Consider the following 60,948-nt stretch of genomic DNA (forward strand, 5'->3'; position numbering starts at 1 on the left):
AGTCTCCCTGGGAAGCATCTGGCAGAGCAAGGAATAGATGCTACACACCCAATATTCATGTACCATAACAAAAGATATTTTTCTTCTTTCCCTGAACAGTGTCTGAAAAATGTGTGTGATTAAAAAACTTGTCATACAGTTGTATTATATTCATGTTCAATGGTTAGACAATTTAGGAGGAAAAAGAAGAAAAAAGAAATTTCAGTCAATAGACTAAAATTTTGTTTTAACTCAGTTAAAGGAAAAATGAACGAACTCTGGAGTGACTTCAGCTGAAGGAATTCAGGAATTTGCAGTCTTTCTGGAGGAAGGTTGATTCCGTTCATTTTTAGTGTGTGACCTTACATAGTGCACTTGGGCCTAGATCTGGGGGTGAGTGCTGATCCCATCCTACATTTGCAGATGATTTAATCAGGAATTTTAAAGTTGGTCCAAAGAACTGAGCACTGTTTTTACCGAAGATGTAAGCAAGTGCTTCAGATTTCAGAAATGACAGCAAGTGCTAGTGTTCAGAAGACCTCACTGGATCATTTCATCAGCTCTCTCATTAAAGTTGGATACCTTCTTTATACCCACTTACCTTCTTCACTGAATCTAATAACTTTATAGATAGCCCTAAACTGAGACTTTGGGTTTTTAGACAAGGAATTTGGAAGATACTGAAAAAAAAATAATATAAAAATTACTTGATCATCCTAGACCACATTAGTGTTTGATCTGAAGCTGAGGGTACTGACTCGATCATTTCACATGAAATGCAGCTCTCTAAATCAAGAGACACATCACACTCTAAGTGGTTGTCTAAAATAGGCGAGACAAACTGCCCGCTGGAGGAAGGAGTGCAGGGTGCCTACAGAGGCTAAGTTAATTAGGGTTTCTGACTTCTAAAGTTAATGAGAGGAATCCTGTGCTGGGGAACTGTAGTTTGCAGTATACTATGACAAAGGCCATGCACTGAAAGCTGTGTACAAAACTGAGTATTTAAAATGTCTCTTCATCATTCCATCAGCATCATCTGAAAACATGTTGGTGTGGGGGCGAAGCAGCACACAGTGATGAGCTCCGAGGCTGTGCCACAATGTGGATGTATACAATGAGGCAGAGTTAAGACCGTTCAGGCAATTTCATGTTTTAACTGATGACATGAAGTCATAGGCTTACATTGGATTTCCCCCAGTATAACTTGGTCTGTAGAAGAACTTAAATGATCTTTTAATGAACTCCATCTTCGCTGGTGACCCGTGAAACAGTTTGCAGTGTGCAAATCGGGCCAGTGTTATTAACAGGCTCAGCAAAGCTGCTGTTTTCACACATTGCTCATGAAAGCATTGCAGCAGAAAAGGTCGCTGCAGAGGAATGCTTCCTCAAACAATTCACTTACAAAATACTTTTTTGTCCAGGTTTTGCACACTGGATGATACAGCTTAAAAAATCTCAGTTCTGCCACCTCCCCGCCCTGCTTCAGTGCCTGGGAAGGAAGTTCTCCCTAAATTGCAAGTGGAGCATGTCTCCAAATGTTCTATCTCCTTCACAGGTGCTAATGTTCTCCTGGCAGTGACAACCAGCCCCAGCTGTTGAAACATTTTGAAGCTGATTGTACTTATGAAGGGTTACTTCATGTGATGAAACTTTGATCAGTAGTCCAAATATAGGATTACTTCTAGCCCCTTTGTTTTGAGAACTGTTTCACTTACTACCACATGGGCTTAAGCACATTGAAGGATTTTGCCCTCACAGGCATCAGTTTGGTAGATCACTTGCAGGACTGTTTTGTAAGCTCAAAGTAGTGATGGACCTGAAGGGGTCAGTGATAGCATCGCTGCATGCTAAAGATATGCAAACATAAAGGCATCATATGGAAAAATATGTCTGTAATTAAGTCTTCATTGCCAGAGAAAAAGCAAAGAAGAAAAAAAACCTGGCATTTTTGTCTCCCAAGTTCCTCATGTGAGCTAATGACTTCTCTGTCTTCTCTGACTTACAGAGCAAAGAATAAATTATTTTGGAGGAACCAGAAAACCCTTCATTTAAGTAAGATTCTCAGAAACACTTACAAATGCCATATACAACTATTCATCTTGGCGATTTTCTGGTATGTGCTGCAACAATATGTTATTTACCATATTTGTAATAAATTAGCATTGGAAGATAGTGTATATGGAAAACCATTATAAAAGTGGATTGCAAAGCACGTAGAGCAGACATAGTTTTTTTCATATATCATCCCAATTCTTAATGGGATCTTAAGGCTCTATGGTTAAGTAAAATAGTGTTATAAGAGCACATTAAGTTTTCTTCTGCCTCTCTTTTCATGGAAAAAGTAAGAAATATGTCCACTGAGGTTTCAGCTCTGGAAACTGTTGCCAGTTGCTACCTAGGACTGAGCCTTTTGCAGTGGCCAATATATTTCCAATAAATAAATTACAATTATATAGCATCAAAGTTTTGGCACAGGCAAATGTTTAAGTAAAACAGCACTTTGATAACAATTCCTGTGTGAGAGAAGAAAGCACAAACATCACATGTGGGTGATGTGAATATACATATATGTATACATATACATATACATATACATATACATATACATATACATACACATAGCTCGTTCATGTGTAAACTAATAGAGAACTAATTATAAATACTCCAATAGAGAATGTTGTATATTATGGTTGCTATAGTGTCTTTAACTCACCCTGCTATGTCATGGGAACTTTAACCTACAGTTTATTATCTGCTGTATGATGCACACCTAATTCTTAATTTTGGTTCATGCAGGGATTCATAATGGACTTTCTTATGCATGACTTCAGGAAAGATGTTAAGGAGGTAAGAATGCTATGAACATTTTTTGAAGAGGGATTATGCTTAAATGTTTGTTTTCTGTTATTCCTTTCTTAATAATAAGTTTCTTTTTGGTGCTGGAGGAGGAGTGATACAAAGAATTAGGGAAAGAATGTATGTTACTATGAATTTTGAGTTACAATAAATATAACTGTGTGGTCAATTAGGGACACAGCTAGGTGAAAGCACATGTTGAATTTACCTTGAAAGACAGCAAAAATGTGTGTCTCCTGACGTATGTGGTTGTAGCATCAACAAACACTGACATGTATCAAAGTACAGGTATGTGCATGTAGAAATCCAAAGTCCTTAATACTATTATCTCCAGTGGTGGGGTTTTTTTCTCTATGCCTCCTGTAAGAAAGCCTCCACTGTCATGTTTGCAGTTTACATTGTTCTTCCACTCTTCAGTGTTATTCAACACATTTTCTCCTAGGCATAATCAAGAACTAGAATGAATGAAGTTATGAGTACACATCTTTGCTCATCCTCCTCCTATACATTTCAAAAGTGTAAATAAATTTATTCAAAATTCATGAAAATGTGCCCCAGTTTTCTTCTCCTATTTATCTTTTCTGCCATTTTGTCTGTTATTGTAAAATTCGGGGATTTCAGCAGCTGACAAGGGCACAAATGGTTTTAACGGAAAGGACCTTGCTGAGTGCCACTGACAACTGGGGGAAGTTGGGGATGTATGTATCTTGGAGTTTTTGGTTAGGAGATTGGCACTACTGGAACGATGTAATTTGAATGATGAAAAATAATTCATGGTGAATTTTTAAGGCATTCAAGGAGTTCCACTAGAATTTGTTTTTACATGCATTTCTATTTTAACAAAGAAAACTATCATACAGTATTAGAAGAAATGAGCATGAAATTAAAAGTTTTACCATAAATGAGAGAGACGTCGAGGCACGCTTTAGAAACACATTCCTAAATTGAATTTGGCCTTAAGTCTATGCAGGCACGAGAGTCACAAGCAAAAAGAACACAAAGCTCAAGCTAGGCTTAGTGAGATACTTTCAAGCTTTGTAGTATATCCCCTAATAACAAATTCATGCCTGAAAATCTCTTTGCTATTATACAGCCCCTGTGAGATAAGGATGTGTTAGATATTAACCCTTCTCCATTACTTTTGTGGTTGTTGTAACCCAAAAAAAACCTCATTAAAAAAAGAAAGTTCAAGACTGAAAGTTGTCATAAAGATCTTAATTGCTAGGCATGAGCCAACATGCCTAGGGAGCAGCTGGCAGTTGCTCATCTCCCCGAATGGTATTGGCAGGTAGCAGTCAATCCTTTGCAGACTGGTGAGCCTTGAGGGCAAAATAGGAATCCGGGCTCCTATCCTACTGGAGCAGGCTGGAGGACACGGGGATGGTAAGGGAGGCACTGCTGCTGCACGGTGATGCTCTGCGCCAAGAGCCATGTGGGATGTTTGTTAGAGGGTGAGAGGAGTGTCCTTCTGCAGGGCGAGATGGAGCAAGCAGGGCAGCTGGGGGGTGGTAGGGCTCCAAGTGAGGGGAGATGAAAGGAGGCAAAACTGAAAACAAGTATGCACGCCTCCAGGTCTCCAAAGGCTAAAGCTGTTAAACTTTGGAACCACACTAGCTCCAGGAAATAGCTGAAGTTCACATCCTATCCCCACTGCATTTAGCTGCACATTTAGTCTTAAGTTTATTTTTAATTTTATGGCCAGTCCACATGCCACCGGTTGGTCTGTGCTCCTGGCCCTGCCGTATTTACTCAGGAGATTCAAATAATTATCTTTTTTTTTTTTTTTTTACTTCTTTTTTTTTTCTAGGTAGTACAATGCTAAATTGGACAGAAACTAACTCCCACATTCCCCAACTTTCCTTACCTGTTCCTGGTTATTTTTTTCATATTTCCATAGTAACTTTTACTTTAAGAATATACAAGAAGGCAAAGTAAGCAAGGTGGTTAAACAGTTAAGGTTATTAAATTATAATAACACAGGAATCTCCTGCATAATTAACAAAGTGCTTTAAATCATTATGAATCCAGGAGCTGAGGAATTAAAAACTTAACCAAGCTGACAAGTCTCAGCTTTTCCTATAACCAGGAACCTCAGCTGGCACATCTGGACCTTGCATACAATGGGGACCCAGCCAAGGGAGGCCAGCACTAAGGCTTTGTCACCTCCCCCACTGGGGGCAGAGGGAAGAGGAGGTGGCAGGAGGTGTCCTAGGTGTCCAGCCTCTTAGCATTGCACAGCAGAAGGAGGATGAGCAAAGGGAATCCCTTCAGGGGATGCTCCCTTAGGCTTTCCCGACCCACTATGGGACTAAAGGAGAAAATCCGTCACTCAAGGGAACAACTGTAGCAGATGGATTTTCCCCACAAACACTAAAAGAATCTGAAAACCCACAGTAGCTGTAATTACAGCAGTTTTGACAATAATATTAATCTTGGCTGAGGTTAGGAACACAATTCTCTGAATGTGGAACATTCAAAGGGAGTTAGTCATAACACAGACGGCAAAGCCAGCCACAGCATGGAAGATTTTACTACCGATCAGGGTTGGAGCTATGATGAACCTCATAGTGCATTGAAAAGAAAATGTCTTTAGAGCATCTCAGATTAGTACTCAGATAATGCTCAAAGCCTTAGCACATTTGGTAGAGGCTTTTTCTTAAAACTATGCCTAGTTTACCACAGCATTTTTAAATTGTTGTCACATTTCCATGGAGCAGAAAATTTTATGTTAGTCGGATGTGGTTTCAGGAGAAAGTTTTAAAGAAACGTCCTAGTCCAACTCCTTCACGGATCCTGTGTTACATGTATAGGAAACTCTCACACGTTCCTCTGTTGCTAGCGCTAACACCTCTCACCAAACCCCTGCAAACAGTGCCCTGTCTGTGTGAAATCAACAGTGCCGATTTCTGCTGGATTTTGTTAAGTGCCTGAGTTCGTGGTAGAAATCTGGCAGACAGTGGGAAAAAATGAAGTTTTAACTGGCACCACAACAGTGTTAAAAGGGGGATTAGTATTAGCATGTGCTTTGAATTCAGAGTAATAGAAGTAAAACCAGACGCGTTTTGTTTGGCATCTATTTCATGTCCCAGTGAAACTGGCATACCACCATTTGATCAGGCACAAAGCCATCCCAACAGATGGTCCCCAGCAGCAGCAGCCAAGAGACCATGTATGAACATCAAATGTGTTTGCGAAGGGCAGGACTCCAGGCTGCCAATGTCAAAATTGTTTTCCATTCCCAGCTTCTATGCTGATGGCTAGTGGGCCTATGCTCCGCTGGCCTGGGGACCAACCCAGCACCATGGGGAGTGTGTATGGGCAAGGGTGTTGTCAGACCTTTTGTGCCCGCCTCCTTCTGGCCTTTCGGAGGAGGACTTCATCATGCGGCTTAAAAATGCTCCTGGACACACTGTTTGGGTTTAAATAGAAAGATGGAAAAAGCGTGGGCTTCTGCTTCATGACTTTCTCAGGACCTGTGTAGGCGTAAGGGTACCAAAAGATCTTAGAGAATGGGCACATCTGGGAGACGACCAGACAGTTCTTTGAGGACCAAACAAACACAGATGAGCACACGTTACTGTGCCAGCCACCACGTGTTGCAAAGAGATTTTTTTCAGTTCCCAGTTAGCTGGCTGATGAGCAAATCTGTTGCTTGTGTTCCTGGGTTGTAGCTGACAGAGATTTGCAGAAATTTAGTTAATCCACTGTGGATCTGAATGATCCCCAGCTCTTCCGTCTCCCAGTCATCACACCTTTATGTGCAGGAGTAAATGTCATTCAGGCTCTGTTGAGTCCTTTGCAGTCACCGAGTGCCTTCCCTTTGTTGTACTTGTGTGGGCACGTGCGTTGGTTCCCAGGAGCACTGAGATTACAGCCAAAATCTCTGCTTCTCCTTCCCTTTTCTCATCCTGCTCCAAAACGGAAGCTGTTTGTACTACCAGGCCAAACACTCCCTCCCTGTCACACGGCAGAAGCAAGGAGGAGGCAAGCAAACCCGGGCAGAACGGCTGTGATGCCAGTTCAGCGTGCTGCCCCCTGTGCCCACCAGAGCCTGGTGTGGCCTGGGCAGACCAGCAGGCATGGGGCAGGAGCGGAGGCAGAAGCTGCCTCCAGCCACCTCCCCGCAGCCATAGCTCATGACTCGCTGGCGTGCTGCGCGAGGAGAGGGGACCCCTGAGGCCACCTGGCTCTAAGGGCCAATATCACCCCACACCACACAGCACGCAGAGGTCACTTGTTGTGGGGAGGACTTTTCACCTCTTCTTCATCTTCTATACTTTTTCCCACTCTACAAGAGCCTTTACCCTTCTGAATTACAAAAACACTCCAAAGTTTCTTTTACAGCTCACGGTGCTGAGGATCAGGCTCTCTTCACTCAGGTTCATGGCTTAATTGCCGTTCGCTGTATATCATGGCGTTGTCCATCAAGGAGCTTCCTAGAGCTTAACAAGCCAGACATGTAAGCTTCACAAGCATGCAAATATAGATATATGTATTCCAAATAACTTCTCTCATTGCTGAAGTGCAGCCACCCTGCCATGAATTGTGGCAATTTTTCAACAATGTGCAGCTGCATTACAAAACGATGCAGGATAGGAAGCGAAGGATACCTCTTTTCAAGGAATCCCAGGAGGAATCTGAGGTTGGCTGCATAGAATTAATTCCATGTGAATTTGTCTCCTGACCAGGTTGAATAGTTGGCAAGCAGAAAGGAAACGAGAACATATTTCATTAATACTGGGATTTTAATTTGCTTATATTTGAACCCTTTTTTGTATACGAACCTTGAAAACAGCTTGTGATTCAACATCAAATGCTTTTGTACAACTGTCCTGCCAAGTGAAACTTGTCTGAGCTCCATTGATGTTCCAATACCAACAATGGATACAATCTGGCTACACCCTAATTTTTCCATTTCTTAGGCTCTTTGAAAATCTCCAATCCTAAATAAAGCGTCAAAAAATTAGATGAATCTATGAATATGTTGGAGACCAAAAAAAAAGGGGTTACGTGCACTAATTTGTATATTCAGTGAATACCAAAACGTCTTGAATCTGGCTAGGGTGCCTGAGTTTGTGCCAAACTAACTCCGAACAACTTTTCCAATAGCATCTCCCCTCATTAAGGTCTCAGGTGGGCCAGCTCTAGAAAATGCTAACAGGTTCAACATGATGGCACTTCCAGCAAAGTCTTTCAGCACCACCTAATGAACTGCAAGGCTTTTTCCTGGCAACACCTGCAGGTCTTTGGGAATTCCCCAATCACAGATCGAGCAAGCCTAGAGTCTGGAGAAAGAGTGAAGCAGAATACAGGGAGGGCTTGAAAATAATACCTCTGCCCATAGCTTCTGACTTAAAGCTCATCAAGGAATGCCAGAAACAGCCCACTTGTGGTGACTTTGGTTCGGCTCAGGTTTGTTTGACTTCGCAACAGGGTCCCCACAGGTACTTTATGTTTTCTACATGTTTAGTTGTTGGGTTTTTTTTTTTCTTTTGGAATGAAATAACAAAGACTATGGCAAAACTGCATCAGTTCTGTGTGCATCAAGCAGCAGATTCTTTGCAGACCTGACACAAAGCCCTGTTTATCACATTGTCAGTTTTAAATCATCTTTTTCACTCATTTAAAGCAAATACTACAAAATAGGGAAGAGAAATTTCAGTTTTATCTTTCTATTATGAAGTTTTACAGCTCTGTTGGTGCTACATTTCCACATAAATTGATAGCAGCAATGAAGTCTCCAGTGGTATCTCTGGCCCCTCTTTTGAGAGATTTATATTTTTTTCCTTTCATGGCAGGTCACAACACTTTGGAGAAGTGCGCGCTTCCAGCCCCGTGGCTGAGGGCTGCAGGGGTGCACAGAAGCAATTTCAGTTTTGATCTTTACCTGGGTTCTTTGCAGTTCAGTTCAAATACTTACTGGATGTGTGCGTGGTTTTACCCTTTTAAATTATTCTTCCAGGGGGCACAAAGGTGCTTTGCCTCCCCGAGCCTCCCGGGACCTCGCTAACAGGGAGCGTTGGTGTGCGAGTCTTCCATGCTCTCCGGGGCTGTGCTGCCATCTCCTGATCAGACCTGGGGCTTCCCCTGCTGAAAGCCGGCCGGGACGAAGGCTAGCAACTTTTTCCCTCCTCTTCCCAGAAAGGGCAGTAAATGGCCTTCGGTCTCCAGCCACGCCGGTACCTGCGGTGCCAGGAGCCGGGTCCCCTGGCTGGGGTGGGGAGGGGCCGCCCGCGGGGGACCATTGCTGCGGGCGATGCTGCTGCGCGGGGCTTGCCCTGGGTGGCCCCGCAGGCGCACGACGGGCCCGGCAAAGGCTCTGCCCATTCTGGGAAGATGAAGAACATTCTCTGAATTGCAGTTTTCAGGAAATTCAACCTAGATTTTTAGGATGGCTTTTTTTTTTTTTTTTTTTTTTACATGTCCAAACCACCTTTCTTGACGTACTCACTACTTGCCCACCTCCACGGTACAGCTCTGAGGCCTGCAGGTCTTCGCCCCATCTCCTCCCCTCTGCCCACCTCAGTGCAGCCATTTCCATCTTTCTCTTTCCCCTGCGGCTGCACGATGCGGCACCGGCCGCCCCCGCCGCTGGGCTCCCCCTTGCCCCTGGCTGCAGCAACGCCTTGCTGCGTCCCGTTCCTCCCACGGCGCCACACCGGGAGGCCCCGCCGGCAGGACGGCAGGCATCCGCCTCAATAAACTCCCCCCTGCAAGCGAGGCGCGGTCCTCACCGCGGATTTAGGGAAACCGGTGCCGGCCGAGGGCTCGCCCCCCGCCCCGCCGGCGGCTCCTCCGCGGCGCCGGCTGCGCGGCCCCGTGCGCTCCGCCCCGCGCCCGCCTGCATCGTGTCCGCCAGGGGGCGCCCCAGGGCCGAGGCGGCACCGCCGGCCTGCCGCGGAGTGCTTGGTTGCCTGGAATTTGTTTTGGTTTATTTAAATTTATTTTATTTGGGGGGTTTTGTTTTATTTTATTTTGATTATTTTGATTATTTTATTTTATTTCATTATTTCGTTCCATTTTACTTGATTTGCCTGAAGGCATAAAGCCTCTACCTACTTTTGGTAGGTGTAAGAGTACATTTTGCAGTAACGATTTAAGGGATATGCTTACTAGCTTGAAAGAAACAAGTAAAACATTAACTGCCTCACTGCACATATATAATGGCAAATTATTTCCCTCTTAGACATTCAGTGGCTCTCTTACATCCAAAACCAGAGTGCTATTTATTCTTAAGCCCACACCGCCCTTATTTATTCAGGTTTATTTATTTCAATAAGTGAGCTATTATTGGAAAATCTTTTTAGTAATAAAGTATGAATTTGCTACTATGTTCCCTCTAATACAGGGGTAAAAATTTAACGGTGGCGTACCACCTTTCTTACAGTATGTTTTCTGTCACTAAAGTAATGGCAAGTGGAATAAGAGACAGGTGGTGGTATCTATAAACTCCGCTAATGGCCCCATCAACATATGTTTAATGTATTCTAAACTATACTTCACATCCTACTGATGCTAGTACATTTCCTCTGCCACCTCTTCCCGACAAAGAAATTTAGAGAGGAAAGGAAACATTAATAAACCTGAAGTGTTTAATTTAAAAGCAGATATAAAGTTTAACACTGCTCATAGGAAGGCTTATTTGACAAGAGATCAGCTCATTATAGACCTCAATAATTTTGTTGCCAGCATTAGTGAAAGGCTTTGACAAAGCAAAGGCTTTTTAGATACAGTTATGGCCTTTCTGCCTGTGTTTGGTGTTTGATCATGTCATGCAACAGCATCGCTTTCTAATGGATTACAAAAGTTGACCAGTCATGAGACTGCCCTGGGTAAATGTTAGTTGGGAGGAAAAAAGATCAGGTCTACAACAGGTTTTCCACTGCTTAGCTTTTTTAAACATAACTTCCTCTATTAAAAATGTATTTTGTTTTCTAATGCACAGGTATATTTCAGGCTGAATTCAGATCCCCTGCTTTTTTTGGTGAGGCCTTGAACAAGCCTGTGCTGCCATTTCACCTCCAAACTTTCAGAGGGTGGGCTTTGGGTGGTGACAACTTGCCTTCCTCCCCCTCCCTGTGCCCGAGGAGCTGCCAGCACTGCAGGGCCGTAATTCCTGGCAGCGTCACCAAGTGCTCTGAGAGCCCTGGTAACAGTGATGACAGCGCTGATAGTCCTTGTGCCGGCAGTACATATCCAAAACCTTGCCAATGAATTCATAGCAAAATCAGCCATCTCCAGGGTGCAGAGCTCCCACAAAAAAATTATTGCTGCAGGAAAAGTCTCCTGTGAGTGTGTGAAGTCAAGACTCTGGTCATTAGGACCAAATTCTGCCTGATCTACTCATGAAACCGCTACTGAAATTGACATCTGTTGTGGCAGAGAAAGGCAGAATTTGGATGCTATGGTTTCTAGCTAGACCACTGAGGTTATCCTGAATGTGCATTGTGTGACACAGCTACTGCCAGGCAGCCTGCCTTAGCACTACTGTACCTGATGACAGGGAGTAATTTCTTCCAAGGAGTTGTGTTTCTTGAAAATCACTGTAACTGCTGTGTTAGCATGCTTTCCCTGGTGATGTGCTTATTTAGCAATGACAGCCAAAATTCCCAGATGAACTATAGCATTCATAGCATGCCTCTGGTTAGCAGCATCTACCCTAAGCTGAAATCGCTCAAATCAACCTGTTTTCTTATATCCTGCTCAGGATACAAAGCCCTTTCCAAAAAGTGGACACTTGATTGGGGCAAAGAAACAGAGTCAGTTGTAAAGTGCTGGTGCAGGAGAGATGAGGAGTGCCTAGGTACCAACCCCAGCTGGACTTCAACTACTACCTGAACTCCTACATATGTGACCTGCCTAATGTACCTGTAGGAATCAGCTCCTCACAGACAGCAGCCTTGGTCCTTAGCTCCTGCTGGGGTTCAGAAGGAGAAGGAGGTGATGCTTTCTCTTCACACCTTCGCCCTCAAGGTATCTGCCTGGATCAGCTTCCTCCCCTGGTGCAGGAGAGTCCTGCTCCCAGAACTGGGGACTGAGCATCAGGCCCAGTGGTTCTGGGTGAAAGCAGTCATTAAAGAGTTACTGACTTAAACACAGAATCATCCCAAGAGCAGACGTGGCAATTGTGTCCCACATGCACTAAAGGGAGGCTGAGATCTGATACAAACCTGTGGGTGCTGCCCTGGGCTAAGGTTTTTTAAAATGCTGTGACCGTGTCTTATTTCTTTGGATTGATTTCCTAGTTACAAGTACATGCTTAGGGTAAAAAAGGAAGGCAAGCATGAGAATAAAAGAAATCACTAGAAGTTCAGAAGGCCTCTACAATATGCCTTAAAGAGCTATTTGTTATTATAGATAGTAACAAAACCATTTTTTATCATATTTCAGGAAAAAAATACAAATACCTTATATTCATATAAAAAATAATTCTAATTGCTTTGGTATTGTCAGTGTTATGTTGGAGTCATGCTATAGTTTCCAACAGAAAATTAGTTTATGTTTTTTTTCTGTTATTACAGAGGATCAGTTCCACGCTAACCAAATGAAGCACTTTAACCTGCACTTAATTGCAATTGAAAGTCAATGAATTTGCTTTTAAATTTGACAGAGCAGTGCAGTGCCTCGCAGCACTTCGTGCGTAGCGTGGATGGTGGGTATCTTGGACTGTGTCGTGGTGGAAGCAGATGGGACTGGATTTTAGTATATTGCTAATAAAGCAGAGCCGCAATTCCTCTGACTCTTCCGGCTCCATGTTTGAGTTGGTGTTTATAAGGGACACAAGCCAACAGAGGGAGGGTTTGTCACTGTTAAAGAATATATGGAATACATATGCACTCAGCAAAGATCAAGACCAAGGCTCCCAGCTGCAGGAGCACAGCTTAGTGGGACTTTGCTACAACACGCTGTACAGAGTTGCTGCTCTCCCTGCACGCGAAAGGGAAATGGGCTGTCTTTCTCTGTATCAGTAGAACAAATCTGTGCCATTTGCAATCATCCCCAAATTTTCCTTTCCCTGTGTCTTCCCCTGTCCTGTTATTTTTTCTATAAAATCCGTAGTCTTAAACAAAACGTTGCTTATTTCACTGGATTTTATTTCCATTTTATATGTGAATAACTTTACCTGCCCATCTTTTTTACCTCTGTATTCATTCCTGGCAAGATGCTAACCATTGTCTCAGTTGTACGCTTGCGATGTTGGACTTTACATACAACCTTGCTGAGCCTCAGCTTGCAGTATAGTATTGCAGTTTGTTTCCTTAGGGTTGTTTGTTGCACTCTCACAGCCGCCCATTGATACTGAAGCAGAGATGGTTAACAAATACAAGCTGGGAAAATCAGTTGATCTTCCGTTTGCTGAAGGCCTGATGGAGAGCTGTACTGCAGTAGCTAATGCAAAGTTCTGGTTAAATATTGTCCTGCCGTTTGCACTATACCGTCTGTTGTTTTTACACTAAAGGCTTAGCAGAGGTTGGAGGCAGTATTGACTTTGTAATTAAACTATTTTAACTTCAGGATTTTGTAATCACCGTACTTAAACCATCTGTTATGGTACATGGGCGATTCCCCAGCCCCCCTGCTCCACCCCTCCTCTCCAGGAACAAAACGCCATCATGTTTTTAATTGCAAAGTCTCTCTTGTGATGGGGGTAGAAAGGGAAAATGAGGATAATTTCCTTTTTCTAAGACAACGTGCAACAGCTCGTGGAGCTTTCACTCCTTGTGAGGGGAGGTGCACGTAGGACTTCTACTCCTGGCTCCTCCTGTTCCCTGATCCCAACAACAAAGTAGAGGGCTTCTTAGTGGGCCACCTCCATTTCCTGACTGACTGCTCAGCCCAGGGACTTCACTGGCAGAAGTAAGGAAATGGGATGGAGCCTTTGCTCTACCAGAGAGCCAACAGGGTTGCTTATGTGCAGAAACCCTGAGCAATTTGTGCTTGGGGAAAGAAATCAGAAGAAAGGGTTAAAGCAGAAAACAGAGCGGCAGATTTTGTGAAGCTGCTTGTGTATGTTGACCTACCTGTGTATCAGCCTTGCTGACCAGGACATCCAACAGCTTTTATCTGAACTTCTCAGTGTTGCTCAAACAGTAGCACCGCTGCCAGTATAATCTTGGACAAATCCCTCAAGGATTTGCCTGTTCCTACAAGTTGCACCAAGTCAGTATGGAGAAAGCCATAGCAAACTGTTCCAGTGGTATAATGATCTGGCATTCCCAGTGAAATGAGCCCTAGCACTTGTCAATACCAAATTCTGTACTTTCACCAGTGTAACTAAGTCAATGCAAGAAAGATGATCTTAGTCAACAAGAGTTATGATAGTAATACTGCTAGGTATTCAAATTGGGGCTGTGTTTCTCTGTATCAGTTGAACAAATGAACAGCATCTCTTCCTTTCTTCCAGTTGTGTGGGATTCTTTTGTTTTGTTTTCTTCTGTTTCACCAGGTTGGTTTAGTCTGCAGTTTCAGGAGATCCAAATGCATGCTGAACGTGTGCTGAGATAAATTAAGGGGGGTTGTATTTACACATATAAATTAATTAGAAGTCTGGATTCTTGATTCCCGGTTTGCTGTTCTGAATTTCAATCACTAGATCAGACATCTTTGTGCACACCTTAGTTAAAAATGTCATTTAGTTTTGCCTCATCTTGCCTCAGTTTTGTGTGTTTACCTACATTTTCTAACTGGCAGTCAGCTCGTCAGAGCTCTTGTGACCAGTGAATGAGAGAAATGCATTTTCACATTTTGTCACATAAACCTGAGGTATTGAAAAAAAAAAGAGAGATATACAAGTGGCAGGGAATCTTCCCAACTGTATTGACCAGAATTCACTTTCTTCTCTTGTTCTGGTTTGCCAAAGAAGAATTTTCTTTCAGGACAGATGAAAGTGCTAAATCAGACAGCAAATGTTCTATATACCTAAATATCAGCTCCAATTGTTCTCCCACATATCATGCCCGTCACGCACATTGTGCAGACTTACACTTTGATCTCAGGCCAAGTGTGTTTGGCATTATAGCTTCTGAAGCTCTTTTTTGGGGGCTGCAGATAAAGCAGTCCTTGAGAAAGACAGATTTTTTGCTGTTAAGCAGTGCAAGCACACCAGGACTCCTGAGGCTGCATCTGTGCGTGTAGGTAGAGGGCTGGCCACCCTTCGGTGTGTCAAACATGGCCTGCCCCATCAATGTGCTTCATGAACCTCTCTCAGGAAAGTGGCAATTTCTTCAAAATTCCTGGAGGCTGAAAGAAAAACTGGTCAATGCAGCGTGATTGTAGGTGGGTGAGAAATATCCGTTTAATTCAATCCCATCTGACAGCAATAACCACTGCTATCCATGATACTGCATTTCACAAATTTCTGTGCCCCTTGTAAAGTAATGGCGTGTTTCTATTTATTTCCTTTCCTAAACAAGGACCCTGCTGTAGCTGCTGTGAAAAAGCGTAGCATTTTACCTGGTGCTGCCATAGCCCAGTGACATGAAGTAAGAGCAGTACCCTGCCATGCCCACCCCCACGCTGTGATTTTTGTTTGTGGCTCCGTGGCTCTTCAGCGTGCACTTGGCTGGCAAAGCCATTTTGTTAATGCCAGTCAGCAGGAACTGCTGAGTGTGCAACACTTCGGAAGAACTGTTTACTTACTTGAGAAGCTACATGCAGATGTGGAAGCCTTGCCTCACCTTTCAGATCGTCAATAAGCTGAAAGAACAGAAGTTAGCATTTTCAAGCATTGGACCCACAGTCTCATGGGGTTTTTTACATGTTTTCATGTGTTGTTTTGCTCAGCATTGCAAGGGTGAAGATCTGTTTCTTGAAAGATAAGTAAGTATTGCTATAGAAGTAAGTTTTCTAAAAATTAGATGCCTGAGTATTTTTAGAAGGTATCTTCTATTACAAGATTAAGGATTAGATCCTCGAAAGTATCAAAAGCTCTCTGCAGCCATCTGTGTTAATAAAGCTAAACTCCAAGCGCCATTCTCAAAAGCACTCGGGCACTTGTTAGCTTGTCTCTCTGGCCACCTCTCACCTTAGCCACCAGGACATGTAAGACATAGTGAGATGCTGATTAAACACACCTTCTCCACTGTGCACTATCCAATTTCAGCTGCGAGGCTGTGTGATGCCCAGTTCAACCTGCTCTGCTAAGCAACTGGTATTTCTTGGAGGTTGATATTAACTCTCACTGACTGCAGCCTGAGGCTGGGGCTCACAGAGTAGCCCAAGCAGGTGGGCAGACAACTCACCCTGACCTTGCAGACTGTACTGAGACTTTTCAGAGCCAACAGCCATGAAGGGATTTAACAGCTTGTCACATACTAACTGCATAACTACCACATGTCCTGTTGCCAACCAGACTTCTCAATCTCAACTGAGGCACCTAGGATCCCCATAGGATGTATGGAGAGGCTCATGTTTCACAAGGAAATCATGTGAGCCGCAACTCTAAGAATCTGTGTGAGCAACAAGTGCTAAGCAAAGGGATTTACTAAGCAAAAGCATCCCTCAGGGACAATCAACTGCCAAACTCTATTTTGCCTGGAGGTAGATGAGAGGGACGCAGTTCCAGGCCTAAATAGTTCAGCTTTGCTTGTGTCTGAGTTGTCCAGGACTGAAGGGCATATCACTTACGAGTGATAGATCATGCCTTGCCTGCCAGCAGAAGTGGCATGAACCTCATTCCCAGCTCCTTGCAGAGAGCAGGAGACCTGCAAGGCAACTCTTGGAAGATTGTGAAGGGCTGGGGAGGAAAATTGGTTCACATCAATGATGTGGACCCTGGAGTGGACAAACTTTTGAATTTTTACTATTTTGCTGCAGAGGTAACTGCTTGGCTCAAGAGTGAAGCCAGGGTGTACTCCAGCAGTTATACAGGATGGACAGTATAATCCCAAGATAAAGACCACGCAGCAAAGTAGAGGAGCAAACCAAGATGACTATATAAATATGTCTTTAGTTTCTGCTGATGGCACTGTTCCACTCCACCTAAACTTTGGAGTGGGATCAGAGATCTGGTTTTATTCCAAATGAGCAAACACCATGATCAGCTGGAATAGCTCAATATCAAACTTAATCTGTGGCTGAGTTCATATTTATTTAAGCAAAGTGCTACATCTCCAGTACAATGGACTGAGTCCATTCCTGTCTCACCCTCAATATTTTACTCTTTTAAAAATAAATTTCCCTAGAATTTTCCACATAACCTTCATTTTGAATGAAATTCACCTTTCAGTTTTAGAAGGAACTTAATAGTGTAGGTAACTTTTTATATTCTTTTCTAAAATTCTTTCAAAATTACCCGTACTATCAATTATGCAATGATGAGAATTTTGGTAGCTTCAGAAATGGAACTGAAAGAGAGCTGTTGCATCTAGGGTGCTGAAGATAGCATCAACTCTTTTCAGGAGCCAGAAGATAGACAACTGCTGTCTTAAGCATGCCTGAAGATTGTCCATGTAGTTTCTAAAATTACAGTACTTACCAAGAATTGAAAGCTGGGGGCTGTCAGAAACTCACAGCCACTGCGGATTGGGTGTGGAGGAGGACAGATCCAGTATATCAGTCAGTGGATGTCACACCTACACGGAAGAAAATGCGTAAAGTAAAGGTGCTGTTAGAGGATGTTGTATGTCTGGGCTGGTTTTTGAGGACTGATCATACTTTGAAGATGGAGCTTGGTAAAGAACATATTAGGAAGGAAGGGAGGGATGTTTATTGTCCATCTCTCTATTATATACATTTGTTAGTTTTACTGTAGTGGAGATTTTCTAAAACATGTCATTTTCATTAGATTTTGAGTGACCTCTATGTATCTTGATGTGAAACAGGTGAGTAATCAATAGTCAGCTTCTGAACAAAACTGAATGGTATAAGAAAATTAAATATGGCAAGAATTAAAAAGGCATATAATGTCAAACTCTAAATGTACAATTTCACTGTATGTCTCTTTTTACTGTAGCAACCAGGGCACAAGGGCAGTATGAACATGTGGCCATTTATTTGATCAAGGATAATAATCAACTAAGCCAAAAGGAAGGGAAGTAGATTTTCCTAGTTCAGCTGCTAATATAATCTTTTACGTGTTTCCAATTGTGTAACCATTGTTCCATGCAGTGTTGTAACATGCAGCCATTGTTAAATGGGGAAGACCTGTGCAAATAACAAAGAACCCAAAATGTAGAGAAATGGTATTTGGTATCACTTATTATGTAATGAGCACAATATTTTGCCTCCCTCCATTTCAGATCCCAGCCCTGTTTTTCTCCTGTTTTGCCTGCTCATTTCTTCGTCGGCAAGCTCAGGTCCTGGTGAGAAGTGATTCTGCAGAGCCTTGTAATTGCTACAAATGTCTGGTGACCATGGAAGTGGCACAGCTTGTGGTGGGATCTCCTGCTTCCCTGATCTTTCACCATCCCAGTAATGTGGATTACTAGAGGTCTAATCATTAGCAATGGTGCAGCATCTCTCTAGAGGCAACAGGTCCTGCAGTCCTCCCATTAAGGATATCATTCTTAGACTGTGAAAGATGCACCTCTTTTCCACCAGAGAGGTTTCAGTTAATGGCTATCTAGACATGCATTGATCCCAGCTTACACAATTACTGATCTAGTTCCAGCCTTTTATTCCAACTTAGTCCTAGCCTTTTATTCCAAGTCTTAGCTGAAGCTAATGACTATGTTAGTGACTTTTATAATTTCAACAATGAGCATAGATCCTTGCAGGTCTTAAATCCATAATTAGTTCAGATTCATTGCTTCGTGTGTGTCTGAACCCCAACCGCGACTTTAAATTCCCCAGTGCCAGTGTCAGAAGTATGATTGACAATGTGGTCTCCATCACCTAAAACCCCAAATTAGTCTCACTATATTCTTCTAGACCTGGCTTTAACCTAAATAGCTCATCTTCTTTCATTTCCAAATGTAAATTTCATATCAACTTTAAGTCTACTCTTAAGACTAGACCTTGAAGGAATCATAACTAGATTACCTGGTCTGGCAGTAGGTTCCACATAAACTCAACAACCCCTGCTAAATGCAGAAACAATCCATTTTCACCAGTCCCTGACCAGGTAAATCTTATTTTAAGTTCTGAATATAAAATTAATCTATACTGGTCTCCCAACATTCTGTTTTATCTAGAACTAAGCATAGTTTGTGGGCCCTTCTAAGCAGCAGCATTAAAGCCAAGCTTGATAGCCCCTTCTAAATCCAATATTGACTCATAGTCTCGGCTTCATGTCGACCCAGCCCCTGAAGTTAACCCTAATGCCAAAACTAACCCAGATGTAAGCACCACCCTGAGTACATCACTAAGAAGAAAACAGCAAACTTTCCTGAATTAACCATGTTACGTTAAACATACCATGCAGGCCCTACTGGCAAGAGCCATAAGCCAAGCTCAGGCATTATGCAGGCTCATCCAACATCGTAGCCTGAATACAAGCATGTAAACCCAGGTATAGCTATTCCCAAATCCTATGAACAATGTTCATCACAAAAACTAGACCTGTGACCTGTTTCAGACAAGCAATTTAGTACAGCTTTATAGGCCCTTATTCACAACAGCCATAAGGCCCATACTAACCAGCCCACCCTTGCCCGGACTCCATCCCCAAGGCTAATATCAAATTTAATCCAATCCCTAAAGCTAGATTAGTGATTCCAATTAAACCATAGCCCAAAAATATTCATACAGAAAGCTGTTACTTATAACCTGGGGCCTATCAGCCCTAAAACTAACTAATCTCTCCTCAGTTTTCAAAATGAGGTAAGGCCTCCTGCATTACCTAGATCTGATCGCTACCAGGCAGCCTCAACAATTTCCAGTTTAGCTTGATGGCCCCTTTCATTTTAGCGCAGTAGTATTGGCTGCTGAGGTACTTCCACCCTGTAGCAGTACATCTTCGTCCAGAGGTATGGCACTAATGACCTGCATTGGTTTTCTCTTGCTTTTACAGATTCTTGCATTTCTATGCCTGATATTTGGTTCTGTTCCTAACAGATTTAATTTCTTTAATATCAAATCCCTGGTTTTCCAAGAGTGGTAACATCTCAATGGGTTGGTTTTTTTAAGTGCTCTGAGAGCAGGGGGGTTTTTCATTGTTTCTTCTCTGGGCCACTGGCTCCATAAGCCTAAAATCCACTCCGTTCTGATCCCACACTGAGGGAAACAGCACTGTGCTGTATCATACAAAATATCTGTTCTGATTCAAGCATATCTATGATCTTCTAATAGTCTGCCTTAAATATAAGGGTCTACTAAATGGCTTCTCTTTACACACATCACTGCAGTCCCTTCCTCTCTGTGACCGGTGGTCACTCATGTATTAGACGGAGATAGCTGGCAGGACGGTGGGCTGACCAGTAAGATGCGTTTGGTATGTGAGATGACAGTGTGATAATCAGGTTTACTTTTTACAAGAAATTTCACTGTGTTTTCACTACACACTTCAAAGCAAACTTTATTTCACTAAGTTTGAGTCTAGAGCAAAATTGCCATGGCCCTAACTGCCTTCAAAGAACCGCACTTTTCTTCCAGCATGAATTCTGTGCTGCTAGGCACGGGCTCATGGCACACAAGACAAACGGTTCTTCTCCAGTATTCTTTGCCTTGGCTGATATAATTTGTATTAGAATCAGGTTTATTTTAGAAATTAAAGCAGATTTGATCTGTTCATCTATCTTTTTTGCCTTTCCTAGCAGCAGTTCAAAATCAGATCCTGGCAAATAAATCAAAAGGATTTAATTTTTCATCTTTTCTTCTCAGAGAAAAAAAAAGGTTTGTTTTTTTTTTCCTTTAGGCAATATTCATTTGACACTGATTGTATATAATAAGTACAATTTTTTATCACAGACTTTCTAGTATGTATATACTAAACCAAATGAATTAATGCATCCATAAAAATGCAACTCAGCTGAATAATGCAAAACCACCATGTGGCAAGCCATTGATTCTTCATATTATGTACTGTAATGCTGCCATACTACCAAAGGTAAAAATCTTCCCATGGGGTATCCACAAAAGCTATGAATGATTCAACTTCCCACAGACAAAACTTACTGAATTCATCAAACCACACATCTGACTAAACTCATGGGTCCTAAAATGGAAAATTCTCATCTGGTTTTGCTAGTTACGGGTTTGGTTTGTTCTGCAGCACTATGAGAGATTTCTCTTAACTGACTATTTGAATTTAAGAGTATTTTTAACTGCTCTTTGCTGTTGATAATGAACAGCAATTTACAGCGTGGGATACTTCATGTTACTCTGTGTTTTGCAGACATCACCAGAATCTGCACATTTAATGATACAATGTTGTTTCTTATCTCAGATAAAGTGCAGATAAAGTAATTTAGGACAAAAACCCTCAACCCACAATGCAAAATAATTCACATGAAAAAAAAGAAAATTACTGGAAGTGATGCATATGTATCACACATGAGTCACTGTGTATCGCACACTGCTTTTTGTGTAGGTCCTGATGGGCTAGGGGTCAGTACTGGGTCCAGTCCTGCTCAACTTACTCATCAATGACCTGGATGAAGGGACAGTGTACCCTCAGCACGTCCGCTGATGATATGGAACTGGGAGGAGTGGCTGACACCCCAGAAGGCTGCGCTGCCATTCAGTGAGACCTGGACAGGCTGGAGAGTCGAGCAGAGAGGAACCTCACGAAGTTCAACAAAGGCAAGTGTAGGGTCCTGCACCTGGGGAGGAATAACCCCACACACCAGTAAAGGCTGGGGCTGACCTGCTGGGAGACAGCTCTGAGGAGAAGGACCTGGGAGTTCTGGTGGACAACAAGCTGACCATGAGCCAGCAGTGTGCTCTGGTGGCCAAGGCGGCCAGTGGGATCCTGGGGTGCATTAGGAGGAGCGTGGCCAGCAGGTTGAGGGAGACTACCCTGCCCCTCTCCCATCTGGAGAACTGTGTCCAGTTCCGGGCTCCCCAGTTCAAGAGAGGCAGGGAACTGCTAGAGAGGGTCCAGCGAAGGGCTATGAAGATGATGAGGGGACTGGAGCATCTTCCTCATGAGGAAAGGCTGAGAGAGCTGGGGCTGTTTAGCCTTGAGGAGAGGGGGAGGGGATCTTATCAATGTCTATAAACACCTTAAGGGCAACTGCCAAGAGGACGGGGCCAGGCTCTTTTCAGTGGTGCCCAGTGACAGGGCAAGGGGCAACGCGCACAAATGTAACACAGGAAGTTCCATCTGAATATGAGGAAAAAATTCTTTACTTCAAGGGTGACAGAGCCTTGGAACAGGCTGGCCAGAGAGGCTGTGGAGTTTCCTCTGGAGACATTCAAAACCCACCTGGACATAACTCTGTGCAACCTGCTCTAGGAGAACCTGCTTTAGCAGGGGGTTGGACTAGATGATCTCCAGAGGTCACCTCCAACCCTGACCATTCTGTGATTAAGACTCTGTCTGCTAGTGGCTGCCTACTTCCTCTAAATTCTGTATGTTGGTCTCGCATAGGTCCAACAATCTGGAAGTTTCTAGCTTAAAGTAATTGTTTATGTTGTGCCATTTGTCAGTAGAGGGACTCCAGCATTTCAGGATAGTGACATATTCCTTACCTTTATACTCTCCCTCCCAGTCTTACCCCACTTGGAATGGGAGGTATCTTCCTTTACTGGCTATACAGGTGACCTGCTTAGATAGGGAACCTGACTTTTACAGGACTAATTTTAGAAGAAAATACATCCTTTTCAGAACAATCATGAAGGAAGAACTCTTTTGCTTATTTCACTTGCCTTGCTCAATAAATATTTGTTTGAACAGCTGTATTACTACTACAAGTCATTGGGAATTTTTATTGAAACCAAAACTTAGTTTCATCATTATGGCATTTTTGATCACAGTATAAAACTTCACCCTGAACTAGGAAGCTATTGAGCTGAAGTCTTCTACATCTCAATACTGAACTATGGTGTCTCATTTCTGCATTAAGTATTTCATATTGGGAATTTTTCATGAGTTATCCTACTCAGTGCTCCTTATTACTGTTCTGCTGCAGTCACGCCTCTCATGATAGAAAACACTAAAGTGTAGTTACAACAGGTTTAGAAATAAAAACTTCATCAAGGTATCATCCATTTTCTTCCACCAAAGTACCCTATTACCTAATTCCACCATATCCAGCATATATGGAATGGACTGAATGAGAATATGGACATCAAATAACTTCAGAAGACTGGATTCAAATCCAAATCCAAATCCAAATCTGACAATGGGACAATCCAATTATAAAATAACACCTGTTATTTCATGAATGTGTAGCAAGAATCTTGTTTTGTAAGCGTGTTCTCTGCTCTGTCCTCTTTAATACCATTAGTGAATATTCTCCACCTGGCTTTTCCAGAAACATACATTTATTTTTCTATGCAGAAAATCAGGCTCACAGAATCAGAGAGTGGTCAGGGTTGGAAGGGACCTCTGGAGATCATCTCATCCAACCCCCCCTGCTAAAGCAGATTCACCAAAAGCAGGCTGCACAGAATCACATCCAGGTGGGTTTTGAATGTCTCCAGAGAAGGAGACTCCACAACCTCTCGTGGCACTTTTAAAATACTTTTTCAGTAAATAGCTGATCTGAAGGGTTGCAATATTTTTTAATCACCTTTACTACTTTTGGTCTCACAATACACAGTTGCTCTAAATCCATGAATGTTGATGGACACCTTTTTGTGGATTTCCACCAGTAGAAATTTTGGGCTCATACCACAAGTAATTTTGAAATCCTATGACATTTTGTGGCATACTTTCATTTGTTTCAGCTGTCCAGCTACAGAAGCAGGCTACTGCAATTAGACAGCTTAAGGTATTTGCATGTTTTGTTGGTTTTAAGAGAAAGTGGTTTATGTTAAAAGAAAAAAAAAATCCCCACAATATGTTTCATTTATTTCCTGAGGACTTTCACTTACACAAGTAGGCACTAAACATTAGAAATTGAGTTTCCAGAGCACAAGAGTAAAAAACTTGAGAATTTGGCTTAGTTTCATTTAAAACAGTAAAAACTGACCTTGTAAACATTTCCATAGGAGGTAGGATACATACATTTGACAATACGTCAAATCAAAGAAAGTAAACAGTTACTTTGTGGTCCTAATAAATAATGAGCAACACAGGCATTAAATAAACACTTTTATACAAAAAAGATGTAAGTGAAAGATTAAAATAGGATTTTTAATAAATTAGAAATAGATGTAATAATTTCTTTACAACTTCAGTCTTGCTTGCAGGAGTCACTGGCTCTTTCTGGTTACCCTGATTTACTGACTGAAAAGTTGTCATGGTCAGAACAATCCTGAGTAATTCACAAGCAGGACCCAATGCAAATATAGCTAATTTTTTGTGTGGAGAGCTGCTAATATCTCTAAAATGGCTGTATGTAATACTTTTCTGTTCCACCAACTTGAAGGGGATTGTCATCATAGCCTTAATGTCTGGATTTGGAAAGTAAACTTAAGACTTTGACTTAAGTTTAACTCTCTCCCAGTTAGGTTCCTCCAGCAGCGGCTCCCATGAAGACAGTGTTGATTGGTGGTAAAGATGACACCATATCTCTGCTTGGTGGGCCATGGGACTCCAAGTTTTCCTGAGAAGGGAACTGACCAGATGTTCCATACATACACTGAGATGATGTGGTTTGTATGTTTGAAGCTGTGGAAGAAAAAGGTTACCATCATTCCAAGTTTTCAATCAAATTTAACAAAAAAACCAATCCAATTTCATCTGATGGAAACCCTTATGTGCCAGGCACACCATCCAAAGGACAGGAATGTCAGCACTTCCATACTTCACTCAATTTACCCATACTTCTGTAACTTTTCATCAGTGGCTCCTCATGCCATCAGAGAATAGGTCTACCCACGTATAAGTGAACTCTGCTAAAAATCCAGCTATAAGCCTGAAGTTTACAGCTTGCATATGATACATCTACAAAAATTGTGCAAAGCTATTTGTGTGCTATGCTCATCTTTCCACGTCTTGCACCATTCAGGTCCGTATTCACTGGTGGTACCGCTGCCACCACCTGGCACACATCAACACAGAATACAGAAGATACCTGATGGGCACAGTCTGAGTGGTGGTGCTGGATTTTCTTCCCCCTCTTTAGCATCTTTTAAAGGACTGAGCACTGAATTCTTGCAGAGCCTTAATGAGGCAAGTAATGTCTGATCTTCTGTGCAAGGTTAACAGGTAGGTAGTAGGAAGAGGTGATCTTTTGGAGAGATAAATGGTGCCCTAGTTTATATATTCCATGCAACCCTTTTTGGAATGTGAGATCAAACTCAGCTACCATTTGTTTAATGCATATACCAAAACAGATCCTTTGGGGTTAGGTAACTTCACCTAAAATTCACTGTCAGTGGGAGCTCTGCCTAATACACACAGTTGTTGAAGCATAGGACAGGAAGGGACTATATCACAAGAAGTATACATCTGGACATCCCTGACCCAGGGTTCATTCGATCTGTTTGACAGCGAGGATCCTTAAGAGCCCTTAGAAGAGCCCAGTCTATTATTAGCTCACTTAATAGTTAGAAAGTGTTTCCTGACACAAGATTTTTCTGCAATTCAGGCCAGTCCACTCCTCATGGACAATGGACCATAGTCCTCCTTACGGGAGCAAAGAGTTATTAAACCCACTGTCCTGCAATGTTAAGGAAAACACATCTTATGATACATCCTAGGTACCAAGCTATTTTATCTCTATATTGCATCTCATACACTATATATGTGAACTACAGTTTAGTACTCAGCACTTGTTAGAATACTAAAAAGTTTACAGCTCTTCCTCAGTCGTTGGCTATACTTACGCATAGGAGTCCGACAGACAATTGAAGGTGAGGAGTCTGTGTAGTATGAGCCTGTTTGTTTTCTTCCGCTGTCATCCAGGATGTTCAGTGGATCATGTATATCATTGTATGATGGCAATGACCGAATGCTGCTTACGCTGCTGATTACAGAAACATGTTGATCCACCATTGTTCCAAGTCTGTGAGATTCTGGATAACTTATATTGTTTCCATAATATCCTATTGACGGAAGATTGGAAAAAAGCAGAATGAAATTGCTGTTGAAGAGAAAGAGTAAGGTAGGAGCCTGGGACAACCTGAGACAAAAGATAATTGTTACTGGCTGAGTCCCTTGAGACTAAGGTTATTTATGTACACGTACAGCCTAGTAACATTAGTAGTAATGCAGTGACTGACCCAAAAGAGGGGCAGTAACAAGGCAGTATAAAGATCCTAAGAGTTCAGTCGTGCCTTCAGTACAGAACTGCCCTTCCATTCTAAGTTCAGAATCAAACAGCAGTCTGCAATCCGAGGCCATAAAAGATACCGTGGGGACTCTTGGCCACAGTTCAGTTCTCCCTTCTGAAATTCACAATCAGGGAAAGTATACATGGAAAGCAAATCTGCATGGTAATACATACTTACCGCACATACAAATCCATATAAAAGCAACATTTCTACAATTTCTTTCCTCCAGAAGAAGGAGGTGTTTTTTGCTGACCGTATCTCTGAAGCAGATTGTGGCAATAACTTTATGCTTGAAGTATAAGAAATAGCAGGGCCAAAGTCTCAAACTAATGCTAATACACAGTTTTATACTTCATTTCACCATCCTGATCCTGTGACTAGAATGGTCCATTATGCTGATCCTAGAGGTAAGCTACATTATGCCTGCTCTGTTTAATAGTAGATATTTTGGGGGCTTTTCAAGAGATTGCTAAATCACAGGATCATCCTGGTTCTGCTTCCTTTGTGCAAGACATGATGACGGTGCCAAAGGAAGATTAGCATAGGTGCAGCAGATGCTTTTGAGGTCAACTGAGGATTCACCAGAGGAAAATAAATCCTTAAGTAGCTTGTTAAGCTGCTTTACAATCTCTGTATGTCATCAGAGAAGTGGAAAACAGGAAGGTATAAATAAGAGCTGAAAAATATCTTCCATAGAAAAAAAAAAAATTCAAAGAAAAAGTGTTTTACTCCAGCAAGGAAAGAGAAATAGAAGGGGGAAAGAACATATATATTAATACCGTTGGAAGCATTAGTGGGATATGCTGCTCCTGGGCACGCAGACACCGAGTTGCTCAAGAAATTGAAACTCCCAGTATTCAAAAACTGCATATTGTGTGCGTCCTGAGACATGGGTGAGGGACCATAACTGGAAGGGGATCTTGCATTGTACGGTGACACAGCACAACTGTTGCTGAAGTAGTCTCTGGAGAATTGCTGTTCACTCAAAGCATTGAATCGACTGTGCTCTGCTCTGTGGTGGTAAACACCTGAAGTGGAATGAGCCTGAGTTCTGAACATAGCCTGGTAATTGGAATTGTTTCCATAGTAATTCTGATTAGTTTGTGACAAAGTCTGATAAAGAGGTTCTGAGTAGGAAGAGCACTGTGAATGTGTCGATAACACTGGACCTACACTTGGAGGTCTTACAGCCATTGGCCCCTGGTTGATAACACTTCCCCGGCTGACCATGGCTGGTGAAATGGGTGGAGTCATCAGGTGACCAGTGCTTTGAGACAGCTCCATCTGACCTGGAATAAATAAGCATTAGCCGTGATTACTGTTCACACTGCAGTACTGCTGAATATAGCAGATCTGTTAAGACACTAACCCTTTAGTGAAGTGTGCATTACCATTTCAAACCTTTACAAAGGAGGGCTCCCACCTATACAACACATGTTCTTTAATGCATGGCTTCAGGCTATGAAGCTTCCCACTTCTATTTTCTAGCTTGAAGGCTGCCTCATTCACTGGGAAATTCCAGCAGTTACCAGCCGGGTGTGCTCCAGTTGTTACTGATCATTCTCACCTTACAAGATCGCCACCAAGCCAAAAGGTACAGGATAGTTTTACCGTTGTTCCAATAGAACCTACTACTGACAGGGCTCTACAATTGCTGCCTTCTGTAAATCAGCACAGAGGGTGAGCTCGAGAAACCTTATTTACTAGAGGTTTTTATAAATGCATATGGTCATTTCTCCTACAGCAACGTGTTACTGTGGACTGAAAGACTAACAAGCAAATCGGAGAAGGAGAAACTAGAACTGATACATACCTGTCAGCTGCATATTCTCATTGTCTTCTGTGGTGAAGGGGTTCAGACCAGAAGGCACGCCGCTGGACTGGCTAGCTGACACAGACACATAGGTTTGCTCTGCTAGACACTCATTTTTGACTGAAGTGTCACTGGGCAGAGGAGCAGCTTTGTTACGATTTGCTAGGAAGCAAGAGCTTGGTGATGCAGTAAAGGTGGCTTTGCTTGCATCTGGAAGAGTAAGTGAAAACTCTTGGTGGCTGTTATGTATGCTGATTGCACAGAAATCCACCACTAGCATACAGACAGCATATGAGCTGCCCAATTTGTTTGTCTCTTTGGTTGCTTATTTTAAAACCCAGGGAAGCCTCCATATTTTGCATGTAGCAAATGAATACAAATACTGCTTTAGTCTTGATCTTCCCAGTGGAACTGTTTGTATCACATTCTCTGACCACAGATCTACATCACAGAGTACCGGCTCCTTACTAAAGCCACCGTGGTGAAGGTATGAACCAGATTTATTCCCTTGAAGTAGATGTCAGCAAAGAAGAATTAACAACGGGAATTTTAGAAAGTTTGAATTCTGTTTTCATACTGATATCTAGAGAAAAACATTTGTTATTCTCAGTAGTTCTTCAGTTTTCTGCAGACTATTCATAAAGTCAGTGGAAGTTTTGCTATTCTTCAGCAGAAACCACGACTTCACCTAAGTATCCAAGGATAAGGCAACTGCTACATAGGACAAGTTTTTTTCCTGAAGGCTGAATTAGAAAGGGCAGCATCTACTGTCAGACAAATTCTATGGAAGTTTCTTGCAGCAAACTGTAGACTTAAAGTAACAACAACCAAAAGTTCCGGATTGACTGCTGGTGCTAGTATTAATAAAAAATAATTCAGCAGCACCCAGTCAAGTTTCACAGGATTTTTAGGGATTAATTTGGACCAGAATTTGATCCAAATCAATCTTCATTCATTTTATAGCAAAGGACCTGCAGCATATAACTTCAAACTGTCTAACCTTGAAGAAGCCTAGTAGATGGAAAATGTTAAGGATACTGTTTTAAATTCATTTTGTTTCTCTTCCACATAGTAATACTTCAGCCAGATGCTAAACAGGGCTCCAAACTTGTGTTCCAACCTTGCAGGGATATTTGCATTTTGGAAACATTTAATGCATTCCTAGTTATGAATGTTAGGAAACTCAGGGTGCTTTAAAAAGAAAGAAAGGTGTAATTACTTATTTATTCTTTGGCAGAAAAACTGGACTAGGAATTCCTGCCCTTTCTGCTACCTATACCTCTTTTCATACTTCAGCTTGTGGCCCTTCTGATGTACCTACAAGTGTCTGTTGCATCCAAGATCATTTCAGTGTTCACATTCCCACAAAATATTATTAAGTGAACTATGGCAGGAAGGTGGGAATGAATTGCTGAGTGAATGGTCACAAGCTTTGCAGATGAGTTTGACAATGTTGCATATAACTACATTTTCAAGAGAAGACAGTAAACCTGCTTCTGTTTAAAGTTAAACCAGTATGTCAATTTCTAAAAACACATGAGCACATTCAAAACAACCAAGCTCTAGTTACCTAAATTCTTCATGTATTTGTCCAGTAGATTCTGGAGTTCTTGTTCTTTGTCATTGTTGAACTGTGTCTCCATGGCGAGCAGGATGTACTCATCTAGTAGCATGCGGATCAAATGAAAAGAACCTTTCGGAGGAGAGAGAGAGTAGCTGAGTTATCTTTGTGACCATCTCTCACCACTCTACAAGAAGCAGTGAAACAAACAAATAATTGTGGACTTTAAATGACCTGGCAAGACCAACATGGAATAGTGCCTGACTTCTAGCTCTAATCTCTCTTTGCACTGGCCCACCTAGCTCAATTGTTTACTGTCCTGTAGGCTATTTGACCACTAATTACATCAAAGAAAAATACTGATGAAAGTGAGACATGCTTTATACTTGAAGAGGGCACATAGTGGAGCTAGATAAGGCCGAAGTCTGCCAGAATGCCTCTGCTCTACTTCTGTTTGCCTTGTGCTAAATAACCAGACAATAACTGGTGAAGTCTTTGACCTTATTTCAAGGATATATCACATTAAACACATGTGTCTCCTTACAGCCGTTTCAAATACCCTCTGATTTTTAAGTAACAATGTACCTATGACTAAACTTAGGAAATTATACACTAGATTTAAAGTGAGTTTCACTTTGTGTACCAGCTTCTATTTTATAAAAGGTTCTTCCTGAGAATGTAAACATTCTGAAGATGGACATATGAACCTTAATTTTTAAAAGCCATAAACACACTTGAACTGACTGTCTGCTGATCCCAGAATTAAATTAATGGTGACCTCCTAAATTCCTTTTATTTTATGAAAACATACCATGCATAAGAACTTCCATACAACAGTAATTTTTTACCAAACTGATACACATGTAAAACTAATCATTTAAATCTTCTCTCTCCTATAATGAGATATGCAGTTACAATTCCATTGTCATATCAAACCAAACAGACCTTCTAGCTCTTAAATGGCAAAGCAACGTCAAACAGAAATTAAAAAGTAAAATACCTTCAAAAAATGAACATTGGGATACAGGTCACCAACAAAATGTTGCTAGCATTTACTGTGAATGTTAATTTGAGAAACACGTTACACAGCATTTGTGGCTTTGATCAAAGAATCTTTAAAATAGGACAGGTTCCTCTGCTCAGGAAATGGTGGAAAGCTGGTAAGTGCTAGCACAGATGTACAAAATATGAGTGTGTTAAGAAAGCCCAGGTACCAAAACTTGATGCGTTGTTTAGAGTTAGGTTATGCATCACTCGAGCACCAAAAAAACTCCATTTGAGCAGGAAGTCTTGAGCTCTTTTCTTTAATGACCTCCCATTTTGCTTGCTTGCCTGAAAGAGAATAGTAAAATACTTAATAAGTATGTTAACTTGCTTTCTGCACACAGAAGAGAAGAAAGGAGATATGAATATGCTTGAGAGTTCAAGGAGTCCTTGACTCAGGCAGGGTGCTGCCTGATTCAAACTGTCATCATAATGTGTGTCCTAAAGTGATGAAGAAAAGCAGCATTCACCCTTTTCAGTGCAACCAGAGTAGAGCTCTGACCATGTTAGATGAAGCAAACTGCTTACTGCTACAGCTGTGCTGTGGCCTGAAGAGATATCATTTACCTCATATTCTAATATTAAAGGTACCAAATTGTTCTGTAAATATACAGGTGTACAGAGCAGAAAGAAAGAAAAAAAAAACACCCACCCTCTGGCACTGTTATTCCACATAAACAGGGAAAAGATATTAGTCTTTGTACTTTAATGTAATCTGTGCAATACTGGCCAGACTTCCTCTTACAAAATGGTTTATTTCCTGTCATAAGATTGAGGCTTTCAATGCTGCTCATTTCATACCACTGCTTTGCTCTGGCAGTGATTTGTTTGCGTGGTAAGGTATGCCCTGTTGCTTTCTCAAACAGCAAGCAGAAAGAATCTGTTGTGTGAGTTTGACAGTAACCACAATTTAGCAAGAACAGAAGGCAGAGAGCAACAGAAGGATTACATGTTCTGTAAATTATTAGCTTCAGCTTAGTTGACCTAGCCTCATATTAGGACCTGTTGGTATTTCTCACCCTTAACTACAGGACAACAACGCTAGGAATCGTACCTGTTAACTTTAATAATACAGTATCACATAGAAGATGCTGAATGGGGGAGTGCTTCACCTTTTCTGCCTCGCTTGTTTATCAGGAATTGTCTTCTGAAACTGTGGAATCGATTTCAGACCATAACCATTCTGCTTTAAAATAAGTTGTGATTTCTCAGCTTCAGTGGGACTTTTGTGTCTAGGTGTGTATGAGGACTTGGTTTGGTTCTGCTGCCCTGAATCATCCAAAGCTCCTCACTGTGCTGCTCACATATGACAGAAAATGTTAGGAAACTCTGAGTGCTTTAAAAAGAAAGAAATCATCACTATCTTCATTGATATTTGGGAAAACAGGTGAAGAAAGGTAAAATGACATGCCCATGGTTATTCTGTAAGTGGCAGAGTCACTCTTCTGCAAGCCAGTCAAAACTAACTGCACTGTCTCCTTCTCTTGCATCCATATATATTGAGATGCTCCCTAAAATTACGGTTAAGATACTGCATTTCCAGATAGAACAAGACCGGATGAGAAGACCAGTGTTCAGCTACTAGCAAGCAATGTGTAACATTTTATTCTGCTAGTTTACATTCATTACAGTCACAAACTGGGTAAAGATCTCGTGAGCTATAACTCAGAACTCAATTATTTTGTTCTGCGCTATAGTGTAATCATTCCTGTATAATTACATGCATATAAAATATTTGTGATCATAGAGCATCTTGTAAATCGGGGCTGTGTGTGGGGTGATATGTGTGTGTGTGTATCCCATCAAAACCATCAATTACTCCATTAAGAACCTTATAAAGCTACAAAACTGTATCTTCCATCCTGTTCTGTAGAAATCCTTCTACAGGTTAGCTACTTCTGAATCCATCCGCTACACTAACTTACACCACATACAGTACCGTCCAAATAGCAGGAAAGAAAGAATTGCTTCTTTAAGGAACAACTTTTGCTCACCTTACTCACTGAACAATACCCCCGTGATTCTGCACACACAGACAGATAAGATGGATGGGTTTCTTTCACGTACAGTTTATGACAGCACTGACTGTAATGTTTTTAATCAAGATACTTATTAGTTTGTCACACTTAAAAGATGGCTCAACAGCACTCCACATGATTAACTAGAACTAATGGCACTGGAACCTTTCACACCAAATTAAGAACTCCCCTGTTACAATAAGATGGGAGCAGAGATGATAATCCCATGGGGGAAACCAATGGGATGGCATAAGTAAGGGACTGTGTAAGGAGTAAGGGGAGTAGGATTTAATCTTGAGTCAGGCAGAACATTTGAAAGGTACCTTGATAACCCTTTGCTCAACCACAGTATCCAACCATTCAATAAATGATTCCACAGTGGCATTCTTCTTTAGAAGGTCCTTCAGTTCTTGGAACACTGTAATAGAGTCATCTACCATATAAAAAGGAGAACATATCATTGCACACTATTCTGAATGTGAGAAAAAGCCACTCACCAGCCATATGACAATATTGTAGCATGGAAAGGAAAAGCAAAGAATTAGAGCAGTGAAGAAATAAAGCATTTCCCCAGCAGAGCAAGCAGACACACATCCATCACATATACATGTTTTAATTACTTAATCATTACAATGATTCAGGTTGTAAATCAATGAAAATTTGCAAGAAACTAAAAGCAAAAAACAATTCTGATATTTTCTGTTCCTTTTAAGATTCAGTCTTGAAAACCTTGCTGTTACTAAGTTTAGTAGTAAAGCTTTATCTGTAATGTGGCAGATTTGTAAACATCTTAGGTTTCCCTTATACTTTACAAATTTCTCAAAATATAATGTAAAGCTAACTTCCTCAATTCCTAATTTTAAAAAAAGGCCTGAATGACAGGTTATTTCTCTTCTAATTTTCTTTTTTTAACTAGTGTGAGAGAAGACAAAGAACAAATAAAAAACAATTACACAAGGAGTAGGAAATGGGCAACTCAAATGAAAATGTGAATGGGATTGTGAACCATTACAGAGAATAAATGTTCATGATAAAAGTAATATTTAGAGGACAACACACTGTTATTTCTTTCAGCTCTCCAAACTCTGATCAAATGGTTCCTATAACAGAAATTATATTTTTAATAGAGAAAATGGCTAATTCTTTTTTCAGCAACAGGTATGTATATGTAAATGAACACCCTCAAAATCTGTACTTTATTTCACTGTATTCTGTGTATGAAAATAGTTGTTATGCTTTATAGATATGAATTTTTTTAAAGATAACTTTCAGGGGGAAAAAATATTCATACCAAAAGCAAAGTAAACTAGCTCAAATATCCATTAAATTAAGCCATGTTGATACAGAATTTTTGAGACATCTTTCAAGAATTGATTGGTGCCAATATTCCCATATGATTAGGACAAAACTTCAGAAGAGATTTTATTACACCTAGCAACTGACATGTAAATGATTTTTTCAGCGACCATTTAAAGTCATTTAGCTGGGATGACTTCCCAGCACAAGCTTCTGTTCTTGTAGGAGGACATGCTAGGGAAACCGGTTGGTTTTCTTAAACTACGGAAGTTAACACTGAGACTGATTAGAGAATGCAGTGTCTATGTGTGCCTTTTCTCAGTCTATCTCCAAGTCGACTGGTGCGGCATGGCACGAAAGAGTGAGTTACTTTTAATGTTACAAATATATCACCATGGACTTACATTCACTGTAGACCTCCCCATCAGAGTCTGTGCTCCCTGAGACTGCAAGGAGTGCCTGAGAGCCAATACTATTCAAATCAACTTTTTCAATATCCGACACCATGGAATTCACCACGTGCTGATCAAAAAGGGCTGGCCGAGCAATCTGTGAGAGAAGGCAAGGTAAAATACTGAATGTGTTTTAACCACAGCTGGTAACTAAGCACCACACAGCTGCTCACTCGCTCCCCACCCTGCCATGAGATGGGGGAGAGAACTGGAAAAGCAAGAAAACTCGTGGGTTGAGATAAAAGTAGTTTAATAATTTTTTTTTAAGAAGTGGTAGCAGTAGTAGTAGTAGTAAGGGAAAGGGGAAAAAATAATGAAGGGAAAGATACAACCCAGGACAGACACGTGATACAAACAAAACCAATTGCTCACCACCAACAAACCGATGCGCAGCCAGTACCCAAGAAACAGCCTCCCCACCAACCTCCTCACTAGTTTTATTGCTGGACATGATGTCATATGGTACGGAATATGCCTTTGGTCAGTTGGGGTCAGCTGTCCCAGCTATTTCCCCTGCCAGCTTCTTGTGCACCTCCAACCTACTCGCTGGCAGGGTGGTATGAGAAGCAGAAAACTGTGTAAATAATGAATTTTTGCTCAGCAATAATGAAAACATCCCTGAATTATCAACAGTTTCCAGCACAAATCCAAAAGCATAGCCTCATACTAGCTACTGTGAAGAAAATTAACCCCACCCAAGCCAAAACCAGCACAGACCTACACCTGAAGATCACCTGAATAACTCACAGAAGAATCACATTCTGTTTAATTTTCTTATCATGGCTGGGCTTTTCATAGATCAGATGAGATAATGTTTCCCACTCATTAGACTTCTACTGCTTTTCTAATGTGCCTTCCTATCAGATCATCTTCATGATTTCACCCACATGCTACTCCTGTCTTAATATTTATGAAAGAGAAAACTAAATGATTATGAATATATGGTGCATCTACAGTTACTCACGAGGACTACCATCTCAAGACACAAGCTGTTATCACTTAAATTCCCCAGAAGGCATTTTATCCTTTTGTATAATCTACCAAACCATGACACGGAAGTGCCTCCTAATTGCAGATACCTGTATCCTGTCAACACAGCCTTGGAGCCCTCAGGTACCTGTCACTCACATGTTCCCCTTTCAGTCAAAACCCAAAAAGAAATAAGCTCTCCAAAGAACATCATGGACAAGACTGAGAAACTTTGCTAGGCATGAAGGATCATCTGATATTTTCCCATTTGGAACTAAAACAAATACTGATATATTTCACTTCATCATTGGATTGCCAAAAGTTCCCATGATAGTAGTTTATTACAACCATGGTCTTTTCTCTCTTTTCTCCTACAAAAGTTTGAAGTTTTGGTCACATCTATTTATGGCTGCTTTAACATAGTTAAAACTACAAGTTGTAAGTCTTCCGTGGCTGATGTTGAACCTTGAAAAAATAATGCATTATATCTCAGAGCCAACAAGGTGCACTGAACATAACTGACAATTTTTTGATGTATCGTCTTATTCTGTTTACCTGTGCTAGGTGTAGGAATGATGTCTGTCGTTTCAGGGAGGAAACAAATCTTCGTGCAATAGGCAGTTTCTTATCTGTTAGGTTTTCTGGCAGATTTTCCAAAGAGGAAATAACCCACTGTTCCCAGTTTTTTGCAAAATTTCTTATATCTGCCAGTAAACTATAGGAAAAAATGGGTTTTAGAGAAACATCAATAAAAATTATTTTGCATTAGTTCAAATAACTGCATTTCAATCTATAGCTAACACACTCCTGGACATATCTGTGAATTATTCCTCAGGTGTCATCAAAAGGAAACAGGAAATGACCAGTCAGCAAAAGGCTAAAATGGTCTATATATTGATCTGTACCTCCTCTGAGAAAAACTGTAAGCCATCTGCAAATTGAAATAAATTGAAAAACAGTGGCTTTCAGAATAAAGCATAAGAAACACAAGAACTGTTAGATACCTGAAGCTAAAGGCCTTAGTCAGACATAAAATCCCAAACAAGATGCACTTCAATGGAAAGGAAAGATGAGAGGATTCAGAGGTAATTTGTAATAATTCTCTTATTAATGTCTTGTTGAGAAAATGATTAGATATTATGGTGATGTCTAGGATACAAAACCGAAAAGTATTCTGAAAACCAACTATTTTTCCTTAAACAACACAAATACATTTGTTTCTTTTTTTCTCTTCTAGGGCTTTAGTGTAGAAGAAATCTATTTCAAAATATCCAACAAGCCAGTAAAATGGGACATTGAAATACTGTGTAGTATTTTAAGGCTATTATATAGCTGTCCTCAGAGCTGACAGTGTTTTCCCATATATACTCTACTGTTCTAAAAATGAACATAAACATTGTGAGAAAAATCCTTTAGGATATAGAATTTATGCTGTTTACCTGAAATATGCCTAACAATCAGAATTAGCATTATTATTATTAAATACCTACCTTTCTGGCATTTCTTGCATTGTTGCAGGGATAAGTACATCTGTAAGGACCTTCAAAAAGGTAACAGAAAATGATATCAAGCTTCCACTGGCCATTTATTCATTCATGTTCATCTTGTCTGCTTAGATTGCAAAGTGATAAGGGCAGGAAATCTATACAGAATAAAGCCATTCAACCTATTGTCTGGATATTTATACACCTAGATTTCTCCCATCACTATTAGATAGGAACTTATGAGATATTTATATCACTAGATAGCTCCCATTCTTAATGTATGCCCACATGTCAGTAAAATAAGACAGTGCTATCACTCATGTCTTACAGAAAGGAAATCAGAGAGATGCATAAACACTCTGTCTTTTTTATCATCACTGTGAGTTTCAGTAAAGCAGATACTGAAGTATCTCCTAAGTCCTCGGGTGCTATTAGCCACTTTACTCTTCTTTTTGCCATACCGGATGTGGCACTGAAGGTGTTCAGAATTTAGGACAAATCCCCTATAGCTAAGCATGGTGTGAAACTGTTTTGGCAAAAAAAAATGTGCCATCTGGCAAGGCTTCTGGGAAACATTATGGCAGAGGGCAAAGTTGTTAGCCTACATCCCAAAAATCTGTTTCCACTACTAAGGTAAATGGTTTGATAACACAACAAAATACCTCCTCCCTTCTGCCAACTGTGCTGTCAAGAGTACCTAACATGATTATAAGCAACAAAAAGTGAGAAACAAAGAAAAGGAACAACAGTGAATTTATGAAATTTTGAGAAATCCTCTTATTCAATTTATAATTTAGTGCTCCTGCAGTATTTCCTCTTCTGTCACATTAAATATTTATTACAAACAAAGTTAATATTGGATCTGTTGAGACAGCATGTTTAAAGCAGGAAAAGCCTCATAAACTCAAGGTATAATATAACCTTTACAGGTAAATGAAGCTTAATAGCTCATCTCCAGGGTGGTAATTATGATCTTTGATGCTAATCACCTTCTGTCTTTCTTACTTTATAGCTTGATATACTTCTAAGAAATACGTAGTTTTGTCTTTTCTGGATTTTTCCCCCCATGTTTTTGTACAGTAAAGAATGATGAATAGATGACAATATGGCACTCATGCTGAAACAGCTCCAAGTGTCTACTTTGACTGCTTGGTGTTTACTGTTATCCCAATAGTTATTTCCTCCCATCGATACCTGGTTGTGTAATGTGTTAAGAGAGAGGATGACAATCCTTTTCTGTTTACATACCATGTTCTATCAGAGGAACTTAAAGTATTTGCAGCTATTAATTCATGATCCGATTGGATTTTCCAAATTAAAACTCAGGAAACTTTGGTGGCATTACTTTATTTTTTACCCAGCACTCTATGCTTAATCCTGACCTTGCAATACTCTTTGTTTTCACTTGTTTCAACTATTTGTGTGATCATGCTATGAACTAAATCAAAGAACTCGTATGTCACAAGAACTGCAAATGTTCCATAGATTTTTTTTTAAACCCAAACCAGTTCAGAGTGCAGCAGTTTTCTGATACCTCGAGCAGCATAAGAACAGAAATGAAGTGTAGCAGGCAGGAGAGGCAGGAACACCTTAACCCAGTATTGTTCGAGTTTTGTAACATGAAACCATGGCCTGACATAACCTGTAAGTAGCAGATTCCCATGTGGAATCACCTCACTCATCTGCCACAGACACTCTTTGCTGGCAGAAATTGCAATAACCTTTTAAGTAAAAACAAGGTTTCAGTTTCATCCAGGCTTAACTTACTCAGCCTTGTCAGCAAAGCATTTCCTTTAGCTACACTCAAACAAGTAGGTCAGGATTTCACCATTAGTGTGCTGCCTGTGGTCACACATCAAGTGTGCAGCAGAGCTGAGACTGGAGTTCAGCTTTTACATGTGCCAGTATTATGCTCTTGATTTTAATGGAATCCTTGCTGATTTACATACGTAAGAGGCAGAAAGCAGTCATGGCATCCTGTTATTCTAATGTCAACACTATTTTTACACAAGCAAAAGCTGTAACGTGATTAAGACTATATATGTAGCTAAATGCTTACCTTATACAGTATCGAGTCACAAACACAGAAGATGTCAACAATGATGGGATTTTCAAGCAAGGGAAGAAGATGGTCAGGCATTCCTTGCCAAAAATGCAATAAGAAATGCTGAATCTAAAGGAGTAGGAACCAGATTCATGAAAATAAATAATGCTTTCTTGGCTCTCTGTGCATATATACCAAGAATGTGTGTTTAAACAACCTTACCTCTTCAAAGTTCCCATTAATTGCATTGTCAAGGACACACTGACAGTGTGTTTTATACATCATGATAAGAGTATCTACCTGTTTTGGAAGAAAGAAAGATTAAACAGAGTTTCTTAGTTTTCTTCTTTACTGCTATAGTGATCTAAGTTTCTGCTTTCTGTAGCTAGTATTTAAATATAGAATATAAACTGTGTTACAATGCATATTTACAAATGGGCTGTCTGTATATCCAGAAGTGATGAGGAGGTCACTCCTTTCTAGTTTTTACCTACATCTTTAAATCTCAATGCTGTTGTCAAAAATGTACCATCTGAATCTGTATACACTGTGAAAATGTGGATGTCAAAGTAAGGCAATAGCTAGATCAGCCAGCGATGGTAAATTCACATTTCTGAAGTTGAGATTAATCCCAAAGAGTAGTGCAAGTTAATCATTACGCTACTATAGGCGTCTATGAGTGTTCTGAAACATCATCTAGTTGGACAAATGAGAAAATAGCTGCCAGTCATTTGGTCAAAGTTTAATCACTGCCTTACATGAACTGAACTTTAAAAGGCAGAACTCCCTTTCATGTCATCAGGCTTATTTTTCTGAGTGTTCCATTATTTTAGTAACAGTGCAGAAGTATTACAAGACTTTGTAAAAAATGGTAATAAAATTTTAAATTTGTAGCAAATTATAGAACAAGAAAGTATTTTAAGGAAAGAAAAATGCTAGCAAAATCATTCGTATAGTCCAGAATTACAGAAAGTTTGTCACAGCTTGTGAACTTCTCTGGCAAACCAGTATCAGATTTTGAATTAACCTAGTACCACATTATTTCAGTATGTTTAGCATAAAGATTTCTTTGAAAACAGACCTTGCTGACTTCACTGTTGAAGTGGTAAAATTGAGGTTTGTTTACATGGCTGTGTCAGGTCTGCAAGGAACCTGAAATGCTCTTCAGATTTAAATGTTATGAGAATGCTGTATATATGGGAGATGCCAATTCACTACAGCATCAGGTGATGCACACTGCTGAGTACATCAGTTCTTGGGCCTTCTTTAGGAACTGTAAGATTTCCGGTGAGGATCTCTGAACTACAGACAGCTCCTTTTGTTAGCCTCTCATAACAGGAATCCTAGACTTCACTACTTTCACAGAACAAACTTAAGAGGAAGGGCTTATAAAACAAAAAGCTTTAAAGCAACCTATGTTAAGACAGCCAGCATCATGACCTGTACTGGAGGCTAAACTGGAGAATCCATAATGTGTATCAAAAGGTTTCTAGCACAGTTCAGGGACATTGTAGCCTGTAATGTGACCAGAAACAACATAGATATAACACACAGGCTAGGAGCCAAAGACATAAAACATATGCCAGCTATACTTCTATACTGAAAAGTTACCCTTAGGATGAGCAATACTGAACACCGATTTGAGGAATATGATTTTACTAATTAAAAAAAAAAATACATATATGCTCAGATTTTCAGTGTCTCTTTTCAAACAATTAATGAAAGCAAGTAAAATTTAACTAATTATTTGTTGTGAATTATTTGTTCTGATCTAATCAGAGAAAAATTTACCTTAAATCCAAAGGCATTTGGAATGAATACAACTCTCAGTTGTTTGTTTGTTTTGCTCTCCCCGTCTTACATACCATCAGTTTGTAAAATACTAGGTCAGTTAATAGGTAAATAATTCAACCACCTTTCCAGTGGAAAGCCAGTTAATCGGTGTTAGTAAAGGTATGCCCCCTCTATAAATCAATCACCTCTGTTTGATTATGGACATTTCTGGCTCTTTCATGTCAATACCTCAAAGGCTAAGATACGAAGAAACATTCTGTGGTAATTTTTGATCTGTAAGTCAGAAGAGAAGTAGCTCACATTTTACCTTGTCTTCAGAAATACATCCTTGAAGCAAAAGGTGTTGAGCACTTGGAAACTCTGGGAGGAGAGTTCCAGTTTTGGAACTCAGAGAGTATTTACGAGTGAAGCCACCCTGAAATGGAAGGCAAAAACCAGAAACATTGACATAGCTCATACAGATTCATGCTAAACTTGTATATTACCTCACAAGTCTCTCAATGTTCCAGAATATTTACATTCAGATAAACCTTCCAAAATATTGATGCTTATCCACATCTGGATTCCAGCTCAGAGAGGTAATTAAGTATGTCCCTAGATCTAAACTCCACCAAATACAGTTTTCAGAGTGATGCAGCCTTTGAGCCACATTACTTCATGGAATTCTACAAACTTTGAATTTAATCCATGTTTAAAAACTAAAGTAGAATACTACTCTCCTCTACAGTATGGATTGTGATGCCCTCAGGGAGACCTTAAGTTCTATTTAATATGTATCTTTCCAGTGCAAGGGTCTAGGGCAGTGGAGATATTATTATTGTTCTTCCTTGGTCTCCTCCTGCTCTAATAGCATGGCAATAGTGATTTCTGCTGTTTTACTATGGTAACCATTATTTTAGTTTATCATAAAGTTTGATCATATATTATGGTGTTATCAATGTGACAGTATGTAGGATCTACAAACACTTCGGAACTAAGTATTTATTATATACCTCTTAGATTGTGGAAGACTTGACATGAAGCCCCAGTTTCAGATGTATCAATAGGAAAGATATTCCCAGCTACTTAGTGTTCTCCAGTTACTTTGTTGAGATACAGTCAATACTGATCTGGAGGCAAAATAAATTCCTCCTGAATTATGCTAAATTCTGCTGATCTGAGAGTTTCTTTCAGTTCTTAGAGTTCACTTCCTAAGCCTCTTTAGCTCGTGACATCTGAAATATTGTAGACACATTTTGTACTAGTTACAGACTAAGAAAAGATCTTGAATAATTATTTGATGCTAGTTTTTGGAGAGATGGAATTGAAGGATGAAACAACAAGCAGCCTTGTATGTGTGGATACTGACCGTGAAGCGATATATGGTAAATCAACACTTGTTTAGACTCCTAACCTAGAACTCTCACCAAATCTGATTCGGTCTACTCAGTAAAGCTGAGCAGTAACATTCTGTAGCAATACAGTGTTGCAATGCTCATATTTATAAAGCACACCACATTATGCTTATTAAGCTCTCAAATGGTATCATTAAGATGAAACCCTCATCCTCAAAAGAAGCAATAAAATCTGTACTATGATTCTGTCCTTACTGACTGAATTGTACTTATTCTTATAGGATTGCATTCAAACATTGAGAAGACTATTTTGCTGAAACCTTTTGTTCCCCACAGGCCTTATGTCAAGTCAGTGTACAGAGCCTTGAGCAGGCCTTCTGCAGACTTCTGCAGTAAATCCAATATTTCTGTGCAGATTCCATTTATACTATTGGATGGAATTTATGACCATGCATGAGACATTTGAATGGTACTTGAAGCAGCCTTTTCCTACCCCTCTGCACAGTCAGATTTCACTGAAGTGGGAATAGTAGGAATATAGTGTAACATATAATGTAAAAGTGTGCAAAGGAGAGTATTTTCCTATAGATGTTGACTCATGAATTAGATGCCAGTTTCAAGTGAAATTCTCTCAAATACTGAATTCAGAAAACTATACCTGTAACTGACTTATTCACTATATATACAGATATATGTCCCTATTTTTATAGGGTTATATGTCTGCCAAAACAGACAGCAAGGGACGAAAGCATACATTATGTAAACACACTTTGCTTGTGCTATCTACTATTCAAATACATATAAAGCTTTAAGTCAAAGAAATTGTAGAAATTTAGAAACATTAAAATTTCTTCATGTCAATACTATTGTGTTATAATTGCCTATCAGTAGCAAGAGGTTTGTTTTTTTTAATAACAGCAGTAATCTTAATGATTTTATTATGCAATTACCCATGAAATGTATTAAAAGCTCTGATTAAAAGGAATTAGTTCATTTAAAAGAAGGCAGTGATGGTGGTGGGAGGTTTAAGAGAAGATAATCTGCAATTTTTTACCTTGCTAATGGACTTATATGACTGTGTCTCGGTTCTAGGCTTAATATTTTAACCCACTGCCACTTGCCCTTTCAATTTAATGCCATCTGTTTCTAATGGCCATTTAACATTAAGATAATGACAGTAATATTACCTGCCTAATTAACCATGCAGACTCTAATGGTGCACTAACTGGTTTAGATAAAAGAATTTGCTGATATCTCCCCCTACAGAGAGAATACTAGAAAATGTGATAAAACATACCAGAAGTAAACAGTGTCCCTGGCACTCAATAAGTGTTCATTCAAATGCCATTTACTCAGTATATTTAGACAATCAGTGCTTTAACATCTTTTCAATGTCTTTATGTTCCTACTGAGAATTACACCTTATGCAATCATTGTAAATCTTTCTGGAATACCTAATTGCATATACTTTCAAGCAAATGAATAAGCATATATCCCCTGTTCACTTTAATGGAAAGTATGATGCCAAATTTTCAGTATGTGAAGACTGTTAAAATTCAATTTTGACCATGAAAGATGTTTTTTTTTTCTTTTAAGACCTGCCTGCCTAATTTCAGACAGCACAGAGCTAGACAATCAAAAACTCATACTGTGTGCCCTTTCTTGTTTATTTCCACCGACTTCTTTGTGACTCTTTTTCTTGGAGGATGAAGGTCTTGAACTCTGAGGCAGAAACAAGACAGGTTTATGAGGCTGTCAGTTCTCAAACAGACTGGGAATGCCATCAGAGATGGAAGTAAATGTGCATTCATTTCTGCCAAGGGAACCAGACACTCAAAACTGAAAGAATGAATGCTGTAGTAGTGCTCATGAATCCTTGAATATGTTGAAGATATCCCATGGCATAACACTATCTTTTTTTTTTTTTTTTTTTAATAAGATAGCTGATTATCTGAACAGGGAAAATACAGCACATATAATCTATATGAACCTCATTAAAATACTTGATGTGGTGTCACCACGGGAAGTGACTACTTATGCTGGAGAGAATGGGGATTAGTACAAGAATGTAAAATGTTTAAGAAACTGAATCCAGCTGAAATGCTAACAAGTTGCATTGACAGGGAAACTACTGGGTTGAAAAGGGACTGAAGTGAAGATTCTCAACGACTTGGGACTGCTCTCATTGAACATTTCATAGATTAAACTGGCTGACATGAGCTAATGAAATCATCAATAACGAGGAAGACCAAGAGGTCATGTAGAAAGATCTGGATGGCTTTGAGATAATGGCAATAAAGGGGATGAAAATCAATAGAGCAACACCTCACTCTCAGGGACCAGTAAGAATTTCTGCTATCAGCTAGGAGTTGCTTATCTGGAAATGAAAAAGGAGAAAGACTTGCTATGTATCAGTTGATCACAGAGGGTATATTTAGTCTAGTAAATTAAATGGTGTCAGGAAACATTCCCAGGCAATACTGGAACAGTATTACTCAGAATGGCCCCTGACATTCTTTTGGCCCATCCATGCCAGTCAGCAGTCTCCCAAACAATTCCTAGTCATGCTTCAACAGTTACTGCATGCTAGGGACTTCTCTCCGTGGCAATGTGGCTGAGATGTGCCTATGCTGTTTTGTATGTTCAGGAGTTTAATAATATGGATGCAGGTTATTCCATGCCAGTTGAACTCAGTGTCAAAGAACAATCCTGGGAGCAATCCTTAACCCTTAATGAACAATAATCCATAATTCACTAGTATAAATATGACCAGAATGACAGTGACTATACCATAGTATATGTTTGTGAAAATGTAGGCTACTTGTGGAAAAAACAAACAAAAAAAACCCAAAACAAAAAAACAAACACAGTTCTAAGGTTCATCCAAAGTGATATTTCCAATAGAAATCAATGATGTGCCATTTACAAGACTATTGGTTTTTTTCTATAAAGATATTCAAATCAGAACAAGTACAGTGAAAGGCTGTGAGGCTGATCAGAATGGAATAAAAGCTTCATCTAGCAAGCAAAAGCAGCAAAAAGACATATCACAGGAAAACATCACAAAGATCAAAACCAGAGGAAGACAATCCTGACCAGGAGGTATAAAAATAAATTTATAAAAAAACCATATTTTGGCTTCCAATCAGACAAACGAGATTCTGAAAAAGCCCTCCTGCAAAACTAATGGATGCAAAAAATTAAGCTAGATCTTGATCCTTTGTTTAAGAGGGTCTATTATGAACCTTTGGTTATGGGATACCGGATTGGAACAGGAACCCCAGAAAGTCTCTTCCAATCTTACCTGTCTTCAAATACTTAGAGGAGCAAATACTCAGCTTCATTAAAAAGTGTTATGCAGCCTAAACTTTAATGGAATATATTGTTGTAATTTTCAAAGAAATGAATGTGAAGAAAACCACAGGTCACCTAATATTTGGATTATAACAGAAGTGAAAGTAAATAGACTACAGCACTTACCTCATTCTTTAACTTGCTTCCAGAGAACCTTTGAAAATAAATATATTTATTTTTTCATAAGCAGAGTTTGTATATATATATATATATATATATATAAATAGATCAATTACAAAAATGAGCACATTTCTTCAAATGTAATTATAATAAAATTCATGCTTTTTTCCTAACTTCTTCCACTGGTTTGCAAGTGCCTGAGGATATCAGGAAACCTACTGATGTCTTCCAAAATATGAAGATTCAAATCAGTGACCAAACAGGAAAGTATAAAACCCAGGTTTCATTTTTTTTCTGGGATCTTTGCAACTTCACAACTAAAGGGCAGCATAGGTGCAAATCCATAAGGTCTTTTACTAGGAATATAAAGTTTTTGATATAGCTGAGTAAATTCAGAGTAGAAAAAATGTATGTAGAATTTAAAATTCTCAGGAAAATGAAGAAATCATAGTGATTTTCCACTCTTTTTCACCGTAGAATTATTTAATGCAGGTGAAATACATTTCTGAGATCAAAGATTCATTAACTGGCAAAAACGCGTTGCAGTATAGTGAATGTCCTATTAAGAGTCCAATTGAGAAATTCTCAGTGAAGTGAAGACTAGCAGGCAACTCAACTGTGCAGAAATCAGAAAGCACGTTTAAAATTATAACTACTAAACTAGAAAATGTATAATGATAGAGATTGTCATGGAAGTATAATGATAAATGTTGTTTGATTATTGTTATTTCTTGTTCTGCTAGCTGCCAACTGATAAGATACTGTCGACCACAACGCCTTATAATTATTAGCAGCAATATCGTGATTTCATGCTGTTGCAATGCTCTGCTGGCAGGACAGAAAACCAGGGGCTGAGTGGTTGTGAAATTCCTCCTGCTCAGGCCAGGCACAGGTGGTGCCTGACAGTTCCCATGACATGATGATCCAGCATATGTTACCTACAGAGTTCCCTTGGTTGTTGATAGATCAGTATGAAAGAAGTCATCAGTCAGTTGATTACAATGTTGAGCTAATTAGCTTCATAGCTGGATGTATTTGTTATGGACTGTGGATTTCCACATGTGCAGAAAAATATTCACAGACTGTAGAGCACAACCATGAGGCAGCATCTGCTAGCATTGCTCCTCCAAAGCCTTAACTGCTAGCTAAAGCTACCCCTTACACAGCACTGTGGATACTAATTATTTTTTGTGTTAGGTATGCTCCTTTCACAGTGGCAAGGCTTGATGTTTAAAGGAACTGAGGTCAAATTTACAGCGGAATGTAAGGATTCAGGCACTGGCAACCCAGCATTTAAGGACCATTGTACTCAGCTCAATTATCTAAATATTAATACATGAATGCCAATTAAGTTTGAAATGGCAGTGAAGGCCTATATTTAGGCAACTAAACCAAGGCCCATTGTCCCTTCTGATCTTTTGACAAGCTGCCATCTAACATGCAAGCCTCGTGGTAAAGGACTCCATATGCCTGTATTTGTACGTGGGCATGGTGTAATCTGGTACTATTATCAACACATATATTTCCCCTGCCTATTTCTGCCCCAGGCTTGATCCAGGAACCATTTTTATAGCTCACCTATCAGAACAGACATCAGACAAAGGACAGATTTTTTTTGAAGGATCATTACATGCAGCAGCCAGCAACTGGAAGATTTACTCTCAATTTTGAACCCCTACACTGCCTCTTTCCTTACCCAGAAGCTTGTTCTTAACCTCAGGCTACTTCATCATTCTTTTCACGCAGAGAAGTCCAACCACGGTGATGGCCAAGACTGTGCAAAATGAGCATAGGAGCTTCTGTTCCAAATCAACTAAGGAGGCAATTTGACTACTGGACCCTGAAAATTCAACATCTCATACATGAGAGCACAACTGCTAACAAAAGAAAACTAGCGAATCTAGTGAGTAATCCTGAGAATCTTAATGGAGTATCTATTCCATCTTCATGTGAGTATATACTGTCAGAAATCCAGCTGTGGGTATTTTGCAGAACCCTCAGTTTGTTTGCATTCATTGCTGCTAGATTGCCCAAGGACAGAGCTTTACATGAAAAGAGCACTGACTGACATAAAGCTGAGGACTAAGAGTGATTATATTCCCTTAAATGAAAATTGCTGTCTTTTAGTCATTTAAATAAGCCATTTGTTCAAGATAATTCTGTATTACGAAAGAACTCATCTCACTGTGTACCAGCAAGACCTCTGCAGCTCTGAATAAACACTGGACAAGGAAATGGCATATTCTAGTCTGTTATACCTTAAGTCCTCAATGGAGAGATCCCTCCTTTTAAGCATCACTGGCAACGTTACCCTCAATTTTTATACTTGTCCTATTGTTTAGAAAAAGCCTATATGGATATAACCTAAATCTGCCAGCAGTTGAATTTTCTATGTGTGATTATAAACTCATTTATTCCTTTCCTTTCTCCACTTTTACAGGTATACTGCTGTAGACAATGAAAGCCGTCGTTCAAGCCATATGTGAACACAGACATTTGTTTTACAAACTATTAATCTTTGGCAAACCAACAGGCAGCTATCGTAACGTATTGATCCTGCTAGCTGTCCCTTAAATAAATATAATTAGAGCTTCCTGGGTTAGGTTTAAACTGATATTAGCGAGTCAAAAGACCTGTAAATATTAATCTACACTGACCCCTCCCTCCTGCCCACAGGTGCCAGCTTCACACCATTCTCCAGACGTTTCATAATGGGAAGCTGTCCTGGGGAAAGAACTCAGAGGGTGACACACAAGCAAACAAAATGAGACAAGTGTTCTGGAAATGGTGTTTTGCTGCTTCACATGAACAAATCATCTGCTGTTGTAAATCAGTGCAGCTCTACACTGACTGTGGTGAGGCCATACTGGAAGTCACTAGCAAAAGATATACATCATCCTCTTAAAACAAAATCAGTGTCTTCAGGGAAAAAATTGGTACTTAAAGCTACAAATGCCAGACATTGAGATATGCAGCAACACTGGTTATGGTACCAACAAAAATTGGTGTGCTACAAATACCTTCCAAAGGGAAGTTAAAGTAAGACCTTCACTAAGTCTCCGAAGTTATGTTATTGTACCTGGTTAAGCCTTTTCCAGAATACACAGAGTGGTAGTACGCACTGCTTTCTTTAATGCCAATTCCATAATAGTGATACCTGTAGAAAAAGAAAAAAAAGAGGAGAGTGTCAAGTAAAGCAAACTGTCAAATTAATTTTCAATGCTTTCTGAAAACTTTTCTTAACAGTGTCTGTCAATTCCTTTCACTGACACGGAACAAAATCTGGTCTCATAGAAAACAGTATTGCCATGATTTAATGCAAAATTCAAGGATAGGATCTCCTTTAAATTTAAAATACTTTCTCTCTTACAAGAATGTAGCTGGAACAGCACATGTCCTAGAAAACATGTTACACCTCTTTTCCCTAATGTGCATCCTCTTTCATTTTACTTCATTTGTTGAATGGGTCCTAGGTTTGATCTACCAGGTTTATTTTATCAGGCTTACGTATTTAGACAATCCCACAGAGCACTTCTCAGCTGAAAGTAACTTGTCACTGTAGCCTATATAAGGTAGTGTTCAGCCTCTTATGACTAAAAATGCTACCACTTCATTCATTCATTCTTCTCTCAGGCTGTAGGCTGACCAATTCTGAATTATCTAGCCACGTAAGCAGTTGTCATCCACATTTGTCTCCCTTGCTGCTGTCCTGGAGATTATTGCTCCCAAATAGAGCTGGAAGAAGGAAACACGTGCCTACAGTTCAGGCTTTGCAGTGCTGAGCCCAGTAACTTAATCAAAGACACTAAAGAAGGTGGGCTGGTGCTAAGAAAACTGGCTATGCAGTAGAAAACTGCTTTCCACTGATTTTGCTACAAAAGAAGTGACCTTCAAGACAAGGGCAGGAGAGCAAGCTGGGGGCAGCCCTTTCTTTACCCGTCATAGCAAAGTTTGCTTGAGTTCATCTATCAAAGGTGATAGGCCTTGTCTAATAAACTCCACTCAACAGATTTAAAAACTGATGTGTGTTAAACCAGATTTGTCTAAGGATGTTATGTACAGTATACTCAGGTTTATTCGGTTTTTACTAAAATTAGCTTGAAAATACCCTGGCAGCTGGTTTAACTGAACTGGTTCAAAGTAACACTTGCAGTTCAAGTACACTGCAAGTAAACCAAGACTAACAGAGAGGCAACACTTCACAGTGCATTGCACTGATTTCTCTGACACTTCTCAGCAGTTTGAAGAAACACAGTCTTAAGACACACACACAGCAAACAGTTTATAGAACACATAAACAAAAGGTTTCAGCTCATCTCTGCTGTTCCTGGTGATGCCCATTAAAAAAACCCCACAATCTTACTGTTTGGTTTTGTATGGGATAGTCACGGAGAAGAACAAAAACCTCAAATGCTTTATATTTACAGACCTGACTAAAGGCATTAGATACAAATGATATTTAAGAAAATGTTCATTAGGGTGATATATTTGCTTAGCCTAGGTAGCTTTGAAAAATCTCAGCTGAAATAGTCATTCTGTTTCTGGACAGTCTGTTGCATGCATTCGGGATTATACAGCCAAGAAACGTGACAGAACGTGTCTGCTGTTAAAACATCATAGCTTTTACTGCTTGCCTGAAACTAAGTCTACATAATGCCACTAGACCGCAGTGGTACCTGGCAACCCACAGGAAGGCCAAAAGTTTCTCCGTTAGTTTTCTTGCCCTGTAAGTGTATTTTTCTGAGGGATGGTGATGTGGTGAACTGACCATTTTTAAATAGCTGTTAATACTCAGAAGCTCAGACATAGGACCATCTACTCATAACAGTTCCCTTTTTATCCATTAAAGTCAGCATTGGCTGATCAAAGCAAAGTGACACACGACACCTCAGGGTGGTTTAGGATGCCAATGAGATCTTTCATTAAATGTCGTAACATTAGACTGTTGTCCTTCAGTTCACATACAGTATTGTGTCACTTATGTTGTGAGCTACAGTCCTGAAAGTTTTCAGTGGCTACTTTTGGCTTAGGAGTATTAAACAGATAGACATGGTCCAAAGACCTAGATCTGGAAATTCCTAATATTTGACACATTTCTGACACAAATGCTAAAGGCATTAACATTTTTCTTCTTTCATGAGAATGAAGTAATTTAAAATATGACACAAGAGGTATTGAAAATATACGTGTATGGATTCTTTGAAGTAACAGCATTTACTTAGTCTGGACATTGCAAAGGTTGTGCATTGAACAGCACGAAAAACAAAATAGAGCTCTGACTGCTTCTTTTATAATGTTATCTGCACATTTGTTATCAGCCATGTAAGCAAGCAGTTGCCTCTATCTCATTCCAACACCCTAATTCTCCCAGTTTCAATCACATGCCATTTTTTTAAATTCCGAAAATAAAAACTTCACACTTTCACCACAGATTTGGAATTCCCTCCTGCTGAAGTTGGAGCGGGCCAGAGGCAAGGAAAAGCATTACTTCTTTACAAAATTAGCATTCAATATCCAGGTTATTCAACATCTAATTCAATATCAACATACTTGGGCTAGAAACAGGAACTGTTGTATGATTTGGATTGTCAGGTTCTAGTGGTAGGCAATATACTTGTTCTTTCTCTGGAACGCCCCAAGATACCAGAATTTACCATTGTGACATTTTGTTATGTAGAGAACAGATAGTTTCAGTACCTATTCTGTGTGTATTAAAGGCATAGCAGTTATCATTCTGCTTTCCTTCAACAATTTGCGTAGTTGAATTTTTAGCACTAAAAGATACAGCTTTCCAGTCATGACACAAAAGCAATTAAAAAAATTCTAATCTGCAATTTTCAAGCTCTCTCTGGCATACTTCATAGAGTAATAAGGTATGAAGATTTTTATTCTCTCACAGCCAAAGTCATTAGCTGAACAGCTTATTTTAGGCTCCCTGTTGAGAGCAGTATACCCATCCCAGACACACTGATAACATCTTTAACCTACAATTTCAAGTCCTTCTTTCTGTCTCTATATGCATATCTGTATGTGTATGTGCATTATATATGTACTTTACTATTTATATTTCTATTTTATAATTAACAAAATTAAACCAGCAATCATAAGGAACTTATTCTCAATTTCTGTAACAAACCTTTTAAAAAACAAGCTGAACTGCTTTCCTTTTTTAAATTCAGTGGGTTTTTTGCAACATATGTTCCTATGCAACTAGTAGCCCTGATTTTAGCATACACTGACACAAATGATAGCTGATAAGGAAATGATAGGCTTAAGCTGTTCAGGGACTCGCAATAAGTTGTTATCACAGGGCCAGCTGCCATATCAGTTTTATTAACCCACTAAATCACTCCTAATAAATAAGATAATAGTTTTCAGACATGATGGATAAAAGTTAAGATTCATCATTGATCAAAGTCTACAAAGAAATTAAAATGTAACTTGAGCTCAAACAGTCTTCTATGTGTATGGACTGAGCAGTATGTACATTTTCCTGAATAGCTGCTCCAGGTAATTCATGTACTGAGAAGGTTGCAACTGAATTCTAGCAGTGAGCATAGTATGTTCGACATTACCTATGCAAAGAGGACCTGCTGCACAGACAACTGTTGCTTGTGAAATACTAATCTAAGAGAGCAGTTTGCAGTATTTGTTGTGCTGCATCTTCTTTCACTCAGCAGGAATACAGAGAACTTCCCCTGCATTCAGCAATCTGCAGTGATTAGCATGGGCACGGGAGATGAATGAACTTTGTTAACAAAACCATGTCCAATGTATTCTACCTTCTTGGCCAAATATTTAAATGAGTGTTTTAGTACTGACACTTTTGTACAAATGCGTTGTTGAATAGAAACACAGAGAGAGAGAGATTCTGACTCAAAGTTCTAGGATTTATCAGACCCATTTTTAAGTGTCTCCTCTGCCTAGAAATGGAGATGACAAATGCTGCTTGGAATCAGACAAGGAACTAACATTTGTATATCTCACATGTTAGAACAGCACCTGTATCCCACACCTTAGAGCAGGAGTGCTTTCTCGAATCTAATTCATGATCATGAGAATGCTAGAAAGAGCTTGGCCTTGTCTCAGTGGGGGAGAAAAATAATTTCTTGAAGTGATCCTGAAGGTGATGGAAAAGGGAACTGGTTTTCTTTGCTTTCTTCTGACCACAGCCAGGCTTTATTGACAGATACTGTGTATGTCTGCAATGTCCAGTAAGGCACTTTATTCCTGAGGAGTTAGCTTTTCTTTGCAATGTAAGAACAACGGTACCATTGGAGAGGAATTTTCTTTTTCATTTCACATTTTTGCAGCATCTGGCTCAGAGGAGTCCTGGACAATGGTCAGAGCTCCTAGGCAATGCTAGCATATGAAACGTCACTGTCAGGAATAGTTAGTACTATTACTGCTCCTACTAACACTATCTCAAAATAATGATAGCAACAACAGAAATAAAACAATTTCACTACACTGCCATTCTTAAAAAAATAGGATTTAATTGCTAGTATGAAGTGTTTCTTGCCAGTCCCAGTAACCCAGCTTTGTTCCACATTTAGAGTCCATGCTGACATAAAAGCAGAGGGTAACTAGTAATTTACCGAAATTGATGAACAGTCCCTTAATTTGCTTATTAATTTAATGGAAATAATTCTTTAAGTTATACTGTGTGACTGCTACCTGGTGAAAGCAGAAATTAATTCGCCCCGCAGTGAATCTATGGTTCTGAGGTCAATATGGTCCACAACGTCAGAGATAGATAAACAGATAATCAGAGCTCATTATTTATACTGCCATTTCTCTATGACTACTCGCTGCTGTATTCAGTCTCTGAACTGGAATTATTGTCACCTGTGCCTTTTGTGAGGCCCTTTTTTGCACAGCAAGATCAATGTAAATGTATCTTAGTGGAAACGAGAACTGCAGAGGAAAAGTCTGAGAAAAACGCTGATGAAAAAAAATGAGGAGAAACAAATGCCAGATGTTCAAACAAAACCTGCTGATGCCTCATCCCTTTGAGGAAATTGTTCAAGAACAGTTAATCCATATGAAAATATGGCACATAATACCACCAAGGTCAGTAGGGATATGGGATCTGCTGAAGAAATGTTGGGCATGAGGTATTTCTGTGCTAATACTATTAAATGTCTTAGTGAAAAGGGGAATATGTGACACGTCACAACACAATTAATTTTGCAGCTAGATTCCCATGTCAAAAACCAGATTTGATACATACCCCTTTATTCAATAGAGGTTGACTTACTGTGCTTTAAATTATACAGACACATGATATGTTTTGGAACTTTGGATCCTGAGCGGATCTTGTTTATCAATTCATTAGGTATGTCACAACAAAAATGTAATGATCATTGGGGAGACTTTTCCCTTTGTATTATCTCATTCATTGTAACTTGAAAGTGGTTCTCCAAATACGTTGGATCATGAACCTGACTAAAACTTAACCACGGCACTGATGAATTAGTAGATTGTCAAATATTCCTGTGCAGATTATGAATGCCAGATCTCCTAAAATATTAAACAAACACCAGCAGCAAACATCCATCTGCAGAGCTAAGTCTACATCAGCTCATGCCCATAACCATAGCTGAACTTCACCACAGCAAACAATACATGAGATCCCTCTTTTTCCCTATAAATAAGCTTTCTAATAGGAGCTCTCCTCAAAACCCCTCTATTCAGCATCTATAGGTCATCTACAAAAAGAGAAATGAACTTCAGTTCCAGTTTTTCTCAATACGATGCAGAATGCGTACTCTCTCCTGAAAACAATCCATGGGTTATGAATTTGTAAGACTGACAGAAACTATGCAAGAAAAGTCCTCTGTTAAGAAAGGAAAAATATTCTATGCAGGCTTTATTTCCTTTGGATTGTATTTTTATCAATTATTATTTAAAATAAATAATTGAGACATACTCAAGAAATAGAATGTCTTCGCAAAAATTTGGAATTGAGATTCTTCCTCACCTTTGCTTATACTGCAACAAACCCTAAAATTCATAAATGACATCTACTATGCTTCAGCAAAACTAAGGTGGAATCGACTGGCTATTTCTTATATTTCTAAGGCAGGAAGAAAACCAAGCATAACAACATGAATCAACCCCCAAAAATTATAAAAGTAAACAATGCATCTTTCAGACATTCCTAGTATATTGCAAAGCACTTAGGAAAACCAGTGTCTTGCAGGTTTTTTCCTTTTCAGTCTCCTTTTGTTTTGAGTTTTACTTCTAAATTACTGAAAGACAAGAGTAACTTTGTCTTTCAAGACTAAGTCATTCAAAATAAAAAGTTTTCTCAAACAAACAGAATGTTTGAGCTTCTTCCATTACTACCAGTATTCTGTTTTCTTATTCATTAGCAAAATGTTTCCTTGCTGGTTTTCTGGATTTTAGTTTTGTTTCAGTAAGCCATCAACTCTTTGTGCTTTGTTCTGCAAGTCAAGATTATTTTCACTAATCTTATCTAGTAAGTACAGAAACACATGTGTAATTTAAGCATGAGAAAAATCCTAGGGCTACTCACATATTTAAAAGCATGCATAACCTAAAATATAGTCATTAATAATAAATGTTTAATTTCTGGGTATACACAAAAAAATGGACACAATACCTATGCTAATTTGTTCCTCACAGCAATGTCTTATTTTTAGGAAAAACTATTTTGAAATCAATAGAAATATACAGATAAGGATCTGGTCTAAATGTGATTTGAGATTGAAAACCATTAAGTTTTTGGAAAGTTACTTTAAAAGAACAAAATTATTTAATTAGTCCTATTTTATGTTGAATGGTATGGGCACAATATTTAGGTTTAAATATTTTTTTAAGCCAGATATAGATAAACACTGAAGTAACAGTTGAAAGTGCAACACTCAGAAAAGCTCAGAGCCAGTCTTGGTTTCAGGCAATACAGAGAACTGTTGTATTTGTGACCCTCAAAACAAGGATAGAAGTTTCCTAGAATTGCCTAACTCATAGCTTGACACTAGTAATATCCTAAAGCATTATTTTAGCTTCTCTACATTCCTTACATCAATACACAACACGGTTTTTCATTTCCTTAAGAAGTAGCATTCCCCTATTAAAAACCAAAATAGACTGGGGACAATTTATCAGTCCTTCCTCAGCAGTCTTGCTATCAGGACATAGAAGGGAGGGTGAATGGAAGCGAATATGTTGTTACATTGTTCACCATAGTTTTACACTAACTTTATCATGGTCAAAAGCATAATGCTAGAACCAGAACTAATAAAGATTTCATCACAGGTGATATATAATTATCTGTGATTTATACCTACAGCCTAATATTGCACAGATCAAATATACAAATTAATTGGATACATTATTAATGAAATGACTGCACTATAGTTTGTGTACATTTCAGAGTTTTTATAAATTATCCACAGCAAAGAGCAGATGTATACCTTCTTCTTAATTTAATACAATTCTTTTTTCTAGTGTCTTTAAAATAATCCATATTGTTATGTAGAGAACACAATGAAAGTTGTTAGGTTTGCAAAAGGCAAATAAAAACATTGCACGTTATTTATAGAAAGACAAGCAGCTGTAAAAAAGATATATGTATTATATGATGGTTTTCATATATAACATTCTGACATACATTTTCAATAACTGCATGGCTCTAAATATAACAAGTTTTAGAAGCTTATTCAGTTTAATTTTAGAAATTGTGCCTGCAGTAATATTTTCATACTCAAACTCTATCAGTTTCATCATGTCCATGGAAGTTACCACTTGCAGTTTGTCATCTGAACAACCCCCCTGCCAATTAGTATATATTATGGAGACATGGAAATACATGTCATTTCTAGAACGTATTCTATACATGGATACACAGACAGTTGCGCCTTACTTTGAATGGCCCCTTGTTCCAAGCCGCCTTGTGGTAAGGAGAGGGAATTTCTGGCGAATGGTCTAAAAGATAAAATAACTATTAACTTCTAACACTGGTACGCTTTCTTAGCAATCCGTTCGTAGGAAAATGGTAGTGTAAATATATGGTCTAATGTAGTCCATGGATAAATATTTGTGATACTTATGTCACAACATAAACAATTAAGCATGGTTTACACTGCAGGGGTCCTTCCACCACCATCCACCTTGCTTTGTATCTCCACTATTCCCATTCATAAACTCCTTCCCACCCTTCCCCACCTGTTCCTCCTTTCTGTTTTCACTTCTACAATTTAAAATCTAGTTTTCTTCACCAGGATCCTGTTACATTCCCTAAAGTACAACTGTATCTGTTTCTTCAGCAATCTAAACTGAACCAGGGAAAGCAGTGCCCTCTAGCTATTCTTTTTTCAAAGTCAAACAACTGAAAATAAATTCATTTTTTATTTGAAAAGTGTGATCTGAAGGTTAAAGCAAGCAAATATTTACCTCACAGGTGCTTCTGTGTCCTCCGCTATCAAAGAGCAGGACAGTCTTAAACTTATTTATGCTTACTGAAACCCTGTGAAAGTTTCTGTTAGCTCTATGCTGCACATAAGGAATTCACGTTATGTCATTTAATCTAAGTCAAGCAAAACATTCTGTCACTGGAGTCCTGAGATGAGATTAGTGCCCTAAAAACATCCTACTCTTCCTGTAAAAAATTACGCTTACGGCAAAAGGTTTATTAAGTAAAATAATAATTCAGTAATAGGGACAGCTCTTAGATACATCTAATAGACAGATCACTGTCAAAACAATGTATAAATGGAAAGCTATTGTCTTCCTCATTTATACTGAAACTGCGTAATGAAAATTGGATATATACTTCCTCAGCATATCCAATTCAAGAGGAAAAAATTAGTAAGTGAACGTTTTATGAACCAGATTTTAAATCCATTATTATTATTTAATTAATGCATTTTGCAATGTATGAACAATGACTAGATCAACAGTGTTTAAAAAAAAGATGATCCTTGAAGCATTTTTGGTTTCCTGTTTCACTAACTACTCAGGATTTAATTCGGAGAGTTCACATCTCCCTTTCATTAAATGATTTCAGGATTAATTGTAGGGAAGGGAAGAAAAGAGGATGAATCAACAATTCTTCATTCAGGAGCTCTTTGTGTTATTAATTTTTACTCCCTTTCTTGTATTGCTCCTTGTGTCACATCTCACTTTACACTGCCTTTAGTATAATTAAAAGTGTCTTGCATGTCAGATCTGGTTTTGTGGAAAGAACCCTATTAATGTCACCATCAAAAAGGAAAAGAAAAAAAGCTCTCAGAGAGAATGCCTTTTTTTGTATGAAATAACAATAAATCAAAGGGAATTTCAGTTTCATTTTCCTAAAGCTGATGTCATGACATCCCTTCATATGAAACAGTGTAGTTAGTCTGATTCCATGTACATTAGCAGTAGAAAACGTGAATTTGAGAGGAATTTTGACACAGGTGTTCTAAATTGTGATTCTATCAAGGAATTAATCTAGCAAATTATGAAGGCATTTATTCTTTACCTTCCCAAAAGTTGCAGCACAGGCAGGTTCCAGTTTCTCTTTTCTGCAGAAGTCTAAATAATGTGCATAAAGGATGCATCTTGGTAAACAAACTCCCTCACAGACAATATAGTTTTCTTCCAGCCTGGATAGAGAAAGAAACTGACAGAGTAAGAAGCAATATGCCATGTCTCCCGATTTTATTTTCCCCCTGGGGTTTGGTACTGCCCTCTTTTTTTTTTTTTAATTTTACCAAAGAATTTCACAAGAACACACAGATGGGTTTCTTCTGAACAACACTTGGTGCTTAGGTTAGTTGCAGAATACAGAAAACCTGGGACCAAGTCCCTTTTCTTAATGAGTCTTTTTCAATGTCTGGACTTTTAGGCTTTATACAAATAATTAAATTATCAACACCTAAGAGCCAGCTTTGCTCTGAAAATAAGAGCACTAACTAGACTATGTAAGACTTGGGTCTAAGACTGTCCTTTGAAGAGAATAGGGGCTTGAACTTGTATTTTTGTTCCCACTGTGTCTTTAACACCTGGGCTAATGCCACTTTTCTTCCTAGTTTTGCTTTTTTATTTTCACACTGGACCTGAACCTGTTTCTTGACCAAACCACACTGAAAAGCAAAGAACTGGCTTTTTCTGAAGGATGTGCATTTTTATGTAGCTTCCCAATCAGTTTACAGAATACAACTGTTTAGTGACGGTCATTAAAGTAAAATAATAAAAACTGAAGCAAAAAATGGCTGCCTTTACTTGAACTGAACTCTTGGCAACAGCTGGGTATCCACTGTTGTCCTGTTTCTTTTCTTTATCAGTTTACACTATTTGCTACTCCTGGGATGATATGCAATAAATTTATTTCTTAAATTACATACATCTGTAGGAAAATACCATGTAGTAAACACTGCATACTGAATAATTTTGCATTGACTCACCAGACTCAAATCCTTACAATTTATACTCAGAAGTCAGATGTAAACTAGACTAAGAAACTGGGCAATATAGATTGCTCTCGTTTTTCAGTTAGATGGAAAAGTCTAGATTTACAGTCTGCATTTGGTAACTAAATTCCCATTTAATACAGCTGCATTCCCCCCTAACTTCAACTAATATCTGCAGAATTTGACTTCTTATTTGGTTAATTCTTGCCCAGATAAATGAAGTAAAGTTAGGGCTTCCATGGACAGTAGAATACAATGCAAAAAAAATATAAGACAGTGAAAATCTAACAGTCATAGCCTTAACGGATAACTAAAACATCCATTCACAAACGTGATGCTTAAGTAATGTTTCACTTGTACATTTTTTCAATACATTTCATCGACAGCCATGTACTGTGAGAATACTGTGACAGCCTGTGACTGTGACAGAGATTTCGGTTAACAGGTAAACCTCTGCTAATTTAAAAAATTCAGAAATCTGGAAGCAGACGTCGTTATTTGTAGGCGAAGCTTTACGGAAAAAAAAAACCACCAACTAACAGAACACCCCAAAACCTCACAAACGACAAATGTTTCTAGAAGAATGGGAGAGATAACCGTCCTCGCCGGCTCGCTCCGCTGGGGCCCGGCGGACACCCCGCCCCGGAGCCGTCGGTGGCCGCGCAGGGCAGCGGGGCTGCCGGCCGGAGCCCTACCATTGCAGGGTAAGCTGCGTCTGCTTCTTCTTGTCCTTCATCATCTGCGTGACGCTCTTCTTCGTAGACGGGCTCCGGTCCGCGGGTTTTAGTGCGCCGTCGCGGGTATCTGCATCTTCTTCCGAGGAGAGGCCTTCGATGTTAAAGTGTGTTTCTGAGCGGGGGGGGGGGGGGGGGGGGGACGGGACAAGAAGAAAAACCCGAGGGCATCGTTACGGCCAGGCAGCACGCCGCCTCCCCCCGACGCGGCCGCGCAGGCACCCGTTTAACCGGCCGCCGGGTCCGCCGCTGCCTGAGGGCCGGGCCCCGCCGCCCCGCGGCCGGGCAGCCGCACCCGCCTCCCCTCGAGTCCCCGCCGGACCCAGAGCAGCAACGGCGCTTCTGGCGCCAGCCGCGCCTCGCCCCGCCTGCCCGCACCTGCCCCGCCGCGGGCTGGACGGGAGCGCTGCCGGCACCCCGTCCCTTACCGGACTTGATGCCGGCGGGCAGCGCCGGCTCCGGGTGCCCTCTCTCGGCGCCCGCCGCGGCACACAGCTCCTCCTCGGCGTAGGGCAGCAAGCCGCGCCCCACCAGGTCCGCGTAGCAATCCTCCTGCGCGGCGGGGGACGCTGCCTGCGCGGCCGGGAGGCGCAGGAAGGCGCCCTCCGGCTCGGGTCCCTTGGCCATTCTCCTCACCGGCACCTGCTCTGCCCCGCCGCGGCGCGGGCGGCGCCCATGGGCGGCGGGAGGGGACGGCGCAGGACGGGGCGGCGCGGCGGCCTCAGTGCGCGGGGGACGTCGGCTGAGGCATGGGCCGCGCCCGCCGTTTCTGCGGGGCTCCGTCACCTGCGAAGCGCGGACGCCGGCAGCGTGAAGGGGAGGGAGGAGAGGCGATGCGGGGGCGGCGGCGGCGGGGGACAGGTGTGCCCTACGGCGCCGTCCAGGGACACTGCATGGCTCCCGTGCGGGCTGAGGCGGCCGAGCCCGCGGGGGCCTCTCCCTCCCTCCCGGCAGCTCCCCCGCGCCTGCGGAGGGGGCTCTGCCGTGGACGGGGTCCCGGAGGTCGCTGTCGGGCGGCAGCGGGGAGGTGTCCCCGTCCCTGCCTCCCGCCCGCCGCCGCGCTCGGGCGGGCCGGGCGGGGCGGGGCGGAGGCGCGGGCGGGGCGGGGCACCCGATGACGAGCTGCTGCCCGCGGCGCCCCGCGCCCGCCTGAGGCGGTAGCCCCGGGCCCGTCGCGGCCGAGGCGGGGGGCGGCCGCGGGGTTCCCCTCATGGCCGCCGGCTGAGGGCGAGGGGCGGCCCACGCCTCGCAGCGGCCTCTCGACAGCCACAAGACCCCGCGGGGGAGCCGGCCGGGCTGGCAGGCCGCGGGACCCTCCCGGGCACCGGCGGTTGCTGTCAGTATTTCGTTATTTCCTCGTGTAATCTCGTGGGTGTTGGAACAAAACATCTAGATTTTGTACAAATAGGT

General features: G+C 40.3%; 1 protein-coding gene across 1 annotated transcript; it reads right to left on the reverse strand.

The window, feature by feature from the left end:
* Positions 1-23,961: 23,961 nt before the first annotated feature.
* RFX6 (regulatory factor X6) lies at positions 23,962-60,165 on the reverse strand. The gene is made up of 19 exons (XM_055714320.1): positions 59,967-60,165; positions 59,500-59,653; positions 57,874-57,997; positions 56,275-56,336; positions 48,463-48,540; positions 45,390-45,417; positions 40,883-40,990; positions 39,004-39,081; positions 38,797-38,910; positions 36,744-36,793; positions 35,809-35,968; positions 34,237-34,381; positions 32,860-32,969; positions 30,689-30,806; positions 29,484-29,606; positions 27,914-28,123; positions 26,880-27,389; positions 25,654-25,872; positions 23,962-24,493 (listed from the first exon to the last, which is right to left on the reverse strand). Exons 1-19 carry the CDS (start codon positions 60,163-60,165, stop codon positions 24,330-24,332), a joined length of 2,754 nt encoding a protein of 917 aa, XP_055570295.1. The 3' UTR covers positions 23,962-24,329.
* Between the last annotated feature and the right edge of the window lie 783 nt (positions 60,166-60,948).

The sequence above is a fragment of the Falco cherrug genome, chromosome 6 (genome assembly GCF_023634085.1).
Source record: "Falco cherrug isolate bFalChe1 chromosome 6, bFalChe1.pri, whole genome shotgun sequence".
NCBI classification, from domain to species: Eukaryota; Metazoa; Chordata; class Aves; order Falconiformes; family Falconidae; genus Falco; species Falco cherrug.

What these genes read in the sequence shown, in the direction of transcription:
- RFX6 (XM_055714320.1), bottom strand. Translation starts at nt 60,165, where the DNA reads ATGGCCAAGGGACCCGAGCCGGAGGGCGCCTTCCTGCGCCTCCCGGCC. An exon ending in GCCCGCCGGCATCAAGTCCG is followed by an intron (nt 59,654 to 59,966) that starts GTAAGGGACGGG and finishes CCCCCCGCTCAG; the next exon opens with AAACACACTTTAACATCGAA. An exon ending in TGAGAATATGCAGCTGACAG is followed by an intron (nt 27,390 to 27,913) that starts GTATGTATCAGT and finishes TATTTATTCCAG; the next exon opens with GTCAGATGGAGCTGTCTCAA.